Source organism: Rhinolophus hipposideros (genome assembly GCF_964194185.1).
Source record: "Rhinolophus hipposideros genome assembly, chromosome: 16".
In the NCBI taxonomy this organism is placed as follows: domain Eukaryota; kingdom Metazoa; phylum Chordata; class Mammalia; order Chiroptera; family Rhinolophidae; genus Rhinolophus; species Rhinolophus hipposideros.
In genome coordinates this window covers 42,942,523-43,013,867 of record NC_138062.1, presented here as the reverse complement: position 1 = coordinate 43,013,867, position 71,345 = coordinate 42,942,523, and the positions used below count along the sequence as shown (strand labels likewise).

Below are 71,345 nucleotides of genomic sequence, written 5' to 3'. Positions count from 1 at the left end.
CCCCGGGCCACAGCTCAATGGCGAGTCACCAGAATCCCCGCAGCCTTCTTCCTCCTCCGCCCACCCTCCCCCTGCCAGCTGTGGCCCTGATGGCATTGCTCCAGACAGGAGAGAAAAGTGAGGAGGGAAACGGGAGTGAAGGAGGGCACCCCAGGAGTTCCCCTCTCTGTGGATTAGAAGGAAGCTGCCAGGAGGGCCCTTTAGAAGCTCTCCGGGATCCCAAGGGGACTAGATGCAGAGTAATTGGGATCCTGAGTATTAATTTCCGTTTTGCACCATCAAGCACACACATCGCCATCAACAAGACAGAAATTTCAGCGCTCACTGCTGCCAACCAATCCTGAGAAGCAGGAAGTAAGACTGAAAAGTGGCAACAGTAGGATTATCAAATGCTCTGTCTGCCTGTGCAGAGACCTGTGCCTGGAATAAGGTACCCTGAAAGTGACTGTCCAGGGGTGTCTTCACTGAGGGGCAGGCACACACCTTTCCTGGGCACAGAAGGAAGCTTTCACAGCACCCATATTCCACAAGGATTCTTCAGTTTTTACATGGAAAAGTCTTTTGTTTTCTTATTACTCGCTTTAAACCCTCCTCCCAGATTTCACCAAAGCCTGTTAGGAGTTCATCTTCCCTGTGAGATTTGTTCTCTCGCTTATGTGAAAAGGACCTAAGCTATTTTCTTGATGGCAAAGCCAATAACTAAAGCCAGAGTGTGTTATCTCAAACACGAACGTGCATTCATTAAAAAATAAAAATGCCAAGAAAGGAATGAGGGGCTCCCAACCAACTGCACAGGTCAAATGGAATTTGGAGAATTGCGTTCATTTCTGAGTTTCAATTTTCAAAGAAATGTTGACTTTTTCTACATTTCCAGAGGAGAGACCAGGATGTTGAGAAATCTAGACCATGTCCTAAATGTACTAGGTTGAGGAATCAGGAATGACAAGCCTGTGAAAGATAAAACTGAAGGGGGACATAAGAGCCATCTTCAAAGCAGTGAGAGCCTATGTGGGCTCCAAAGGGCAGAACCAGAGCTGGGGAATGGGGAATACTGGGAGACAGATTTTGATCTTATAGCAGCAAGAACTTTCTAATAATTAGGCTCTTTAAACATGAAAAGGGCTCAGTGAGGCAGCCAAACAGAGTCTGGACAGCCACTCCTAGGAGTAGCGCTGCAGGACATTCCAGTATTGGGCAGAAATTAACTCTAAAATTCTATTGTTCTATAACTTTCTGAAGTGCAAATTCTATACATCATATATTACATAAATGAATATATTGAAAAATTTCAGTGGCTTCTTACAAACATCTCTTGAGCATTCCCGGAGTACCCTCTGTTCATTTCTGTTTGTTCATCACTAACTGTGAGTTGCTTAATTTTTCTGTAAACCTTTTCTGTAAACCTTTTTGTTTACAGAAAAGAAAAACGAATGACAGTAAACAATGAAAACCATGCATAAGTTTTTAAAGTTATTTTCAGTACTTTGATTTCATATGTCTTTGTGTTCCTCCTAATTTCAGATCCTGTTTTCTTTCTTTTACTTCTACCACTATGTCATTATATTCTGTGTGTGTGTCTCCCCATTTGCGCAGACGGTTTGCATTCATGCCTTGGAGAGTATGGATTTGGAAAATGGAGGAGTCTAAGATCTGGTTATCTGTGATATGATTAGAGCAAAAACATCTATAATATCCTGTCTAGTCTCGTAAGTGTTTCTTTATTCTTTTTCTCTCTTCTCCAACCATATCTTCTGGTCAAGACCATGTTTGGGTTTAAGCAAAATCATTCATGGAGAACCCCTGACATCTCTTGAGCATTCCCGGAGTACCTTCTGTTCATTTCTATGTTTGTTCATCACTGACTGTGAGTTGCTTAATTTTTATTCACTTTTTTATCCCCCATTACTTTCAGCCAGACACGGTGCAAGGGAAACTGGCAATTACAGTGGAAATGAATTAATGAATGAATAATAAAGGAATTAGGAAACAGGAAAAAAAGAGAAAATTTATTTATGCTCATAATGTTACCAGTAAAGGGAAAAAAAAGAATTGCCAGAATGGTTCTGGAAGAATATGTACACAGGCATGTACAACCAAATTGAGGTTGAAACAAAAAAAAAGAAAGAAAGAAGGAATGAGGACTTTCCATAATACTAGAAATGATATGTACCAAAATTATAGTAATTAACATAATACTAGCAAAAGAATACACATCAATGAAAACAGAAGGAAGTCCAGAAACAGAGTCAGTTCAGTATATTTAAAGTCCCATTTAAAATCAGTAAGGAAAAGGTGACTTACTCATGAAATGACTTAACTCTTCAGGGGAAAAAAAGAGTCCCATCTCAGCCTTCAGACTAGAAGAAAATGTCATAAATAAAACCAGGGAAATATTGGAGGAAAATATAAGTGAACATTTATATCAATTTTGGAAAAAAGACTTTCTTAAAAAAAAGAAAAAACACCAAAGACAGAGTCTAAAATGAGAAATAGTAATATGTAATAGTAACATATTTAACTAAAAAAAAAAAATCTGTCTGTCAAAAACACAATAAATAAAATGTCAAGGCAAATGGCAAAACAGAGAGGAAAGTATTAACAACGTACATGAGAATTACATCATATTAAATAAGAAGCTCTTACTAATCAATAAGAAAAGAGGAATACCTCAGTAGAAGACAGAACAAAGCCTATGAATAGTAAATTAATCAAGAAGAAACACGAGTGTCCAATGGACACATGGCAATTGAGCTTTGTGACTGATGGCAAATCAAAACTATGAGATTCCATTGTTTGTCTAGCCAATGGACAACACTGTTGAATGTAAACACTTAACATTGGCTTCAGTTTGGTGAAGGAAACTCTCGGTTATGGATGTACATGTGAATTGATGCAAATATCCCTTTTTGGAGGTATATTTGGCAAAATATCTTAAAAGCCTTGAAAATATTAAGATACTTTAATAAAGGACATTTCTGCTTACAGGATATTTTTCTGAAGAAATAATTAAGGCTGCATGCCAACGGTTCACTGTAGGAATGTTTGTTCCAACATCGAGCAGGAACTGGAACCAATCTAAATACCTAACAATAGTGATTGGTTATATCAGTTTTGACATGTCTTACGGTATGTAGCCATCACAAAGGTTGTAGAGGGATTATTAATCGCACGGAAAGATGTTCCAAGTGCATACTTTTGTTGCTGTTGTTGAAGTAACTGTCATTTATTTATTTTGTTCTAGTTGGTTTGTTTTTAAAAAAATTGGTACAGTGTGAGTAAAAGAAGTGAGATTTAGTCTGGAAGCGTAAAGAAATGGAGCAAAATTGTGGCTCAACATTGCTTTGGTATCTCAAACCATCCTCCTGGACACAACCCCAAATCACTCAGCCCCTGGCCTGGAAAACTTCTCCCTCCGTGTTCTGGGTGTTACGACTCTGTGTTACTGTAAAAGGCACACTAGGGCTGGAAGAATGAACAGTATAGCAGCTGGTAGCATTCCTGGGAACTCGCTGTCAAGTGGCTTCTATTTCATCTCCTCCAGGCCTGGAGCTGTGCAAGGCACTGAACTGTACATCCATCAGGTCAAATCGACCCCTATCCCACTCTCTCTAGTTTACAGTAAACATACCGTCAGGCACAAGGACCCAAAAGCTGGCTACTAGGCCAGGGCAGCCTCTGAGGAGCCTGCAGTCTTTCTGGAGAGACTTTGCTTTCCCCTCTTCTTCCGTTTCCTCCCCTCTCCCCTTTCCCTCTGTGGTTTGTCAACTGACCCTTTTAGGGTAAAGCTTAATCTGAGCGTTGGTTCCCACTGTAGGAGATTTGGGACACTCACAACCTGGAGAAGGCATTGTGAATAGGCCTAAACTTCTGGAATATTGCTCCTGGACATGTCTGAAAGAGCATTCCCCTCACTCCAGAGACACAGAAATGGAGGCCCAGCGAGATGAAGGGACTTGTCCAAGGTCACATAGCTACTCCCAAACCTAGGCCTTCAGTTTAGAAGCCCAGTACCCCTTTTCCAGACTTTCTCACAGTGGGGTCCTTTGACATTGCATGTTTGAATCACCTGGCATGTGTATGGGGAGCACAGGAGAGGGTGGTTGTGGTGAGTACAGTTGCTAAAATGCAGATTGCTGGGCCCTACCCCCGACCTACTGAATCAGTATCACAAGGAGTGGTTCCTGGGAACCTGTATTTTAGCATCAAGCAATTCTTCTGTAGTCCTGCTTCATTTCAACAACATCTTGACGTGAATGATCGACGCCAAGTAGCTATCATTTATAAACTGTCTCCTAGGAAACCTAAAAAGAACATACACTATTAGCTGTCACTGGACAATGCGATGCCCTCAGTTAGCTACAACGTATGACAGTTAGCTATTGTCCATTAAGCCACAATCATACAGTTGAATATTCTGAACAATCAAAGCAAGTGGGAAACGAATGCATCTTGCGTGGCCCCTTTAAGAATCCTTCTTTGGCTGTGTTCTGGGATGGGTGTGTTTGCCTTGGCAGGTCACTCCTGCCTTATCTTACCATACCCACCACCTCTCTGAGACATCTTGCTTCATACACGTGTCTCTGGCCCGAGAGCAGATGATTTCTGATACAGGGCTGAACCCACCCTTCCGCTAATCAACCAAAAAGGACCTGGCACGTCCATGGGAGATAAGCATAGCTGGGATCTCCCCTGCAGGAGCATCTTGGGAGGTTAAATATGGCACGTAAACAAGTGATGGACAGGCCAGCAGTTTCCACTTAATGCCCACTGAGGGCCCTTTGCACAACTTCGTCAGCTGTGCTGGGTACTTGCAAACAGAATTAAATCGAAAGAGAACAACCTCTGAACACAACTGGATCCCTGGGGACTCCATAATGGCTTGAACCTTGGGGAGGGTTTCTCCATGCACCTGATGGCTCCCTGCCTGCCTCCCAGCAGCTCCTCACCTGACTCCAGATGGCCCCCTTCACTGGTCTGTCCAGGCAGCAGGCAGCAAAGACAGAGCTGATTTCAAGAAGGGGAAACTCCTCCTTCAAAGACCACTTTCATGTCAGCAAGGCCTCAGAGCGGGCAGGACAGGACTGCAGACGTTTTCTTCAGCCTGTTCTTATTTCACTTTTTCAAAAAAGGTAGAGAAAAGGTAGAAAAAAGGCTGCCACTTTAATTTCTCTGAAAGTTGCCATAGTAAACAAAGCCAGAGGCTCCAATGGTTTGGGGGAATGGTATCCCCCAAACCCATCTCAGTGTCCAGCACTAACATTAGGTACTCAGAAAAGATGTGCCCAATAGAGACGCCGTTATTTGGGTGAGGCCATCAGGGGGAAGGCCACTTCCTGCTGGCTGGCCCGCATTAACACCGGGGTGACTGACCACACAGTTTGGGTTGTGGGCCAAAGACGTCCAGGCTCAGAAACCCACTTTTGATTTCTCAAGGGCTATTTTGTATTTATCAAACACACAGGATTAATATGTGGGACCGGAATGCCAAGGTGCCCATGGGTTTACAGTGAGAAATAAATGTGCTGGATCCCTGGTATGTTCCTCTCTGCAGGCAATCCTCATAGGAACCAAAAGGTGACCTGATTGTGACATGGTGACACAGACCCAGAAGCAGGGAACTAAATGAATCAGACGTGTCTTGACATCAGGATAACTAAAGGGGCTTCACACAACCATCCGGCCACAAGCAATGGAATGCTGGCATGCCACTGGCTCCCATGTGACTTGGAATCCTGGAGGCTGCCAAACGGTCGGTCGATGGCAAGGTCTTCCCCTTCCTTCATCTCAGCCCCGACAGGTGCCGCTGAGGTTTCTATCTATGACTTTCCTTTTACTTCCAGACTTAAAAACCCTTTCTGATCAACCCCATTCTTTTTCCTCCAGTTTTATGGAGCTATAATTGACACATAGCCCTGTGTAAATTTAAAGTATACGGCACAATGACTTGACATGTACATTGTAAAATGATCGCCACACTGAGCCGAGTTAATATCCATCATCTCATATAGGTACAAAAATGTTTTCTTCCCTTGTGATGAGAGCTTTCAGGATTCACTCTATTAGCCTCTTTCAATTCTACCATACAGCCCTGTTAACTGTGGTTAACACGTACCTTACATCCCCAGTACCAATTTATCTTATAACAGGAAGTTTGTGCCTTTGAACTACCTTCACCCAATTCCCCCATCCCCACCCCCATCTCTGGTACCCACAAATCTGATCTGTTTTTCTATAAGTTTGTGTTTTTTTAAATACCACATATAAGTGAGACCACATAGTACCCCCAAGTACTAACTGACAGAAATTATATATCAGGCTCCTAGACAGAAGATCAGTTTAACCATTTTTGTTTGATCTCTTTCTTCCCTACCCTCTCTGTGCTGTGGTATACAATTTTTTCTTTTCATATTTTTATTATGGCTTCCAGAAAATTTAAAATCACATAGGTGGCATGCATTGTATTTCTGCTGGGCGGTGCTGGGCTAGACTGTACTTCATGCATTTAAAGACCATATCACATATAAAGCACAATGCTCATAAAATTCAAATGGGCTTTTAAAGAGTCTGTGAAAGAGCTTGTGTTCTCAAACCATCGTTCACTCCCACCTTTTAAGTGAGGGAACACAGAAGCTGTGACATGGGAAATCGTGATGGAACTAACAAGGTAACGTGCTTATTCACCAGTAAAATTGACCCTGAGAGTACAATAGTGGTATAGCCAGTGTGATGCTTTGTATCTCTCATAAGACATCCTGGCCAAAGTAATATCCTCAGAAGCTATTTGAGGGAGTGCCTTCCTGAAGACAGCTTAGCGCCCTCTGTGAGTGGCCAGGAATGCCCACATGGGGCAGAAGAAGGAAGAGTAGGAGGCAGCACAGAGTTCCTGGAGGAGCCCCAGACAGTATCAGAAGACCTGGGCCCTAACTCTAGCTGGGCGTGACCTTGTGTCAGTCAGAAACCACTCTAGGTCCCTTCCTTTGTGCAGTGTATGGGCTGTAGCACAGTCCTGTCCCTTCTCATTCCTCTTCCTTACACTTAGTACCTGGGAGGCCTAGAGCAAATTACTTGACATCTCTAAGCCTCAGTCTCCTCATCTGTAAGATGGGGCTTGTGATACTGATGCGTTAGGGAGCGGCGCAGATGTCATTAAGATAATCCATGCACAGCAAGTCTCAGTAAACGTAAAAACAAAAAAATAAGAACTGAAAGGTACCTTAATGGCCATTCGGTCCAACTCTCACCCAACCTCAAGAACGCTCCTATCTGCTCCCTGATATCCAGCCTTGCTTATTCACTGACAATGATGGGAAGCTTACTGTCTCCTAGGGCAGATCCTTCTGTGGTTTTTAATTTTATTTTTATTGTGGGAAAACATCCATAACATAAAGTTACTATTTTAATCCTTTTTAAGTGTGCAGTTCAGTGACATTCAGTACTTTCATGTTGTTGTTCAATCTTCCCTCCATCCACCTGCAGAACTTTTTCATCATCCCAAATGGAAACTCTATACTCATTAAACACAGACTCTCTATTTCCCTGTCTCCCCAGGCCCTGGTACTTACTGTTCTTTCCATCTCTAGGATTTTGACAACTCTAGGTGTCTTAAATAATTGAAACCCGAAAGTATTTGTCCTTTTGTGACTGGCTTATTTCACTTAACATCATGTATTCAAGATTCATCCACACAGTAGCATGTGTCAGAATTTCCTTCCTTTTCCAAGCTGAGTAATAGTCCATTCCGTGTGTGGACCACATTTTGTTTCTCCATTCATCCACAGATGGACCCTCAGTTCTTGAATGTTTTTAATTGTCTGTTCCCCTACACAGTGAGCGGAAACCTGCCTCCCCGTGACCTTTGCCCCTGTGTCCAGCTCTGCCCTTGGCGTCCACAGTGTCAGAGTGACCTCCTTCCCACAGGAATCCCTGGTTTGAAGAGAGGTCCTGACCCGCCACCACCATCTCCTCAAACGTTAAACAGTCTTTTGACTATTTCATAATTCCCAAACCCTTTGCCATTGCAGTTCTGATCTCCTCTTAAATAAGCATTATCCTAAAGTGTGCTGACCTGTACTGTGCTTTGGGGCTACAACTTCTCTTATCTCAATCCTTTACTAACACAGCCGAAGAATGCATTGCCTTTATTTTGGCAGCCATATTTCATTGATTCATTTATTGAACAAGTTTTATTGGATACCTCATAAAAGGTGAGGCAATTCAGTGTCGTAGCTTAGAGCTTGAACTCTGGAATGAGACTTCCCAGGTCAGATTCCAAGATCCTTTCCTCACTATGTGCCGTTGGGCACGTTTCCTGAATTCTCAGAACCTCACTTTCCTTATCTATGAAATGGGAATAATACTAATAGCTCCCACTTGGTCGGGTTGTTGTCAGGATGAAATGAGTTAGTTCACGTAGAACATTAAAAGAGTGCCTGGTCCTCAACAAACATGTGATTTCTCCGTGTAGAACTCCGTGCCAGGTGCTGAGGGCACAGCAGTCAGCCAGGCAGACCAGCTATGGGCTCCTTGTGGTTTGCAGTCTAGGGAAATGGTTGGACAAGTAAACCATTACATGACAACCAGAATTTATTCATGGGCAAACATATAATTAAAAGATCTTTTTAAAGTAGAAATAAACCCCAATTACACCACAGTGTAGGAAGTCTTATAATGAGAGAATTACAGGGTGATATGGGAGCATGAAAGTGGGGTACCTAACTCTCCCTCATTTACTCATTCATTCATCTATTAAAAAATGAATCTTTATTAGGTTCCTACCATGTGTTAGTTACTGTTGTAGAGTCTGGGAAGTAGCAGTGGAACCAAAGATCTCTCTCGAGGCACTTACATGATAACATATTATCCATTAATAAACAATAAATACAACTTTATTTATCGTCTACTAGGTGATAGAGCTGGCACAGTTTTTGATAAATCATCTGTTCCATGGGAATGGCAATGAGGACTTTGGGATGACTCCAGGGCTTTTGGCTTGAGCAACAGGAAGCAAATGTGTGAGATCAGGGTGGCTTCCCAGAGGCGGTGACATTTACATGGGGACTGGAAGGACAAGTAGCGCCTATCCAAGTGAAGAAAGCCAGGAAAAACATTCCATAACTAGAGCTTATACCAAGCTTATGGACAACTACAGTGTTGTGTGAAGTCTTATAGACAGTTCGGGAATGCCTTTTCCTATCTAGCTTATCCATTATGTTCAGGATTTAAGGATACAACTCTATATTTTTAGAAATTTTAAAAACAACCTTGACTTTTAGCATTCCAAGAAGCTACTCCTCCTAATATTGTGTCTTCTAAGAGGTTGATAATTCTGCATGCCATGGCCTTTTCCAGTTGTTTGATTTAAAAAAAAAGGGGGGGGGTTGAATTGAACCTGGTCAAGGACAGAGTCCTGTGTCACACCTCCCTTCCTGCTGATATTCGCCCCATTAATCAACCCTGTTGGGGGTAGAGCTACAAATCAAGCCAACCATAAGGTAGTATCACACGGCCTGTGTTTCTCCATCCTGTTCCCTTAATAACAGCCCTAAGGATCAAATGAGATAAGATATGTGAAAGTGCTTGAACAGTCTCCCGAGTTATACAAGTTGTCATTATTTACCATAACTTGGCCACCAACTTCTGGGAATGGAGAGACACAGGGACTAAGAGAGCACCCCCCCATCACAGGACAGAGCAACCGGGCTGTCTTTGTACCTGAATAAATGTGCTACACCGTTATATCTTGTATGGATACCAAAGATACCAGTTTTGAGAGCTTGCCATTGCTCTTGACGTAACTTTTGTGGGTGTGAAACTAATGGTGAAAATTTGAATTGACCCTTTTGATTATAATGCTGAAATTAAATTTAGCAAGTTGTGTTCATGCCCTGGTTTTATATACTTGCATTTATCAGAAAGATTTTGATAAAAATTTTCTATACTTGCATTTTTTTGGGTGGGTGGGGAGAAAACACTAAGAAAGCAGAATTAACTGCTCCTTAAGCGACAGAAAATCTCTGGTGAACATAAGCATGCTATGAAATATGTCCTGACTATAGGAAGAGGTGATAAACATTTGTCAAACACTAAAGGGAAATTGACATTTAAAAATATATACATACCTATATATACACACATACACACACATATATAATTTTTAGAACGTCTCTTTTAATACTGTGAAGTAGGAATTCCTGTGGCCACTTTATAATTGAGAACCTAGACTCAGAGAGGCTAAGGAATCTCTCCAAGGACACACAGCTAGGGAGCAAGTAGTAAGTCAGGACTTTGGACTTCAAAGTTCACCTCTTCTACTATGCTCTGCTTCCTCCTCAATTGATTGCACACATGTTTATTGCTGTCCCGCTATGTGCAGGAATCTGTGCTAGGTTCTGGGGATATAAAGGAGTAGAAACCAGGGACTCTGGTCTCCAGGGACTTAAGATCTAGAAGGGGGACAAAGGCATGCACCGAAACAAGCCACAGTACAAGGTAGTAAATGATGACTGTCATGTGGGTGACAAAACACACTCGCCCTAGAGAAGTTCAACGGAGAGAGATGTGTATGTGCTGTCAGAGGTCAGGGAAGGCTTCCTGGAGGAAGTGACATTTTATTTATTCTTTTGCATCTCTTTGGCCAATTCTGTGCCAGGTATTGTTCTAGGCATTGGGGACACAGCTGTGAAAATATGACACCCAATGTCTGTTTTTGAAGCTTACTGTGTATGTGTGTGTGTCTCTGTGTGTGTGTGTAAGGGAAAAAAAGAATAAACAAGATAATTTAAGAAAGCCCTGGAGGCTATAATTCTTTTTTTAAGTGATAGGGGACTGGTTTAGATTGTTCTCTCTGAGGAAGTGACATTAGAGCTGATACTTGAAAGACAAGAGAAGGCACCCACGGAAAGAGCTGGCCCTGGATGTTCCAGGAAGGGTAACAGCAAATACAGAGCACCAAGGAGGGAGCCAGACAGAACTTGTGGCTGGAGCCTGGTGTGCAAGGGACTTGGAGAGTGAGGGGCCAGAGACCATGCAGGGCCTGGGAGAGCCCGGCCTGGAGAGTATGGCTTTGGTTCCGAGGACAATGGGAACTCGAAGCTGCATGCTCCTTGAAGAATGTGCAGCTTGGGATAGCAAGAAGGAGTACAGACGTGACTGGGGACTTGAAGGTCCCTCTGTTCCTAACCAGGAGATACCAATGGAGATATAGGAGCAGTGGTCAACCTGGATTCACTTCTAATGTGTTGGAGGAAGAAGAGTTCGTCAGTGAATTTTCTATAGCACTGGTTTCCCAGACACCTCACCCTTGTCTGCAGGGAGGGAGGGAAAGAGGATAAGTAGGGTATTTTCGTTCTGGATTGACATCATCTACAAGTCTAATCAATACATGAGGATAGATCATATTTTTCCTCCAAAATACATAAATATTTCTTCATTTATAGTTATGTATTGACTTACACATGTAGGAAAGTGTAGACATTTTCCAAATTTCCACAAAGTGAACACAGCTGTGTAACCAGTATCCAGGTAAAGAAATAGAACACAATCAGAGTCCCAGAAGGTCCCTCTTGTTTCCTGCTGTCACAGGGTAATTTCTAACACTAACACTTAGTTTTGTCTGACTTTGAACTTTACATAAAAACGATCATATTTGGTCTATATTTTCTGTCTGTCTTCTTTTGCTGTATATGAGGTGCGTGAGATTCATCCATATTGTTGCCCTGAATTGGCTACCATTCATTCTCATTGCCGTGTAACATTCCATTGTGTGAACATAGTACTGTTTATTCATCCATTCTGCTATTGATGGACACTTGGATGGTTTCCATTTCGGGGCTATTGTGAATTGTGCTGCCACAAGCATTTTTGTACATGTTTTTGGCATACAAAGCATGCATTTCTTCTGGGTATATATTAGGAGTAGAATTGCTGGGTCAAAGGTTATGTGTATGTTCAGCTTTAGTAAATACTGTCAGCCAGTTTTCCGAATTGGTTATATCAGTGCTGCTTAGTTTTAAAAACCAGACTAAAAATACTTCTTCTGATTATGTTGACTAAATACCCTGGTTTTTGATAACGTATCATAGGTAGGCAGGTATCTTGGGGAAAAACTGCTATGTAGTACACTGCTACGTAGACAGACTTTTCAAATTACCACAGTTGGGCTAAATTGAGAAGGATGTATTTCTTTTTTTTTTTTAATTTAAATTTATGTATTGGGGTGACAATTGTTAATGAAATTACATAATTTCAGGTGTACAATTCTGTATTACATCAACTATAAATCCCATTGTGTGTTCACCACCCAGAGTCAGTTCTCCTTCCATCACCATATATTTGATCCCCCTTACCCTCATCTAGGATGTATTTCTTATATCAAACGGGACTCTGGTAATTAACAAAGCAGAGTTAAGGACTTCACAGTTTGTGTGTGGCAGGATTTCCCCATAGCCTGGGCCTTTAATTTAGGAGAAAGGTACCTTCCAGGCTATTCTAGCATAACCACATTGAAAGGATTGGGTATTGATGCTCGTCCTCCAACACAGTAGCTGGGGAATGCAATCTGCGAGCCTGAGAGAAGGGAGAAGATCTGGCTGTTCTCTGAGGCTACTCATAGGGCTCTTCCGTCCTACCCTCCATTCTAAAGGGAACTATGGAGACGGGTAAGTTCGTGGTGAGCCTTGGTTAAACCTCCTTCCTTATCTGAGAGACTCCCACTGCTGACTCAGCCTTTGCTTTGTTCAGTGATGACCCTGGACACTTCCAACAGCACCTGAAACTGAGGTGTACACTCGAGAGACATTCCATGCATAACAGGGTGCTATGGACAGAGAAAACAAATAGATAACCCAAATGCATCATCATAACAGTGGGTACTCCAAATCTCAAAGGACCTGCTTCTGACAAGGCAAGGAGCAGATATTGAGTTATTGAATCCCAGTCTGTCTCCAAAGCACATGCTTTTTATATTTACACTGCACCATCTCTGGTCTCCTAGAGAGCTCCTTTTCTGTGCTCAGTGGTCTTATTGGAGTCATTGGGAATACAGCAGCCACACTGTCTGAAGGACTCTGAGCAGCAACCTCTTATCAATGACGCCTAGTGCTCCGTGTAAAAGCTGTGCTAAATATGCTGTGTCAGGAGAACCTGGGCAAAGTGGAGAATTGATGACTATTGATTTTTACAGAGCAGGCATCTGAGATAATGACTAATGACAGCAATAAAGGAGTCTTATCAGCCTTACAGTTTATTTTAAAGGTGGGTCGGTGGAGGAAAGAGAACTGAATGAAACCCCTGGTTTTTTATCCCAGTTCTGCCACTAACCACTTCTCTGTCCTTGGACAAGTTACTTTATCTCTTGGATCTCTTTTGCTCACCTGTGAGATGGGACTTCCAGACTATGTCATATTCTAGGTCTTTCCAGTTCCCCAGCTTTGCAACTCCATGTTCCTAAGAAAAGTCTCACCCAAACTTAGCATTTGTGACATCTACTTTGGAAGACAAGAAAATGTCACTTTTTGGGTCTCTTCTCCATGCACTGTGTTCAAAGCCTCAGAATCTAATGTGCAACATGTTTTAATTTCCTGGAGATCATGAATGTCTGCAATACTATAATATAATTATAATATAATAATGGTATTACACAGGAATAAGGAGCTCTTTTGAAGGAAGCTCTTACTCCTTTAACAACTATTTATTGTTCATTCAATTGGCATCCGCAAAAAACTTAGAGTGTAACGGGACAGTAAAGGCATGGCTAACGTGAAGTGGAAGGTGGTGAGGGCCACGAAGGAGACATGAAAGAGTGACAGTTTCAGGTCATGTGTTCCAGGTCAGGGAAGGCTTCATGGAAGGGGAGACAACTGAGCTGAGAAATGAGTACCATTTCGACAGGTGAAGACATGGAGCACCCTCCCTTAGAAGACAAAGTAAGGAGGGGACAGAGACGCAGGTTTAGGGAGATGGTTTTGGGGTGGAAAGTAAGGGCTGGCTATAAGTAGGGTGACCATATGTCCTAGTTTTCCCAGGACAGTCTCAGTTTATACTTCCTGTCCTGGTGTCATTACTAACAGTGCCTCTTTTCACTCCCAAAAAGTGTCTGAGTTTGGATGACAAATTATACCGTCACCATAGCTCTAAGCATGCTCTTGCGAGGCCAGATCCACACATGGCTAATGGGATCTGAGAGGTACAAAGAGAGAGGAGGCTGGAACGCCTCAAGGTTGCCAGCTGGTTACCTGGTAAAACAAAAGTAAAATACGGGGGGGAGGGGGGGAATGGCACTAGAAAGAGTTGTCGATTATGAGGAAAGTTTATGAATTCAGTTTTAAATCAGGAAGATAGAGCTGGAGGGAGCCCTACATACCTTTGGGTGCAATCCCTCCTTTTACAGGTAAGGGGATCGGGGCAGAGAAACTAGACAGGACTGGCACCTAGGCCTCCTGTCCTATCGTTTGCAGCAATTGCCTCTCTCCCTCACTGCACTGAGTTGAAGAGAGTCCCTCCAAATTCATGTCTACATGAAACCTGTGACTATGACCTCATCTGGAAATAGGGCCTTTACAGATATAATCAAGTTAAGATAAGTCAGACTGGCATAGTGTGGGCCCCTAAGTTAATATGACAAATGTCCTTATAAGAAGAGGGAAATCTGGACAGAGACACACCGGGAGAAGGCCATGTGACAACGGAGGCAAAAATTGGAGTGACGCATCTATAAGCTAAGGAATGCGGGGAGCCACCGGAAGGTAGGAGGAGGCAAGAGAGGATCCTCTTCCAGGGGAAAAGCCTTCGGAGGGAGCATGGCCCCGGGGACATCTTGATCTTGGACTTCTAGCCTCCAGAACCGTGAGAGAGTATATTTCTGTTGTTTCAAGCCACCCAGTTTGTGGTCTTTAGTGATGGCAGCCCTAGGACACTAATATGCTTTCTGAGTTTTAGGTTCACGTGGAGTATTCAGGTGGAGCTGTCTGGGAGGCATGTGAACATGTGGGGCTGGGATGCAGAGGAGGGGTCAGGATTTAAAACAGGGTTGGTAATGGGAAAGTGGGAATGGAAGAGAAGGGAAGGGAAGGGAAGGGAAAGGAAGGGAAGGAAAGGGAAGGGAAGGGAAGGGAAGGGAAGAGAAGAGAAGAGGAGGGAAGAGGAGGGAAGAGGAGGGAAGAGAAGAGGAGAACCTCGGAGGACCGGGCATGGAGAGGAAGGAGAGGTAGAGAAGGAGGCAGAGGGCACTGTAGAAAGAGCAGGAAGCAAGCCAAAGTGAGGGGGGAATTCCAGAGGAGGCAGAGGTCACACTGGGAAAGGGGGCTAATTTAGCACTGAGATCATGGGTGACCTTTTCAAGATCGAGGGGGCATCACTTTTTCAGGGACTTCAGGACAAAGAGACAAATAGGGCAATAGCTTAAGAAGAGGGATTTTATTAGGCTGTGGAGAGTTGAGTATATTTATGGGAAACAGTGAGGACAGGGTACAATCACAGATGTAAGCTCTTGTAGTGGGTGGCTATCGGATGGCCCAAGGCCCACTCATGCAAACACACAGATTTGGCACAGCCTCCCCAGGATTCAGCCAACACTTTGCCTCAACTGAGCATGAGCGTTCCTTTGTCACCCCCTCTGTCTACCTCTGGGGCCTTGAGCCATCCACTAGGGGATGGGCTCTTGAATGAGAGTGGGGTCAAGAGCAATTCAGTGACAGTGTGGCCCCTGATGTGAGGAGGGGGCAGCTGCCATCGTTGGGTCTCGTCAGTGAATTGGAGGATGGCACAGGGGTCAGGGCACTGTCTCACAGCAGTGGGCCACATCATGTGGGATGACTGGACTCAGCAGTCATGTCTGCCGGAGCGTGAGCACAGCCGGCTCTTGGGAGGCAGAGTAGGTCAACGTTTCTCTTAACCCTCACTCCTGACCCTGGCCCATCACCACCCATTGTAAGCCTGGTAAAGTGAGGGAGATCTGCGTTCTCTGTACCTGACGGCTCTCTCCCACCACTTCTTTGTTTGCCGAGGCTCCGGAGCGAGGCTAGCTTTTCACCTTCATTTCTTCTTTTTCACAGGGAGACACATGCCTAACTATGAATCACAGATAAGCTTTTAGGAAACACAGTGCTGTCCTTGGGAAATTGAGAAATTCCGGGATTACAGGCCACATCTGTATGTGAGGGAGGGACCTGCACGTCCAGAGGTCCTTGTAGCCTTCTCAACATATAAACTTAACTTCAAATTAATGTGGTTATGTATGGCATCCATTGAGAAAAACAAAGACAGGAAACACACCTTCCACCCTGGTGCCACACCACACAGTGCTCCATCGGATGGCCCATCAGACCCACCGCAGCTGCTCCATGACACGGGCCTCCTCTCTGGTAGCGGAATGCTGGGGCCCCAGTGGGAGACACAGCATCGGCCACATTTCTGGATAGGGTGTTATGGTATCTGTGTGGACAGGCAGATGTCAGAGCTAGAACAATTACTGTGAAAAAAGTAAGAGTTTTGAGAAAGCCTGAACCTCTTCCTTCTGCACCTTTCTGTCATCTTTCCTCCCAACACCCCATAATTATATATACTTCACCAGGATATTTTATTTTACCTTTTTTCTATATTCCCCTCACCATGTGTTAAGTATCAATGCCCATGGTCAACCGACGAGCAGGCATGCCAACCAAATAGGCTAGAGCCATACAGCTAGTAAATGGTGGAAGCAGGGCTTGAAGAGCCCATGACTCCAAAGTCAAGTGCTCGTCACCCTACAGTGTCTGTAGTTTCCTCTTTCTAAGTGGAGCTTGGTTCTCAGTTGAGCTAGGGTGGTATGATGACATCTCCAGAACCTCAACGTTCAGGAACTTTATGTAAGTCTCCGGTGGAACTAGCAAGTCATTCTGAGTCCCACAGGAGAGGATCACTGCTCTGCTCCTGGGTCCCCATGCTGCTTCCTTCTTGTTGGCAGTGTGGCCAAAGCACTGGGTTATGGTGTCTGGGATGTCACCCCTCTCCAAGAAGGCTTTCTGCAGAGGTCTAGGACCAGGGCTGGCTATTGTATTCTGACACCCAGGAACGGCTCCTTCATCAGGATGCCCTCTGGCTGCTATACACAGTATCATTGGAATGGGCAAGGAGTCCACGCTAGGCTGGGCCGCCAGGGATAACTCTCAAATCCACACTGCCAAACTGGCTTCCCCAGGGGACTTCCACCACTGAGGTAAGGAAGGCCATCTGCTAAAGCTGTGGTACACGGTTCAGGAGACTGCTACCATCACTGCTGCCACCTCCACTGCTACAATTGCCTTGCAACACCCATGAATGTGGTGATCAGACACTGCAGTGCTGTTGCCGTAGGGAAGCCACTGCCCACCCCAACGGCTCCTAACCCAAGTAAGTGTCGATGACCTTGCTGGCAGCAGAAACCATCAAAGCAGCTGGAAGGTGCCCTTCCACCTCCCAGATCTTCCTAGTTCATCGAACTGGCAGAATCTAACTTACTCTAGACTCCTAGCTGCAAGGGAGTCTGAGAAACGTAGTTTAAAATTTTCTGGCCACTGCAGTACAAGGAGTCTGAGATGGATGCGAGTACCAAACCTCTATATTTACCATATATGGTGAGAAAAAATATTACTTATAATACACATTCCAAAAACTTTCTAAATGGTTCTGGATTTACATTTATTTACTAAAATTTAAAAAAAAATCTTATGTCTCTGAAGATTATGGGCATGTTCACATTTGTCAAGAAAGTAGCCCAAGGGTGACTTTTCTCCACCAATATCACCATGGTAAAGTTCAGAGGTTTTCTCATCCATTGGGAGATTATATCCTAAAAAGAATAATGCATTTTCATGTTTTTCATTTTTTATATTATAGAAATAATACAAGTATTATTTAAGTCTGAAAAACAGTAAAAGTTGTTATCTATAATCCTACATTTCTATCACAATAAGCACTTCACTCTTTTCACATGCATATTTACATTTTGTAAATGTAATGTTTATAGAGTCTTATTTTGTTGTTTTCACCTAATGTGCATCATAATCATTTACCATGTTACATATATAATCATAGTTTTTAATGGCCCCATATTTCACTAATGCATGTGTCATAATTTAGCCATTCCTATCTAGTTAAACATTTGAACTGTTTCCATTAATTTATTACTATAAATAATGCTTTGAAGAAGAGCTTCATGCAATTCAGACTTTTGTGTCACATTCTCAGAAGTGGGACAATGGGCTAATATGCACTGGGTATCCATTTAAAAAAAAATTTAAAAAAAAGATATCCATTTTTAAATGGATATCAACAGCTTTTGATCAATTTTTTTAGACATCAACTTTGGCAAAAGCAGGGAGTTCTTCTCTAGCGAACACTAAACACAGCGCTTGTTTCTGCCCATCACGTCTTCAGCACTTGTCTTGGGAGCCACTATTGGCAGCTATCAAAAATAGGGCAATGGTGCCTTGGCCTGGAAGCCTCTATTGACAAACCTCACATCACTATATCTCAAATCCCTGAGAGCTGCCTGGGTTGCTATGACACGAACCCTGGGACCAGGCAGAGGGTAAAGAGCAGGCGCAACATCTTCAAGGACTCCTCCCTTTCATATTGCAAGGCCCAGTTTTCCTGACCAGAAGCCTTCTCTGAATTAGGTGTCTGGTGCTGCAGAGGCTGATCAGCTGGAGCCAAGTTTTCAGCCCTGGAACATGTACATTTAGACATGCAAACGCCATACTTTCATGGAGACTTCCATAAACAGGTCACCTCCCTGCTTTTTTATTCCTTCTCTTTCCCCCAGATGGAGCAAGACAGTATTATTTAGGTAGAACTAAAGCAGTCCGGGTTACACTTTTTTTAAGAAGCTAGCTTGGGATGAGTGTAAGATCTAGGAGACCAGAGTCTTAGAAGACAGGAGGAGATGTAAGATTGCCGGCTGTTACTCTCAGCCACTTTGCAGCCCTACCCTGGGACTTTCCAGGCATATCATCCCAGAGGAAAATGTGCTAGAGGTGCCTAATCAGAAGGGCTCCATCCTGGTTACTAGTTATTGTCTCGGTCAGTCCAGGGCAGGCTGGATTTAGTCTCTTTGTGAGAATAAGGGGAAGAATAAATTTAGCTATTATGCGTTTGCAGTGAGAGAAAACATTTTGAATAAAAGGGTGTTCTCGAAGCAGCCTACAAGAGGGCCTTGTTTTGAGTATATGACCTCGTGTTGCACAAAAGGAGGTGCACTACTATGGCGCAGGGTGTCCTCAGTTCTAGAACTCCGCTCCATCCCCACGTGCACCGCCCCCCACCCCAATATGGCCACATAACTGCTCCATAAATGACATTCGCAGTCATTCTCCCCACCTCCAGGCCTTAGGAATGCCAAAGCCTGCTGAGCAATACTGTTTGCAAAACCGTGGGCTCTGGGGGCCTATTTCTCCTGAGCCACTGTTCCTGCTCTCCCTCCAGCTCTAAACATACCCCCTCTACGGCCCGGCTGACTTCCCCCATGGACCGCCCCCATTGCCTGCCCCAAGCGAGGCAGCACCACCTCGCTCGAGGTGGTACAAGTTCCCGGGACACCCCAACGTCTCCTCTCGCCCCCGTCCGGTTGCTTGGAAATTTGCACTGGACAGTGACGTCACACAGGGAGGCGGGTCCACACTGGCCCGCACACCAATGGTGCGGCCGCAGCCGGCCTCTTCTTTTCCAGCGATTGGTGTCTTGGGCTCCTCGGCTCCACCCCAGCCCGCCATGGCGTCAGGCGCCGCAGCACCCGGGAGGTGGTTCCCACTTTAAGAAGTGAAGTTTTTCGCCCCCTCCCCCTCCCTGCCCACCTCCTGCAGCCTCTCGCGCCCAGCGGAGCTGGCGGATGGAGCTGCGCTGCGGCGGCGTGGGGAGCCAGGCTGTGGGGCGCAGGATGGATGGGGACAGCCGAGATGGCGGCGGCGGCGGCGGCGGCTGCAAGGACGCTGGGTCGGAGGACTATGAGAACCTGCCGACCAGCGCCTCCTTATCCACCCACATGACAGCCGGAGCGATGGCCGGGATCCTGGAGCACACGGTCATGTACCCGATAGACTCCGTGAAGGTGAGGCACGAGGACACTTTGGGGACCGAGCGAGCAGAGCGCGCGCGCGCGTGCGTGCGTTTGCATCCCGCGCGACAGCAACCTGAGGCAGCGCCCCGACACCACGCGCTCCCGGCGCCGCGGCGCCCGGAGTCGGTCCGCGAGCTGGCGCGCGCCGTTGGGGCGCTGGGGAGCGCGCCGTGCGGCTCCTTCCGCCCCGGGGCCGCCCCCCCCCACCCTGAGCCCACGAGGGTGCCCAGCCCGCACTCCGTACGGGCGCTCCCGCCGCGTTCCTGGCCGGGGCTGCGGCGGCCGAGACGCGGTGAGCAGCGCGGGCCTCGGCGGAGGCAGCGGGGTTCCCGAGGGAGGCGATCGGTGCCGCTTTGCGGGCTTACCACGCCTGCCCACGCGATCCCGGGGTTTTCGGGTCCTGGCTCGTGGGCGCTTCTGCTGGCGCTCCTGGTGTCCGAGGCGCGGCGAGAGGCGTCCACGGACTCGTGCGGGGTGGTGGGGGCTGCCCACACGTGCGCCGTTTGTGCGGGGGCTCGCCGCCGGGGAGCGCTAACCACGCTCGCGCTGAGAAACGTGGCCCCGGCCGGGCAGCGCTCCCTCCGGCTCTGCTGTGTGGCTTCTGCTTCCCGGGTGTTTGGGGGGCTGTGGGAGTGGCACACGGTTCTCTCGGTTCTCGGCGTCTCTCTTGGGGGGGGGCCGGTTCAGCGGCGCTGAACCCTTGTCTTTGGATTTCTGCACTTTTTTCCTTGGAGTTTTGGGGCAGCCAAGCAGCAGAGAGTCAAGTGAGACCTGCGGTGACATTTGCCTTCTCTTTTTCTGTTGCAGGGAAGTGGGCCGGCAGGGAGCACGGTGTGCTCTCCAGCCCTTGCTGTGGGTTGTGTAATAGTCACTCAGTGCGCCCGACACTTCTTCAGGCAGGTAGTTTTAAATGCATTTCTGCAAGGAGGCAGTTTTAGACAGGCAGAATTTGTCTGTTCGACAGAGAGCTGCCCTCTGTCAGCCTGATCAGGACACCCAATGGCCCAGAGAATAGAGTAGTGGAGGGAAGTAATAGTAGTATGGACACATTGCATTTGTGTAGGCATAACTCAGCTAATTCATACAGCAAACCTGGGGATTAATAGATGAAGAAATCGAGGCACAGAGAGGTGAACTGATTAACCTCCCCAGGCTAACACTCCACCGTATCCTCTAGCTCCAGCCCCACTGTGCTTTGGAAGACTGGGGGCCTGTCTAGGTGTCAGTTATCTTGAAAGGCAGGGCCCACAGAGCCCCGGCACTGGCAGCTGTATCTTATTGCTGATGCTCGCTCCACATGAGCGTTGTGAAGGCCAGAACGTCTAACTCAGAGGGTTTCCCTGCCCGGGGCAGCTCTCGGAGAGCTGGCAGTGAGTGACTAGAGAGGCACACGTCCAGGGAGAGAAGGCATAGGCATTTGCAGGGAGGTGAGGCCTCGAGTCTGGGCTGCTGGGCCTGAGCCATCACCCTTTCTGTCCCTCCGGTGTCCCTGTGTGGAATTAGAGTAATGATCCTTGCCTGCCAGGGTTACAGAGGGCGTGGGGGAGATCTGCTCTCTTAGGTTTTCAAAGCTCCTCCGGGAAAGACCCTGGACAGATACCAGGTGACATTTGTGTAGGAAAGAATCCCTCCCATGTAATAAAATTCCCCATATGTGAAGCTGTTGTCTCAAGTGCCTTGGACAGAGTGTGGGGAAAGTTAGGAGCAGGGAGATGTTATCTCAATGGGCATCAGCCCCACCGGGTCGTGGAGATGAATGTTCCGTCAAGGAACGATACCGCTTCTGAGGCCCTCGGCCTCTGCGTCGAGTTTGGTTCAGAGCATCATTTTAGTTTATCCTTCGGATTAGAAAAAATTAGTCATGCCTTTTGCGCTCCCTTTGACACTTTAAAGAGGCATTTGTCTCACGGGTTTCAATTGTGTGATCTGTGTTTAGTTTCTTCCCTGCCCCTTAGACACTGGTATGTTTTGATCCAGGCGTCACCGTGTCCTTAGTATTACTTCCTGTGGCAGTTTTCAGCCATGGACAGGTGAACATAACATGGTGTGTGTGGTCGAAGGAGCTGTCACCTTATGGGGCTTTACTGTGACATGAAGGCGTGGGTTCTCTAATGAGTCAGTCTTCTGGGTGCTGCCATTCTAACTCTGACCCAGAACAATGACCCGTGGAGGTTCTTCTGTTTTGAAGCCCACAGGTTTGGTTTTAAAGCACCTCTTGTTGTTCACTACAACATTTTTGGAAGGGGTAGCAAGGCTTTGTCTTGTATATTTTTTCAGCTGAGACAGTTAGAGAGAGAGAGTGAAGTGGGGGAGCCCCTGTCCAGGACCCCCGTGAGGCTGTAGAAGAATGCCAAAGTCTGCCACGGTCAGCACGGTTGTCTGTGCCGAGCCCGAGATAGCAGGGATGCATTAGGCTTGAGTCATGGCGATGCTTGGGGAGACTTCGACTGTGATCTTAAGTATTTTGGATGGTGGAGACTGGGAGTGAGTCAGGAGCTCTGGCTTGGGTTTCAAGCCCTGCCCATGACTTGCTTGATGCCTGAGGCACGGTGGTGTGCCTTCGTTTTGTCTGGACCAGTACAGTGTTTCGCCCCCTTTTAGCTTGTCCCCCTTACTATGAACACAGAACACCCATTGTCCTCTTTTCTGTTACTTGAAATTGCAAATAATTATGTCAGCTGAAGCCACATCAATGTCAATTGTATCCTGGAAGAAAAAGTTAAGTTTTATTTTATAAGGCACACATTTTTCACTTTGACGTCGTGAAGTTAAGTGAGAACGTTGGGTGGCCTGGTTTTTCCAGTTTTTCTATCCTAGATAGGTATGGACCACGGAATAGAGACCACGATGCTTGGTGGTGTGGTCGTAAGTGCTGAAAGCCAGCCTTGCTAAATGCTAAACATTACAGTATTAAATACATTTTCCCAGGAAGTCCCATCCCACACCCCAATGGCAGTCACTTTCATGACCTGTGTTTTTTTCAAACTGTGGGTCGTAACGCATTATTAGCGGGATCAACATTTTAAAAACAGATTGGTCAGAGTACAAGTGTGTATGGCATGCAGTAATGAGAAGCGTTGCTCCATGAAATTCTATTTGGGTTTTATGGGTATGTGTGTGTGTCCCTGAATGGCTGTGTAAAGTGCACTTCTGGCTTAGGGTTATGACCAAAAAAGTATGAAAAACACTGAACCCGATGATCACTAATATTAATGTCTGGAGCTCCAGCCATCAACAGCCTGTGATTACTAAATAGGCGTTTGGAAGACCCTCGGCAACTTTTCTGCCCCTTCCTATGTCTTCCTCTCTCACCTAGGCCCACAGTGGTGCTCGCTCACTAATCTGGAAAGGGCCAGACTACCAGGACCCTTGCTACGGGTTTTCTCCTTTAGGTTCCGAGACCCCACGAGCCCCCTACTGTAGGACCGAGGGAGAGAACCTGGGGAGTCTCTTGGGCTTTCGCCAAATGGTTAGCAATTACTTGTTCCTTTTCCACTGGGGTGGGCAGCAAGTTTTCCATGACCTTCTTCCTGGTGCTCCAAAGTGGCAAATGGCGTAGTCACCTCCATCAGCTCTTGGGATGGATGTGAGAGCCCCTGGTCAGGAGTGCTCAAGACCGTGGGGAGAATGCCAGGTGGGTGGAGAAGGAAATTCCAACCCGATTAGGCACACCACTTGTAGACCATGCTGAGTCCTGTGGTGGTGAAAGCAGGAGCAAAAGGAAACAGGAAAGATTTGAAGCGAGGGAACTTCCGTTGACCTTTTCACAGCCCTTCTCTTGCTTTGCTTGTCAGGGAAACTGCTGTCCTGAACTTGGCTAGGAAGAGCCCTCCTTCCCAGCCAGGGTACAGACGGAGGGCTGACAGCATTCTCTCCAGGAGTTGGTGGGGGCTGAGCCAGGTGGAAGCTTCAAGTTGACCTGGGGGTTTGTAGTGGGCCCTCCTGGGCTCTGAGCAGCACTGAGCCAGGCAGGTGCCAGGACGGCCCAGCATTCCTCAGACTTCCCAGTCTGTTCCTGATGGTTCTCAGCAGTGCAGGCTGACTGGTAGGAAGCATGCTCAGGGGAGTGAAGGCAGCTGCCCAAGTCCCCTCCTATCCACTTCATTGCTTTCGAAACAAAGTATAGTGTTGTTGATGCCATTCAACTTCAAAAGGGCGTGAAATCCCGAATTGCTCTAGTTCCAGCAACAAAAAATTACAGTGATTTTTCTGTCTCTTCCCCTGTCTTATCTCCTTCGGATCCCTCCCCTCCCTTCTCTTCTGTCCTTCAACAGGAGGTGCTTTTACTAAAAGGTGGGTTTGGGAAGGGCATGGAGTCAGAAAAGGAGCATTCTTGAACTTTTCTCCTAGTCTTTATGTCTTGGACTTCCAGGCCAAATGCTAGTACTCAGAGTGGCATGGGTGTCCTGTAGGCTTGCTGCTGGAGCGGTGTGGGCTGGGATCTCACCCAGTCCCAGTCAGCACTTGGCCCCAGATGGCAACTTTCCTGCCTGCTCTGGCCCTCTCTGCCCAGAAATGGGCAGGGGTAGGCTGGGGTGGAGGGCTTGGAGGGGAGCCCTTAGCATTATAGTGAGTAGTGAAGGTGACCTCAGGTGACCTCAGCTCCAGGAGGGAGAGGCACTTGGGGCTTAAGAGGGGGGATTTAAGTGACTGCTTTGTTTAAACCCCACAGGGGTGTGCATGTAGAGGTTGGGAAGGGGTGTCACATGAAGGGAAGGTGGTACTTGGTCCAGAATGCTTCCCATCCCTTTCCTGGTTTCCACTAGGGTATGTTTTAGCTACCTGTGGCCATCTCATTTACGAGGACTTTTGTCCCATTGCTCTTTGAAGCAGTGACCAACCTCAGGACTTTCGTCCCACTTCCCCTTTTTGACAGGCGTGGGTTCTTTGACCCTTTTGCAACTTCAGGAGGGTTGCCTTGCCCCGACCCACTGGATGAACTGACTTGCTCGCATTGAACAAAGCCTTTGGCAATCTCTCTTGAATCCCAGAACCTTCTGGGTCTTCTTCTATCTCCCCTAGTACCCAACCTTTTCTTCTCAAAGAATTTCTATTTTTGTTTGTCTTTCATCTTCAAGGATTCCTCTGGCCCCATTGGTGCCGGCCATAGACACATCTCTACCCTCCTGGCATTTGTTAGTGCCCTCCCGGAGGGCGTGAGCTCTGCTTTACCCAGAGCCTGCCCTTCCTGCCCTGCCCTGCCCTGCCCTGCCCTCCCCTCCCCTCCCTTTTCTTCCCCTCCCCGCCTCCATCTTGAGTGTTCCCAGCTGACATTTTTCATAGGAGGGATGTGTCAAATCACTTGCTCATAGTTTAACTGTAATCCTTCCCTCAAGCACCTTCTGAGCTGGGATTTCTTACCCTTAAGGGAATTGTCTTGGAAAGATGTAGATCCCAGTCTTTGACTTCCTGGTTGAGCAAGACACAGCTTTTCCGAGTTTTAATTTCCTTATCTATAAAATGCAGATACTGATTTTCTTCCTGCTTTCTCTCTTCTCAATCAACTTTCCATTGCTTCCTTCTTCCCTTATTTTGCCTTCCCTCTTCACTGAGTGCTCCTTCTGCCTTCCTGTCCTGTTACCAGTTCAACTAAAGATGGTTCCCATCAGCTCAAACCCAGGCACTTTTGGGCTGGGTGGGGGTGCCGCTGCCTTCTTTCCGTTACTTGACCTCCCTCTTATCAAGCTGTCCTTCCCCTTAGAGGCAGGATAGTGGAATGGTTAGTGCTTGGACCCTGAGCCAGACTGCCTGGGCCAGGTCCCAGTTTCCACTTAGGTGTGACCTTGAGCCAGTTTCTTCACCTCTCTGTGCCCAGTTTCCCCATCTGTGAAAGGGGAAAAGATGGTACTGATGTCACAGAGTGGCAGTGAGGGTGAAATCCTTACAGCACGTAGAACAGTGCCTGCTGGGTAGTGAATACCCTAAAGGTGTCACCTTCATCATCATCACCATGACTGGAGGCGCTTTCCCTCATTGTCTTCAGACTTTGGTGTTCACTCACAGACTGCCTCTCCACAAATCCTGTCATCACCCCGAGAATGTCCCCTCTCGGTCACCACCTAATATTCAAATCCCTCTATTCTTTACGCCCCTCAAGTCGATGGCCTTTACCTCGTGGGAACTTGTCCCAACCCAGAACCTACCTGCCTCTGAAATCTTAAATTCAGATGTTTCATAGCCTGGCCACAGCTGTCTCAGGGTCCCACTGTGCTCCAGCTGCCGCCTCCTCTTAGCCCATCCCTGTCCTCCTCATCCAGCCTGGACACTGTGGCCCATCATTGCAGCCGCTCGGCCCTCAGTTCCTCTGCTTTTGTTTCTCCTAACACCGGCCTGCCCAACCCCCGATTCTGAACCGACCGTCAGGCTGCAAGCCCCGAGCCCTTCAGGAGAAAGCCACACAAGGCCTCTTTGGTGCCAGTGTGCCCATGCCTCTCGGGCCCTTAGCCTGTCCTTCCACGTGTTCAGGTCAGGCTGCTTCCATCCTCCCCAACCGCTGCTTCAGATCATGCCCGTGTTCCTCAAGCCCCCGCCTCTCCACTCTTTCGCCCTCTGCATGGCGTCTTGCTTCCGACTTCCTAGAGGAACCAGGACCCCACTCAAACTCATCTTCCTGTCACTGTCCTTCCAATTCTCCCTCCATTCCCCACCCCTCCACCTGTGTAAGGTAAGAGGGTCCTTCCTTCCTCTTGGGTGACTTAGCAAGGGCAGGGAAGGGTGATGTGTGGGAACCGCCCTCACACCTGGAGTGGAATCCTGGCACCACACCTGGGGCACACTGCTTAACCTCTCTAAGCTCAGTTTCCTTGTGTGCCAAGTGGGGACATTAATACCAACACCTACCTTATAGGGTTGTTGGAAAAATTAAGGGAGCCAACATATGCAGAGCTCTTGCTGTCGTGCATACATTCTTGAGAAATGGCCATGCTGGTAGTTATTTTGGTGCTCTCTCTGTAACTCAGTTCCATTATCTTGATCCTCGCCCTCCCCCAACTGGTTCCTTCTTTCCAAGGCTATCCCATCTAAAATTAACAAATAAACCACAGACATCTAACCTTGACCCCCCACAGGCCCCAAGTACCAACTTCTTTCTTCATGAAAACAGACAAACTTTTGTTGCTGTTCTTTTTTTCTTCTTCTCCTTCTCTCCTTAAAATAATAGATGTTATGAAAAGATCATTGACCCTTGGCATGGTCTCCCTCCCCGTGTCACCCCCAGGCCTCTGTTTTTTGTGCCCACCACTCCACTGAACCCTCACGGAGGCCGCTAGTCATCTCCTTGCTAAACGCAGTCACTGTTTTCCTTACCCCTCTGCTGCTGTTGACTGCACTCTGCCAAGGGCACCTCTGTGAGGGTGGCCCTGCGACCCATAGTGCTCTCTGTTTCCCCTTTGGGTCTGCTGCTGCTCAGTCCCTTTGACCCCTCCTGGTCTTCCTCAGCACGCTGCCCTCCACCCTCTTATTCCTCCAGGACACACGGCTCAGTTTTCGCCTGGGACCTGATAAGTGGCAGATCGCTGTCTGTGGTCCATTCCCTCTGGGAGCTGGGTATCCAGTTGCCTCACAAACTTGTCCACTTTGCTGCCTCGTGGGCTCCTCGGCCTTGGCATGTCCAGGGTGGACACCCCTACCTTCCCTCGGCCTGCACGTCAGCCTGGGCCCCGTCTCTCAGGAACGTGGTGGTCATTTTGGAGGTCATCTTCAGCTTTGCTGTCACGCCTGGCCCTCCCACTTCTCTCTACCCGCCACATGCATCTGTAATATCTCTTGAGTTTGTTGTCTTCTCCCTGTCCCCAGGACTCCCACCGCAGTTCGGGGGCCTCAGTCAGCTTCCTTTCGTTGACAGCTCACCTGACCACGCGAATCACGGCTGAATACGCCCTGCCCTCCTCTCACCCACACTTCCCTGCTTTGTTTTTCTCCACAGCATTCATTACCTTCTAACACACGATGCTTTTTACTTCTATTGATTATTTATATATTTTGTTTCTATTTATAATATCCTTTATATTGTTTATGGTCTGTCTCCCCTTATTTGCATGTAAGTTCCCATTGGGCAGGAATCTTTTGCTCTTTTGTTCTCTGGTACATTCTCATGGCCAGAAACAGTCTCCGGCACATAGTAGGTGCTCAGTGAAGTTTTCGTTGGCCGACTTACCACTAATCATTCCTAGCCGGTCCTGCTCACTCCGGCCTCAGAGCCCTCCAGCTTCCGGGTGGACTGGTTTCTACATCTTAAATAGGGAAGAGGAGCACTGCCCGTGCTGCCCACCGTTCAGGTCTACTTACTGCGTCTAGGAGGAAAATGCAGCCAGGTTTGCAGTGAACAAACCTTCCTACCGTTTAAAAATGATAAGGCTCTCTGCAGGTGCCAGGTCATGGTGTATATTATCAAGTTGGGATCCTGATTGGAATGGAAAATGCAGCCCCTTCTCCAGGGTGTAGCAGAACCTGTGAGGGGGGCTAAGGAGCCGCCTTCGCCTACAGTTCACAGCAGGTGGTGTCTCCCCACTTAATACTCTCCTAGCTTTCCCCGTTGCCTTCAGAATAAATCCCGAACTACCTTGTGTGGCCTGCAGAGACTCAGACCCTTCTTCTCTGGCATGTCTACCAGAGCAAGACACATAAAGGTATTCTGTAAATGGCGGTTAACTGAATAAAGACACAATTGTTTTAAAGAGGAAAGAAAAAAGTGAAAAAAATGCTTTTAAAATTGCTATTAGACAAATACTTGTTTTTATTTTGTTTTGTGTTGTGTTTTTGTTGATGCCATAATGTGTCTTGGCCACAAACAGACTTTCTCTGCCCTTTTGTTTGTCCTTTTTTAGCGGTCGGCCCGGCAAGCCACAGTCATATCCTGATGAGATTATGAATTCACCTGGCCACCCACTTCATTCATTCCACGCGAACCAAACGCCCTCCCTGCCAGGCTCTGTGCTAGACACCGGGTAACAAAAATAAGTCCTGGCCCCTGTTCCCAGAGCGTGTTCCCTATAATTAGACGCTGAGCTTAGATGACAGAACTGGGTCCCTCTGAAGAGAAGAATGGCCCAATTTGATATTTACTTTCAAATGAGCATAAGGTCTGGGGTGTCGACGCTGGGGTCCTCAGGCTGCCATCTTGAAGGTCTGGAGCCTGCTGGAAGCATCACGCCAGGCTTCTCTGCTGGGAATTCTTGAGTTGGCTCCTTCCTCTGTAGAAGACAGTGGCCATCAGTTGTACACCCCACCCCCCCTTCTCTTCCTCACTCCTGAGGTTGTTAGTCATTCTGAAAGCCAAAATTGGCTCATATAAGGCACTTTTGAAAACATACCCCACCCTGCCAGTAATCCCAGTCAGTAGGAAAGGGCCGTTCGTTGTCTGGTCACTATAAGGTGTTATGGTTTCACATTCATGCCTTTTCTCTGAAGAGAAAACAAAACATGTTGAAATAGAAATCCCAGCAGCAGCTTGGTTGAAGCAATTGTTGCATCACAGGTTTAGGAAACATCTGGCCATCGTGGGTCAAGTTGGGGGCCGTGGCTTTGTGTCACCGAGAGGACTTCCTCTGTGGCCACCAGTCTCTGGATCCATAGGGCGCATCCAGTGAGAGACTCAGAAAGCTGTGGTACCCTGAGGTCTGATTGGCAAACACCCCTGACCTGATGATCTCATCGTTCCCTGGGATAAGCATAAAGGCTACACTGGAGAGGCTGCTGTGAGCAGGGGCTGGGGAGGGGTGTGTGGGTGTCAGACTTGTGCTGCTATGGAGGCTCTAGAAAGGGCATCGAACCTGGGGCGAGGTGCAGGCCCCATGGATCCAATTTAAGTCTTGGTCCTGTCATTAACCAGCTTTGAAACCTCGGGGGAGTTGTTTCTCTGGGCTGTTGTCTCTGTGTCTAGTAGACTAATATTAGTCCCTTAGAATAATATCATCCGCTTATCTATTTGACGGGTCTGTTGAGAAGCTCAGGTGGTATCACGTTTGTGGATGGCTTTTGTAAACCTTAGCATTCCCAGCTAATGACAGATCGTATCAGAGACAATGTGCTTAACTATTAAGAGTAGAGTGGTTCAGGTTAGCAGCACAGGTGCTAGGGCCAGACTGCCGGGGTGGTGCCTGGTCAGGTTACTGAAGCCTCTCTTTGCCTTATTTTTCTCATCTGTAAAATGGGGATAGTAATAGTACCAACTTAGAGTGTTGCTATAAGAATTAATTATGACACATGTAGAATAATTGTGTTAATAGTGTTAATAATAGTGTCAGGTACATTAACTGACCAGTGTCAGTTAATAATAGTGTCAGGTACATGGTAAGCACTCAATATTAGCTTCTATTATCATTGTTGACAGTGTTATTACTTGAATGGCTGGTTATGCTTGTATGTTGCTATTGCAATTGTATATTGCAGTACTTTTGTATTGTCTCAACCTATATTCTGTCATTTGATCCTCTTAGCTGTCTTCTGAAGATAGGAAAAGTCATGTGCTCTTTCTCATTTCATAGGAGAGAATTGAGCTTCAGAAAAATAACATGCCCTGGAACTCTGGTCTCTTTCTGCTACACCAGAGCTGAAGGGGGAGACAGTCATGTAGGAGCAAGGAAGTGAGGTGCTGGGGTGCAGACTCAGATGTTCATGACGGCAGAGCCCTTGAGCTGGGTTCTGAGAGAGGAGATGATGTGTCCCCAGCTGCGTTCTTGGGAGGGAGGAACTGGAGTCAAGGCAGTACCAACAGGAAATCAAAGTAGGGCATGGAACTTAGGGCTCTAATGTATAGGTAGGAGTTCCTTGGTCAACTGTTCCATTATGGAGGGCAAGGGGATGATGACAAATGTTTATTGCCATAGGATATTTTTGGCTCTGTCTGGCTTCTCTCTCTGGAGCAAATTGCAGCTGCTGTTAACACCTCCTCATTTCAGCAGGGAGTTGAAGTTGGACTCAGTATAGTGAATTGAGTGTGAACTGGCCTGAGTCTTCCTTTCCAGATCACAGCATAAAAATGACCTGTTGAGAAGAGCACTGTCAGAGTTTGTCGGTCTGCAGTTTTCTTATCTAGATAGGGAAGAGTAACAGTCCCTGTCTTGCCCACCTTTCAGATCCACTTACTGCATCTAGGAAGAAAATGCAGCCTGTTTTGCTGTGAACACAGTTTAGAAAAGTATAAAGCTCTCTGCAGGTGCCAGGCCATGGTATTTATTATCAAACTGGATCCTGTTAAAGAGGTGAGGTTAGCTCATTGGAATGGAAAATACAGGCTCTCATTCCAGGGACTGTAGGATTCACAGCAGCTGTGTGGCCTTGGACACTTAACCTCTCTCCTTACACAGTGTCTCCCCTCTGTTGGGTAAAGACCAGGGGGCCCGACTGCTGGGTAATGAGCAAGAGCCAATTATACTGCCAGCGTGCTCAGAAATATATTTAACATTGAGAACGTAGGACCTGCGATGAGAGGAACTGGAATAAACCACGGTCATGGAGGACAGCTGTGTGCCCAGGGTACTTAGGGCCTAGTCATCTCTGGGGGGTAAAAGTGTGTGCTCACTTTTTTTAAGTGAGTCTGCCCCTTTGAGTACCAGGCAGATGAGCCTGGGGACTTTCCCACCTTGGCCCCTACCATCTCTGTTTCCTTGTTTGCTCATGATGCTGACAGAGAAAAGTTAGGAGGGGTAGGAGCTAGGACACAGATGCCTTTGTCTCGGGGTTCCCCCATCCTCCTTTCCTTGTGCCACCCACAGAGAGGGATTTGTGGATGCCTGGTCTTGGCCTGGGCCTGGCAGCAGGCACAGAAGGTGCAGGGTGGGCGCGTCAGCCAGTGGGCAGCCATAGTCGCTGGGCTCACACCAGAACTGCCTGTGACTTCTGGTGCTCCCCTCCCTGGAATAGAGGATGTCCCAAGGGTGACCTGGGACTGTCGAGAGCCTGGATTAAAGGAGCGGGGTGATTGGGCAATGATCCGATCCAAGAAGTCATACTGGAGAGGTGGGGAAGCCTTTCCAAAGGATAAGATGCCAGTGTGTGTGCTTGTGTCTGAGAGGGTGGATGGAGGGTGAGCCCAGGGTGTGTTTTTACTGAAGAACCAAGATAGTTTTTCCTGAGTCACTGTCTCCACAGCTTGTTTGCTAGATGTTGGCTTGCGTTAGTCTGGTTTATGGAAACATCGCTACCTAGGCAGAGTTGAAAGGCATTTGTAAAAATGCAACTTCATCCCCTGGACTTCATTGATTGACTCAATGAATCAAGGAGTGGGGTTAATGGGGTGTGACTTTGTGTACCTTGTGCCAGGGAGCTGGGAGGCTGACAGCTCTGAGGTCTTTTCCCACCGAAGTCCCGTCTAGAACATTCCTGTAAGGGTTGACGAGCCTGACCTCAGAGAACATGAACCCTCTTTGGGAGGCATACAGAAAGGGCTCCACAAGGAAATACTATCTCACTATGTATCTTAGACCGAAGGAGACAGACGTTTGTACAAAGCTGTACGATTCTCTCTGATCCCTGGAATGTCACATCCTGTTCTTAAGGTGCCTGGCCATCATCAGGACACTGGCATGCCCCCTAATACTCTGATTTTGGGGTTCTGCTCTGAGCCTTCTGACTGCAGAATCAGCTGAGAAAGTTTTTGTGGTTTGGGGTTACCACGCAAGACCTCCAGGCAGGACCTACCCTCCAACCCCCCTACCCTGTTCTGACTGTTTCTCCTCCTCCTCCTTCTTCACCTCCTCCCCCAACCCCGCTTCTTACTCCTGTTCTGAAATTTTATTTCCCTGTTTGGCCACCAGACAACTATCCAGTGGCTTCCAGGGAAGCCCAGCCTTCTCCCTGGGTGGGAAGTTTCACTGCAGAGCCAAAGAGCAGAGGAAGGAGGAAACAAGAAGGAAGGGAGGAAAGCTGTTATGCCAAAGGCCTTTCTGCTCATAATTGGTTCTTATTTAATGGGTGGCATCAGTGGCACATGCCAGCTTGACTAGCAGCCAGATAAGTGTCTAAAAAATTAAATACAGCCATTTAAAAAAAATACAGCCATGTGATTTGTGGAGGTTTATGGTTTGCCTGAGTGACCTTTACCAACCCAGGCCTCAGTTAGTAGGATGATGAGAGACTTGACAGACAGCATAGGTGAGCACTGTGTTTTCCGATGGACAGTGATTGATCTGGAGCCCGGAACCCTGGGACCTGTTCTTGACATTCAGATTCATACGTCATTCCTTGTTGCTTTTTAAAGGCAACTGTGTGGCTGAACATTTTTTCCTGCCCTCTCTTTCCTTTTAGTCTTCATGTCCCCAGTGGAGCCTCCTACAACATGCAGAGGGTTCAGTTCTCTGGGCTTGTCCATCAGCCTCTAGGGATTTTGATAAAGGGCCTGAAACTGGGCTCTTGAGGATTTTTCTCCTGGTATCTGTGTCAGTCCAGGGTTTGGACAGACAATCCTGGATCTCGCAACTTCTGGAAACTGAGTCCTGTTTCGCCAAAAGGCCAGTGTGGTAACATGGGCAAGAACCAGCTGACCCCAAAGCCAGCCCTCTATTTCTGTGTTGGCGGATTCCCCTGGCACAGGAGGTCATTGTTCCTAAATCTGTTTGCTGGGTGTTTTCAAGGAGGACTTGTGTGGGCCTTTTTCAGTGTCTTTACAATGCTGAGCTGTTACCCTAGTCAAAATAGTCTAGATTTAATCTGGTTGAAGTTACACCACAGAAAATGTCCCGGAAGAGGGGTTGTTAGTGAAAGGACTAAAAACATAAAGTGTATATGAGACTAGAGAACTCTCTTTTAATGTAATTGTATTAAAAAAAAATTTTTTTCCCCCTTGAATCTTGGCTTCTCAGACAATCACTATATTAATGTACATGTATTCATTATACAGGCCAAGAAGGGTGACATGTTAAATGAACTTCAAAAATAACTGAAGATTTATAGTGAGCCCTTAGAGCTTCAAGAATATCAGCTTCAGAAATGACTTTTCATGATAAAAACATGATAACAATAAGGAATATATTGACAAGTTGGAATGACTCTTAGTTCCTTTGCTTCCAAAACAAATCTTTCAAGTTTTGGAAGGAGGTAGAGAAGAAGTTGAAACTAGGGTGTTGTGAGAGGGTGCGTTGTTGGTACAATTTTGGCGCTGTTCCCTCCACAGGTCAGAAAATGCGCCTCCCCCCTTCACAACCCCCCCCCCCCCCCCCCGCCCCTCGCGATGCTTTCCCTTACCTTGGGAAAGAATTCTTTTTAAACTTTCCTTGAAAGGTCTCTTCCACGGGTCTTTTGTCTTTTGTATTTTCCATTAATCCAAATCATAAGAATATTTCTGAAATTCTCCTTCAGACCCTAATATCTGAAAGTTACCACAAAGCTGGGCTTTTACTAGAAGCTGCTTTAAACTGAAAACAGATATCTGATCTTTGAGCAACCGCAGTTTAAGGGACAAGGAAAAGCTTTGTCAACCATGAACTGGCCACACGGGGTGTTCTTGAATGAGGAGGGCAGGGAATGAAACGTGGAGAAGCAAGGCAAAGCAGATTCTTCCTGCATATGTGCACACAAAACATTGATATTTGCATTTTAGGGTGAATTGTAATGAGCTTAAGATGACCAGAGGCCTACCAATTGCGAGACTCTGGGAGAAACACTTTACTTGTCTGCGTCTCAGTTTCTTCATCCATAGAATGGACAGATTGAACTAAAACTAAATGAACTCTTAAGTTTCCGGTTCTAAAATTTCCACTCCTTTTTTGCCCGGGGGGCAATATAACTTTTGGACATCCTCTTTTGACTTTGAATGTAAATTATAGACTTACAAGCACTTTTTTTTTTTTTTTTTTGAGGAGTAGGAGGAGGAAGCTAGGAAGACCCCTATCCGGAATACTTCCAGAGGCTGAAAAGCAGAGAGAGGACCCAGCTGCCAATATACGATGTGGGGGCCCCTGCATCCCAAAGTGCCTGCTTAGAAATTACAGTTTGTTTAATTTACTTGAAACCTCCAACTATAACACTTAGAGACTGCAAACCATGCATTCAGGCAATTCCAGAAATGCTGAATGGCCACTGCCCCACCCTGGAATCAAGGGGAGCATGGAACAGATGCTTCTGGAAGGCCCTGTTTATAGCTCTCTGATTTCTCCCTGACAGATCTTTAACCAGTCTACTCCCAGGAAGCTGAGTCATGGAGGGGATCGGAGACAGGCAGCAAGGTTGCCAGTAGCACAGATCGGGTTAGTCCAGGCAACCTGAGCATTTTGGGGGAGCGTTGGGGGGAGTGCCAGGGTTAGGGGAGGCTTGCAGCAGTGTCTCCCATCATGGTGACAGGAACACCATTGATCCCCATGGTTTGCGCTCCCTTTAGATTTCACAGTGAGAAACCTTCTGTTTCATCCACCTCATTCCTTCCCTCCATTCCTTCCCTGTTCGCAAATCCAAGGCAGGCAGGCAGGCAGGCAGGCAGGCTGGACAGACTGAAACACAGCGCGAAGGATAAACATAGACCTCCTGTGCCAGGGCTTTCCGGGCTTGCCGTGGGTTCTGTTACCTTATGCTTCTGTCCAGATTCATCTCTTGGTACTCAGCAGGCTGCCAGGGACACCAGCCTCCTCAGGGCCTCAGTCCCCATCCCACAAGCCACTGTCTGTGCCCCCACGGAGACCCTTTCTCCGATGCTTCCTTCACCTGTTTGACTCCTCTCAGCCTGCAGGTGTCGGCTTCGAGGTCCCTTCCAGGACCCCTCCCCAAATCTAAACTAGGTCCCCTTCCTTTGTTCTCTTGTAGCACTTAAGAGTTTGTGATTGTTTACTTGTATGACTTTTGGTTTACTCTTTCCATGCCCTACTAGACTAGAAATTCCTTCAAGGCAAGGACTCCATACCTGCTCTGCTCATCCCAGCACCCCTAGCGACGCACTGTTCGTGGTGCAGGGAGAACCTTTTCGTAGAACGACGCTGTTGTTGTACGAGCTTGAGGCTACTGCAGTCTGGCCACTCACTCCAGTCCTAGCACCAATCTCCTTCTCTCCTAGAAATCCCTGGTCAGACAGCTGTGTTTAAATCATAGACCTGAGCTCTTGTTTCCAGGACGAGGCTTTGAGTCAGCATGAAGTCTCACATAGGATTGAGGGTTCCTGCCGTTCGGCGTCCAGTAAAATTTAAAAATGACTCCCTAAAGAGCTCATGAAATCATTTATACCTGCAAATATTTGTATATGCAAGTGGATTCCGGAAGCTGAAAGAGGAGTCTTTAGGATGTTTTCTTTGGTATCTTCCCCTTTTCCCCTCCCCCCAAGACCATGAGAGTATCAAGCCTGGTGTTTCTGGTCTTTTATCATTTTTCCATGTGATTGTCTAGTATGAAAGGTGTGTGAAGAAAGCAGGAGAATGTACCCTCCAGCTGTGACCTGACCCCGCCTACACATAAATCATCCAGCATTATGGAGGTAAATTGGTAGTAGTGTTTGTGAGAAATCTGGCTTCGGTAGGTAACATCTGGGAAATTTACCCTGGACATCTGCTTAGACTCTAGTGTCCCCTGGACTCTGGAGCTGGCTGTTACCCTTGGTGGTAGACTCTAGAAAATGGTGAGGTGCATCAAACTTTGGAACACAGATCCACATCAGGCTGATAGCCATTTGGGGAAGGGTCTTCGAGAGCCTGCTTTGTATATCACCCACGCCAGTGGGTGAAATTGAGTACATCTCTGAGTCCTTGACAAGTGGTTGAGTGTCTGTTATGGTTAAAGCACAGGGCCAGGGTGCCGAGACAACAAATGGGTGAGGCCGTCCTTTCCTTTGAATTTCTCAGACTTTAATGGGAGAGACAGGCCTGCAGACAGGTCACCTGATATAATTATAAGTAGAGGAATGAGCAAGAGAAGGCTGGCGACAGGACTAATTTGAAAAATCTTTTTTCCCTGTGGATAATAGGCTAACAGTGGGGCATGCTTTAGAAGGTGTGGTCTCTGTGAAGGGTGTGGAAGCCATTCTTGCAGAAGGTGGCAGGACCACACTTGACTTGCAAACCGTGCATGGGACTTCTGAGGTGCCCAGCTCTCTGGGCCTGTCCAGGGTGGATTCCAGGAGCACTGTCATCCCCAGCACTCAGGCCCCTCTGCTCCTTGGCTCTGGTGGCAAGACAGTGCCTTGGAACCACCAGCATCATATCCCAGTTTCTCCTATAAAAACATTTGGCTGGTTTTCGGCAGCTACCTCTATGCCTGAGCAGTTGGGGTATTGATTCCTGGGAAAAATACCTTTTGGGGTGGTACAGGCTAGCATCTTGCATCAGGACCAGGGGCCAGCATGTGAGAAAGGATGAGGATTCAAACTCTGCATCTTCATTTTCTGTCTTCCGTTAAGGCTTTGCCTTCTGACCAAGAGCCCCTGGGCTGACCTTCCAGGCCGTTCCTTCCAAGGCAGGCTCTGGAGCCAGTAATGCTGCTGTGTTCAGCGGATCACAGTTTGGCATTTGGGACCTCTGGTTGCCTTCACTAAAAACAGACAGAAAAAAAACTGCTATCCCAGGCGATAAAGAAAGCTGAGGGACTTATTTGATTGTGACAGAATTTCAGACTATGAAATGCATGTGGAATGAGCTGTTGATTAGGATTTTTTTTTAATTAGGGTGAAATAAGCATAACATAAAATTTACTCTCTTAACCTTTTATAAGTATACATACAGGTCAGTAGTGTTAAGTACATTCACATTGTTGTACAATCAATCTCCAGAACTTTTTCTTCTAAAACTGAAACTCTATACCCTTGAAACAACAATTCCCATTTCCCCTTCCCTTCCCCCAGTCCCTGGCAACCAGCATTCTAACATTCTGTCTCTGTGAATTTGATGACTCTAGGGACCACATATAAGTGGAATCATACCGTATTTGTCTTTTTGGATCATGTCTGCCTTGTTGCATAATGTCCTCAAGCCTTATTCATGATGTAACATGTGTTAGAATTTTCTTCCTTTATGAGACTGAATAATATTCCATTGTAGGTACTACATACCACATTTTATTCATTCACCCATGGATGGATATTTGGGTTGCTTCTACCTCTTGCTATTGTGAAAAATGCTGCTGTGACCATGGGTGTACAAATATCTCTTTGAGTCCCTGCTTTCAATTCTTTTGGTTGTATACCCAGAAGTGGGATTGCTGGATCGTCTGGTAATTCTACAGAGGGTGCTGAAAAAAATGTATACACATTTTAAGAAAGGAAAAACTGTCTTAAAATTGTAATACTCAATATATACCGATAACAAAAGACGACTACAAGTCATGTTTGACTTCTGCAATGACAAGAGGTGCTCAGAGTGGTTCCCATCAGCGTCCAGACACCTCTGATTACAGTGAACATTGTTCAGTAGACTTCTGTGGCGAGCATGTAAAGCGTTCCAACACCACAGCAGAGGCAGCAGGACTTGTTGCTGTGGGAGGGCTCCCGGCTCTTCCCTTGTGCTCATCACACACAGCACCATGCGTCTCACTTATCACGATGCCAGCAGTTGGTAGGCGTGTTGGAGGTTCTGTTGTAGACTCACGTCTCCATTGTTGTTTTTCTTCCACCACATTCTCCAACTTCAAATACCACTTCAAAATGGCCTTGCGCTCCTCAAACGACAACCGTGCTTCTGCCATTTGCTTTGACTGTCCTGCCTGTCGCTTGGTGACGCTAGCATTCATTTGATGAATGCCACCTTTTGAGTGAACGTCATACTACTTACACATTGCTACTGTAATTCAATTCAACTTCAAAAAGTAACACATAGATAACATCTCTTAAAATGTGTGTACATTATTTTGGCACCCCCAGTATATTTGATTTTTTTAGGAACCTCCATACTGTTTTCCATAGGGATTGCACCATTTTACATTCCCACCCGCAGTGCATAAGGGTTCCAATTTCTCCTGGAATTCTTTTTTATACAGGTGTTTAAAAACTGGTGCATAGCAATGTAGATTTATCTCCACCCAAATAAAACACAACCACACACGTTTGTATTTTGAAGGATTCTTTACCCGGTTTCATAGATTTAGATTGTTAGGGGCCGAAAAGGACCTCCTTAGAGACAATCTGTTAACTCCATTTATTCATTCTACAAATATTTACAGTTGTAGTAGATGGGTGAACAAAACAGAAGAAATCCCCTGCCGTCTCAGGTTTACCTGCTGGTAGCAGTTCATGTTGGTGTCCGGCCAGGTGAAAGGATTGCTCGGAGTTCCTCGGGGATTTGGATGCAGCGCTGACGGCAGTTTGGGTCTTCTGACTCTTGGAACAGGGCTCTCTGTCATGCTCACATTTAGGTGCACATTTTGGGGGATCGTCCCTCTTGGGAAGGCGAGACACACTCCATGGAAACATGTCCCACAGTGCCACGTGGATTAATCCTCCAGAATCCAAGGGACTTACTGGCACCCATGGGTGGAGCCCAAGTCCTGCTGGGTAACTGTGGAGCATGGGGGAAGGAGCAGACCCCTCAGAGGGCTCCCCCTGTCCAGTCCTGTAGCTCAGCTTGGCCCCATCTGGCTGTTTCCTACAGTTCAGAGGCTAGCGAGTCCTTGAGCAGTGGGGAGGCCCTTTCCACAGCGGCGACCTTGCGGGAATGGATATCAGTCACATTGTCAGGGAGCCTGGGTACTTACGGTCCCTGCCCTGGCCTCAGATTTGAGCACCAGTTGAAGGTCTCCAGAAATGCCCTTGGCTCTGAGCAGCCAGGCCAGGTGAGTGATCTTCCTGTCGCACTGTCATCTTGGCCCTTTTGCGCCTGTGTGAACTGACACTAGTCATTTTTCTCCCCTACCTCTCTAGCTATCCAAGTTTCCTTTGTTACATAACCAGGATTAATGTAAGCAGCTGGGTCCATTCATTTAGAAATGGCGAGGGAAGTACCGTAAGCATGGGAGTGGGTGGTTGGGAAGGACAGAGTCCCGTATGGGGCTGCTGTGGGCAAGTCCCCTCACTTTTCTGGGCCTCAGTTTCTCTCCTGTTAAGAGGAGCAGCGAACTAAAGGGCTGCTCGGGCAGTCCTGACAATGACTCAGGTCTTACAGTCTCACTGTGCAATGATTGCTCCCAACCGCAGCGAATCCTGAAGGGATTCGTTTTATGAAGGAGTTAGAGTAAACATGACATTTTCCTAGGAATTCACTGTTTATCAAAAAAAATAAAGAAAGGAAAGAAGCATAAATAAAAGCAACAGCAGCTATAGGCCAGCCCCCCAGGCAAAGGGCTTTTCATTTATTATTTTCTTTAATCCTCACAGAGACTTTAGGAGGTAGGTACAATTATGAATGCCATTTACTGATAAAGAAACAGGCTCAGAGAGATTGAGTAACTTGCTTAAGGTGTAAAGGTGTGAGAAGGAACCGCAGAGCTGGGATTTAGATGAAGGTGGGGCTCCAGGGCCTGTTGTGCTGGCCACTGTGGGTCTGGGCTCCAGTGGAAACTGGAAGCCACCTGACCTTTGCCCAGCCTTTTTCTGGTCAGATGGGGTTCGGGTTGGGTCTCGTTCCTGTCCCTTTCTTGTGAGGTTGGCGGAACTGTGGCCTGGAGTCCCCCACACCAGTGCCCTGTGGCTGGTAGCTTCCTTCTGGAACCTTGGGGTCTGTTGTGTGGCTTACGACCTGTCCTATTCTGTAGTTTAATGATTCAGTTCAAACCTGCACTGAGATCCTTTGTACCAAACAGCCATTTATCAGCGAGCAGGGAAAAACCCCCACACCTTCTAGACAAGATTAAGTTATTATTGGTGGTGGTTCTTAATAAAATTCCAGTACCATTTGTATTAACATAGTTCATGGTTCAGGGGACATCCTGGAGCCCTTCTAGAAATAATTACAATGATGACAAACCTTTACTGAACACCTACTGTACTGTACCAGGTGACCCATGTGCTTAAGTTCCCTCATTTATCCATCGCAGAAAGCATGTGAAATAGGAGTTGATTCAGATGAGGGAGCTGAAGGTCAGAAAAGTTCAGTAACTTCCCCAAATGCATACATCTGAAAAACAGAATAGGATTTCGATTGTGAGGTGGTGGAGGACGGGCCCTCTTTGTGTCCTCAGGTCCTATAATAATGGCACCTGGCATGGAGTAGAAACTCGATGTGTAGTTGTTCAGTGAACAGATGAATTCAAAGCCCAGGGCATTGGGTACGGGGTGGGTGGTTGAACAAGGTTTCTTTGAGATTTCATGATTGCGATTTTCAGCAAAATACGGTTGAAGGATGGTCAGACAGGTGTGGTCTGGGAGTCAAAGTTCTCGAGGGTCCTGGCTCTGGGAGCTTGAGCAAATCATATAACTGTTTCCTCACTAGCAAAGCAAAATTAGGGTGGGAAGGCTAGACGGGTGGCAGAATCTAAAATCAAACAAAAGCCCATGGGGAGCCCCACTGTGTAAGAGAGATGATGGTAGATCGGCTGGCGCTGAAGTAGGGAGCAGGGATCAGAGCTGTCATGCAGAGAATCTTGGCACATGCTTTCAGAGCTGGGATTCTTTTCTTCTCCCTACACACAGTAGGAATCCTGGTGCTCAGAGTGGCTTCATGTGCTTCTAGGGTGCTTCCATGGGGACTCTTGTATTTTGTTCTTCCATGTGGCGTCATGATGCCTTAGTGAGTTTACCTACAGGTAAAACACTTTGGAGAATGTGTTTCTCCAGTTCTGTCTCGGACATCTTGCCCTTACTTGTAGGTGGGGTGTTTATAAGCCAATGATAAACAAGGCTGCTGAGTCAGGGGAGGCTCTAGGGAGGCCAAGTGACTTGAAAGCAGTCTGACTGTTGAAGTATTCAGTCTCAGTCTTTGAATACCGATGGAATGCCAGGCTTTCATCCATGGGCAAATGATTTCAGTGTGGGTGGGCAAATGGTTCAAGTTCTTTTCGAGGAGAGAGAATGGGTTTGTGTTGAACCAACCATTCTTACTGTTTGGGACCAGTGGCCAGGTGTCAGCAACTATTTCCCAATGTCCTCCATCAGACTGGGCTTGCAACGGCCTATAAATATACACTGCTTGCGGGCTGGACCTAGACAGACCTTTTGGGAGCTGCGTGAACTTAATCAGTAAGGACTTAGGTGACCTTGACATATTAGGCCTTCTCCCTCTTCAGAAAGCACATAGGGGTGGTATACATGTGACTTCGCGTGGTTGGAGCCGAAGTTGGGGATCACTTATGATCCCTTCCAGTCCATTTTTTGTGTGAGAGCTTATGTCACCTTGTGGTTAAGGGCATCTCTGGAACCAGACTCCTGGCTTCCAATCCTATCTGTACTATGACCTTGGGGCAAGTAGCTTATCCCCTCTGTGCCTCAGTTTCCTTTTTTGTAAATGGGGCTAGTTGGCTGCTAATATGACTTTTAATTATTATCAGTGTTTTGTGAATAAGAGGCATTGGGACTAAGAGAAGCAAGTTACTTCACCTAAGGCCACACAGTCTATGAGTGTCAGATATGGGACAAGAGTGTAGGTGCTAGTCTCACAAGAGCCAGGCAAGGTGGGTACGAGTGACCGGTGGTTCAGGCTTCCTGTGCAGCCCAGTGCTCTGCCTGCTCTCTGGTTTCCCAGTGAGGTCATCAATCCCACCCATGGAACATGAGCCCCATTACCTGGAATCTTGGGAATTTGCCCACCTGTAGAGCAGAAGTAATTTAATCCTTTGGGCGGGCCACAGACTGAGCGAGTCTTGGGTATATTGGGCCTTAGCCAGGCACAGAGTCTTTCATCCCTCCCTCCTTCTGCTGTAGAATTCTCTAGAGAAGGGGAGGAGTGACTAGGTTTGGCTCCTAGGATAAAGGAATGTGGGAATGCTTCAACCATCCACAGGGTGGTAAGCTGTTGCCTGAGGGTTGGGACAGAGAGACCTCAGTGGCATGTGGTGTTACGGTGACCTTGCAGGCAACCACAGCTTTGAAGAGAGTGGCCAGCATGTAAAATGACCTGTGGAGAGGACTTCTGTTGCATAGACCAGCTCCCTCTGCCCAGATGCAGCAGAACACATCTGTCCTGCTTACTGTGTGGCTCTTCATGGCTCCTGTCTTCCTTTGCAGTCAGTACATAACTGGAAAACACTTGATTATAAAGTTAATTCCAAATTCCTTAGCGAGCTCTTCAGGGCCTCCCATAGTCTAGCCCCAACCTGCCTTTCTCCAAACAACTATTTATTGATCATTTAATGCGTCGCCACCTTCCCGAGTCCAGGGCTCCCTGACCACCCATAGTTCAGCTCTGCAATCCGCACACATCCCCTCCAGACACGCCCTCCTTTTACCCAGACCCACCAGCATGTTCACATCCCCCCTCAGCCAGAGTTGTTCTCCCTGCTCTCTTTGCCTTTTTTCCCCTCCAAAGTAACACGTGCACGTGGTCAAAGAAACCCAAGTAGTATAGAAGGGACTGTAATGACAGCTCCATTTCTCATCGATTGCAGTGTCTTACCTCTGTCTACGTTCAGCTCAAATGGCTCCTTTACAGCCCTTCCTGTGATCTGGGGTCTGGCTCCTCCCACTGTGCCCTGTTTCTAGGAAGAATGGTGTTTGGCACTGTGGCTTCTTCCTTGGGAGGCCAAGGAACTGGGTTTTTGTTGTTTTGCATTCTACTAAATTCATAATGAAGGCTCTTCGTCATTTTGTCCCGAGAAACAGCCATGCCCCCCACCCTGCCCCTGCCCCTGCCCCTGCCCCTGATGGGCCCTGAAGCTTTCAGGATTGTGTCTGGAGAGTATTCATGACAGGTGTCGCAAACCCTTTGCAGTCCAGGCCCACTGTCTCAGATGACAGGAACATCGGAGTGTGACTGGTCTGTTCAGAAGGGCAAATGTGACTTTTCTGAAATTGGGCCCCATGGGACATAAGTGAAAAGGCGGCCTTGATGGTTTGTTTTCACACAACTGAGCCACTTCCTGCTTCCCTCCCCCAACATCAGGGCGACCTGGAAACAGAGGGCCGTCTCGGGCTCCTAGAGGAAGACAGGGAAACTGACGCGGATAGGATTTAGCTGGAGGTGTGTTTCCACCATCTCTCATCTATCTCTTCTCTGTACAGCTTTTCTGCCCGATTTTCCCATGAGCTGGCCCTTTGCTTGCTCTAAAATCATGGTTCTGAACAGGGGCTTTCAGAACGGCTAGGCCTGGAACTCCCCTGCACCACTCTGCCACGTGCTCTGATACGTGATTATCCCCCCAACACCTCCTTTTATTGGGGGGAAAGGCAAGAACTGCTTTGGAGGAGTCATTTTTCTCTTGCTGATTCCTAAACTTCAAGAGGATCAAGTTTTCCTTTTAATTAAAGAGAGAGAGAGAAAGTAAATTCTCTTTGTGCACAGTTTTGTCAATTTGGGAGATGTAAAAAGATGTTATTTGGGAATTTGAATTTGTGAATCCGTGCACATCAACATATCTCTGCATGCTGTGAGCAGCTGGCTCCTTTAAAGGATTTTCTGCATTGCTCTGTTCCTGGTTGACGTGTGTGGGAATGATGCTGGATGGTGTCCTCGTGCCTCATTTCGGATGATTTCTACACTTGTTTTCAAAAGGCCAGGCTATGATTGTCGGAAGCACCATAAGGAGTCCATCGTCTGTAACGAGTATAATAAGGGCACATGCAGGTCCTGAGTCAATGCTGGCAGTTTTGAACTCAGAGTGCTGAAAGCTTGACTGTGCGTGGTTTGCCTTGATGTGGTTTGTGTGCTTCCCAAGGATTCTGGAACGTGAGACAGGGCTTTCCAAGCCCTTGATGAGGTCCATAGCTGTCTTCCAGAAAGCAGTCCTCTCCCCACAAAGCACTGTGCCAAAAATGCCTCTTCCTGCCGGCCTTGCCGTGATCCCACGGCTGGTGTCTCAGCAAGGGAGGCCTGCCCGGGAGCGGGCTCCATGACCCGATGCTCTGCCCTGGGCGGTTGTGGGAAGGAGCTGGGGTGTCATCAGCAGACCCCAGAGCAGCAGGCAAACAGTGCTGTGGATGGGTCCTGGGTGGCACTGGGAGAGCTGAAGGCCAGAGTGATGCCCGTGCCCATGGGTAGGGGCAGGGCTTGGGCCCTGCAGTCTGGCTTAGACATTTTACTCTGATTCGACTTAGATAATGGCAGTGCTAGTGGGCAACCATTGGCAGATGGGGGAGAATTAAACTTACCAGCTAGATTTCTGATTCTGAAGTAGATACTGGGTGGCAGATGCTAACATTATTTGGCATTTTCCTAGCACTTTCTAGGTGCCTGAACCTTCTTTCCTTTCTCCAGGAGAGAGTCTAGAACAGAGATTCCTGGCTAGCTTTCTGGAGCACAGCTCTGGGCCCTCGGTGGGAGTTGTGCCCCTCGGTGCTGCTGTGAGGTTTGTTTGTACAGACCAGGAACTAGGAGCCCCCATCCGTACCCTGTCTCCCCATCGACCTGCCTCAGTAGGAGCACGTCAGGAGCTTTTTAGGGGATGAATGGATAGATTCTGCATTATCTTCTCCTGGTTCTTGCAGTGCTTCATGTGCTTTTGGCACGGGAAGTTTTTTATATTATTAATAGTATTTGTTTCTTATTCTGAGGAGTTGAGAAAGGAGGGTTGGGAATCCCCAGCCATGTCCAGGTCTGGGGTGGGGGTAGGGGTTGAGGACAGTGGCCAAGTGAGGCTTCAGGGTCTTGGGCTGGGCAGGGCTGTTCCCTGCTGGATGCTCAGGGTGGTCGCAGGTCCCCCTGCCAAGTTCAGCTCTCTCCCTTTGCTTTGCTTTTCTGGTCCTGGCCCAGGGCCCAGAGCCTAGATCCATGCCTCCTTATCGGTATGAACTTGGCCAAGTGGCTTTCCTGCTCTGTCCCAGTTTCCCTTCTGAAAAGGCAGGTGCTGAGTTAGATGTGCTCTCTGCCCAGGGCCTCGCGGCTCCCGTCATATGATCCAGCGAGCGAGCTCACCTGGGACAGCACACGTATTTTCCACTCTCTGCTCCCTCCTCCCCTCAATAAGAGGACAGGCCAACAAGGCAAGCTGGTCTTGTTTTGTCTTCTTAGGGGAGACTTTGAGTCAAACCGGCTTGATTTTGCACTCCTTTCTGGCCAGTTCAATGCGCATCTCGAGTATATATCATTGACATGGCGCCTTCCTATAGCATCGCTGTTCTAGAGCCAGAGGGGACTTGCTCAGGTCACGCAGTGAGTGGCAGGACCAAGCCAGAGACCCGGGTGTCCTGGTTTCTGGGCCAAGGTACTTTTCTCCATCCTGCTCCTTTGAGAGCAAACAGCAGTTATGCAGTGGATGTGGAGTATCATGACAACATACCGCAGAGGGTTCCTCCTGCTTATCTGCCACCCCCTTTTTCAGGCCTTGTCTTCCAGGGGAGTGGATGGGGGATGTCCTTCTGACACCTGGAGCTGATCACTGCACTTCTTGTTTCCAGGGCCCACCTTGGCTTCAGCTGTGTTTTCTGAAGTGTGTTCTGCACGGTGGAACTGGTTATCAATTGAGCCAGGGCTTCCATTGCCAAAGACAAACATGTAAGAAGTGCCTTGTTAAGCCACGTTCAACAGGCTGCTTTCCTGAAGATCTGCTTTCGGAGAACTTTTAAGACGCTGATGTGCATTATGCATTTTCTAAGAGGGGAGAATTAAAATGCACAGAGTGGGAATTTGCTCTAAGGAAGCAGGAGAGCCATGCAGCTAGGCCTTGAGCAGGAAGTGAAACCCAGGACAGGAAAGGCGGTTTGTGAAATTCTCTGTCTCCGTTTTTGTTTTTGTTGTGCATTTTCAATCTCCGCCCTCTCTTCATACATACATCCTACTTTATTAAATTTCGTTTTCCTTCTCTCCACCCTCACCCGCTGACGTTTTGCTTTTTAATGTGGTGAAACACACATGATATCAAATACCCATCTGAATTATTTTTAAGTGTACAATTCAGGGGCCTACAGTACATTCACGTTGGGTAACATCACCATCCTCCATTGTAAGAAGGACAACTTCTGTCCCTATTAAAACCAAAACTCTGTCCCTATTAAACAACCATCCCCCTTCCTCCTCCCTTCAGCCCTGGGCAACCACTGTCTACTTTCTGTCTCTATGACTCTGACTACGCTACGTACCCATATAAGTGGAATCCTACAGGATTTGTCCTTTTGTCTCCGGCGTATTTCACTTACCATCCATGCCCTCGAGGTTTATCCACGTTGCAGCATGTGTCAGAATGGCCTTCCTTCTTAAGGCTGCACAGTGTTCCATTGTACAGATATGCTACCTTTTGCTTGTTTATTCCTTGAACACTTGGGTTGTTTCCACCTACCCCTGACTTTTTCTTCTCTGGTCCACAAGAAGATAGAAAATGCCCAGCTCTGTGGTACATTTCACAGGCAGAGTCACTCAAAAGGAAAAAGAAACTAAACGAACCGATTATCTTCTTTCAGGTGCTAGCCTTTTCTGCCTCCCTTCTTACCTGCCTGCCTCCGGCGTCTCTCACCTTTCTTCTCAGGGAGCTGCCATGACTGTAACGGTGGAGCTTGGTCACTCCTCGTCTTTCCTCTGAGCTTTGGAACCCTGGGATGTCCGTGTCATTCTGCCCTTAACTCACACTTTCCTTGTTTCCCCATCAACTTATCCTCTGTGTTCTGGTACCTGACCCCGAGGGAGTGCTCCCTGCAGGCAGGTTGAAGAATCAAGGTACGTCAGGACTAAAGAGGCCCTGGCCCCAAACCTGGCCACCGTAGCCTTGACTGGCTCCTCTGCGCTTATGGGCCACTTCCCTCTGTTCCAGGTATGTAGGTATGTGTCATTAAAAACGACCACCCCCCTGAGGACAGAGAAGTCCACTGAGTGTGCAAAGGTATCCAGTTGTCCTCCTCTTTCCCGTAAGAGGAAGAGCTGTGTGGGCTCAGTAATATTTACTCCTCCCACTGCCTCACACCTCCTTTGAAAAAGAGGAGGTGAGAAGGCAATCCGAAATTTCCCTTGGAAGTCTACGTGAGCAGCTTTGTAAGGGAGAGACCCTCCTAAGGCCTTCACGCACAGAAAGGGTGGGTAGGAGAGGGGACGGTCTTTGTTGACTGCCCATCCATACCAGGTATTTCCCACTGTTATTTCAGCCAGCCAACGTGCTCTGGGGGGATTATTTCATGCCCCCAAATTAAGGAACCTGCTCAAAATCCCAGAGCTAGAATTCAGACGGGTGGCATTGGCTTGGCTGGCCTTGGTACCCCAGTGTTTCCTGTCTCTACCTCCTTGGCACACACTGTCCTCCCCAAAGCACCCCCTCTCCATCACATAACCAGAGATGACTCCCTTCCTGCCAAGGTTGGATGGAGGTTGTTAGTAGAAAGTGTTAGTAGAAACGAGTGGAAGGGGCCTTTATTTAGTGGTTCTCCACACTGAGTGAGGTGAAGTCTGGCAAGTCCAAAATCTGCAGGGCAGGCTGGCTGAAGACCCAGGAAACAGTGGACATTGCAGTTCAAGTCCAAAGACTGTCTAGAGGAAGAATACTTTCTTCCTTGGGGGACGTCAGTATTTTTCTCTTCAGGCCTTCAACTGATTAGACGAGGCCCACCCACTAGGGAGGGTAATATGCTTTCCTTAAATTCTACTGATTTAAATGGTAATCTCATCTAAAAAATATATACCTTCACAGCAACACCTAGACTAGTGTTTGATCGTATCTGGTACCAGCATGGCCTCACTAGGTTGACACATAAGATTAACTGTCACACCTACGCACGCAAGTGCCTGGTTATCCTGATGGCATTAACAGAGATGGGGAAAAGCAGGGTCTCTGCCTCAGGAGGCAAGACTGTATATATGAAGAAATTAAGGACAAGACCATTCATATTTAAGGGCTATCTGGTAATGATGAAATGTAAAATGTACTTAGAGGAAATGAGAGAGAGGTGAAGGCTGGAGGGGTTCTAGGTGCTTTCACTGCAAACCTTTTTGCTGCACAACTAATTGTTCATCAGACAATTTTAGGGTAAAAAGACAAAGTAGCTAGTTGATAGTCTGCTTTACATTTGGCGGCCTTCATGTATTTAAGCTAGTTGTTAGTTTGGTTTCATTTCTCCATTGATAAAATTCTCATAGAACTCCTATTTCTATGTGATATAAATCTCAGCACTCACGATGGTCATACAGAGTGATGAGTAGATGTGGTTCTCTTAAAATACTGGGTGATAGAAACTGCGGGTAAAGCAGATTGCAAAGCTACGTGGAAAGCCAGATTGCATCCTGTGCTAGAAAATGATCACGTGTCAGTTTGCAAATCCTTTGGGGATCACAGTGCTCCCTCCCACCTGTCAACACCAAAAGTTTACCAAGCTATGCAAATATGAAAGAGGTCGCTACTCATTCACAACGGTCTCTGAGAGCGTTATTGATTCTTTAGTTGGAAACTGATACCTCTCTTAATGAAGGAAGACATTGTAACGGAAAAGAAAAAGTATGATGCCAAGTGAGGAAACACAAGTAACTAAATGTATCACACTAAAGACTTGCAAGACGATGTCTTTCCCCTTTTCACAAGAAGTCTTTTTAATGTTTCATGTTTCATTATGCCCTTCTTAATGTCCGTCTTTATTTTTCTTTGTTACTTTATCTTTGACAGCAAAATTGCCTTATGGCCAATTAGTTGTGCAGTGAAAATGCTTGTGGCAAAGTTATTTATAGCCAAATAAGCTTATGGCAGAAATTCTGGACCTGGGCTCAAGGATTCTGGGGAAATTTCATGGTAGGGGTTGAACAGGAGCTTTCAGAACATGAAAGTTGCAGGTAAGTGAGGACACAGAAGACAGTAGAACCAGAGCGGGAACCAGGGTAATAATAATACTTTGGACTACATCTGGGTGTTTATTGAGGGTTTTCACACGCATTGCTTCGTTTGATGAAAACCCTGCTCATGAAAACCCTGTGGGTTTTTTGTTTTGTTTTTGAATGGAGGATCCTCAGGCCAAGAGTGGTTAAGGGATTTGTCAGAGGTCACACAGCTTGCTAGGGCCACAGCAGGTCTTCCCACTCCAAATCCTGCCTCCCCTCCTTTCCCCCCTTTGCTGGGTGTAATGACATCCATGTGAATGTGTGTGTGTCGGGGTGGGAGGTGGGGGGAGGAACGAGTACTCCAGGAAAGAAAGAATCCATGCTTTCTTCCCCAGGAAATTTTGTGAAACGATGAAAATGGACTGTTTTTCTCTCACTCTCGCTGGGTCTTCCCTTTCCACCATCCTCATTAATGCCCACGCTTTTCTTGTTTTCTCACCCTCCCTCAGACACGAATGCAGAGTTTGAATCCAGATCCCAAAGCCCAGTACTCAAGCGTCTATGGAGCCCTCAGGAAAATCATGCGGACTGAAGGCTTCTGGAGGCCCTTGCGAGGTCTAAACGTGATGATGATGGGCGCAGGGCCGGCCCACGCCATGTATTTTGCCTGCTACGAAAACATGAAAAGAACTTTAAATGCCGTTTTCCACCACCAAGGAAACAGCCATCTAGCCAACGGTATTTGAAAGCATTTGTCTGGAGTTAGAAAGTTCTGTCCTTCAACAGACCCTTCCCTAGGGTTCTTCTCCCTGTGACCCAGCAGCCTGACGTCTCGTCTCCGCCACGCTTGCTTATGAATAAAGAAGTCTAGAGTCGTGTGTGTGCACACACACCCAAACACACGCACACACACATGCTTTTTTCCATACCCCTCCTTCGCTTTCTGAAGCCTGGGGGAAAATCGGTGACAGAGGTGTTTCAGTTTTCATTGTTGTGTGGGTTTTCGTTTCGTGTTTTTTTTTGTTTTTTTTTTTTAAACATTCAAAAGCCATTAATGATCAGATCTAGGAAAACAGTAGCCTTGACTAGGAACAAAACTTTTGAATGCTGGATTCCAAAAACAAACAAAAAAATGTTATCTGGACAGCTTCTTTGAGACTATTTAAAAACTGGTTCAACAGGTCTCTACAACGTCAAGATGTAAACTAAGCTTTAAAAGGTCAAGAAGTTTTATGGCTGACAAAGGATTTGCTCCAGCGCAGACGACCTTTCCCACTTTAAGCTTCTGGGGATTGGGGGATTTCACCCCCATTCTTTTCCGTTTGTCTGAGTTGCATCTCTGCGATCAAGGGCTGAAATAGTTTTGTTGTTTTGAGGGAGTGGGATGGGGGCTTGAGTTTGGCGGGCAGCTCTTCCATAGACATGTCTTACTGGGCCCGGCTGAGCGGTTAATGTTCGCCTCTTCTGTGGGTTTGGCTTTTGTTGGTTTTTGTTTGGGTATGGAATGGGACTATGGCTAGCAGCCTCCGGTGTACTTATTTTAACAAAATTAATTGTTCAACAATGGCGAGAGGTAGACGTGACCAGCAACAACTTTCTTCCCTTCTCTTTTTGTGCTGCTCAGAACCAAAAAGCAGCTCTTCCATCAGCAAACCTTGGTAATAATAACTGCACCTGGCTGGTTTGCAGACATTTGTTTTGCTTTTTAAAAATTGGCTGTTAATTGCATTTATTGAGATGGTCACAGAGAGCTCTGCTCTGAGGCCACCCCCGCGTCCATAACCCTCCTTTTGCTGAAACTGCCTTATGTGAGGATTTAGCTCCTTGGTCACTAAGCCCCTTGACGGCGGTTTGATGGAACCCAGGTTATGCCACGTTCTGCCCAGTGCTGTTACTGCTGCACTGTGACGTGTGCTGTGGTTGCACTTTGACCTTTCTGGGGATAATCAGAGGTGTGTGTGAGGAGGGAGGAGGGTGTATATGCATATCTGAAGCCTTATCCCGGTATCCCTCATTCCTCCCACCTTCCAGCGGTAATTTTAATTACTGGCATGTTACCCGCAAGAGGCAGGAAGCCCAAAGCCCAAAGCAAAATTCTAGGCCTGAATCAGGCTTTTGATGCTCCTGGTTCTTGAAGCCAGATGAGACCCTGGATGGGATCAGCCACCTCAGAGACAAGTCATAACTTTCCAAATTAACCCTGAAAATCTACCACGTGCAGATCTTCCTGATGTCCTCTTCCCATGCCCGTGTTGTTAAAAAATGCCTAGATTTTATTAAGGAATTTTCTTAGATTTCTCTTCTGGCATTTTCTCTCTCTGAGAAGTATACATGGGCTACTCCCAGTAGAAGGGGCAGAGTGAGTTTATCTATAGACAGAGATGAGCGAGAATTAAAACCTAAACAGTTGAAAAAGCCACAAAGCGTGGTTTCTGAGGACCACCCAGCGTTAGCAGGTATAGCCTGTTCCCGGGGTTGACTACAAGAAAGAAAATGAGGGTTCTGCAAGATGAAAATGTGGGTGTCTGTGCCTATGTCACTTTCCCCACTTTTATCCAGTATTTCCATGATTACTTTAGGGTTTTAAGAGTCAGTGCTCATCTGGGTGGAGTTGATAGTGACTTTTGCTTCTTAGAAAGCTGTGCTCAGGGTTCCGTCTGATTTTAGGTTCCAGAAACTTCCTCAGAACACCTGGTCCCAGAGGGTAATTTTCTGGAGTTTGTTTTGCAGGGATAGCTGGGAGTATGGCCACACTGCTCCACGATGCAGTAATGAATCCAGCAGAAGGTAATGTTTCACGGTCCCAGGGAGTGGCAGCCGGGAATGCCAAAGGGGCTGGAAAAAAAGGTGTTGGGGGAGGGATATAGAAGGTTGGGCAAGAGGACTCCTGGCCCCCAGGCAGAATAAGCAGGAGAATTCTTTATCACGTTATTAAAGGCCTTGAGAAGGGACATAAGCATTTGACCTTTTAGTATTCCTGTTCTTTTAAACGGAGTTACTCAGAATGTGACCTGGGGACTAGCAGCCACCAGCATCTCCTGGGGACATGAGAAATGCTTTCTTAGGTCCCAGCCCGGGCCCACTAAATCAACATCTTGGGGTAAGAACGGGGAATCTATTTTAACAGCTCTACTGGCCATTCTTGTGCATGCTTTTGCACTGTAAAATCTGTGCGCACACACACACACAACCTCTGGCCCTTGTGCACTTATCAACCCTAGACAAATTTAGGGGGAAACCCATCAAAGGCCTTTCATGAGGGCTTATAATTTTCAATTTGCTTTTTAAAAAGAAATTTGAAATTATTATGGAAATTTCAAACATTTGCAAATGTAGAGACAAGAATATTACGAACCCTCATGTATGCATCATTACTGCACAAATGAACATTTGTCCGAATGTTCGAGAACAGTTGTCAACTGTGGAGACTTGAGTTCTGTCAGCATTTTCTGTGTCCTATTGTCCTTAGCCGACTGGGTCTAAATAGCGAGGAGTTCTGGGACCTCGTACTGGGCCTGCTTTCAGCTGGGTTAGTCTCTGAGAGATGAGGGACTCCCTCTATCTTTCTCCCCCATCTGAAAATGGTCTCTTGCCAGAAGGGAAAATCAGAGGTAACATTTTAAGTCTAGTCTCATAAGTTTGTCTGTTTTTGTCTTTTATGGTTAAATTTGCTGATTTGCTCTCAGCTGGCTCCCATGCTCTAGCAGAGGTGGGCACTGGTTCTGTCCTGCAGCAACCCAAGGGGTCAGATTGGGAGTGGGGCTTCACTTTTTGTGTGTTCAAGGCAATTCACACAGGGTTAGTGACCAGTTAGCCCGGAGGAGGGCTAACCAGGCAAGAATTTTGGTTTTATTTTTTAAAGGAGAAAAAAAAAATGAGGTTCAGCTTCCCCTTCTCCTTGAGGTTATATTGATTTCAGGACTTGATCTCTTGAAAAGCGAAGAAAAGTGCACTGTATGAGTTCATTTTGGCCAGGTGTGGGGCTGATCACAAATCTAAGCCTAAGGGACCACAGTTGGCCCTCATGTGCCTCATGTCCTTGGAACCAACCACCAGTTCCTTTTGTATTAAAGCCAGGGTCTTCATTGGAGGTTGTCATGGAACTTGGGCTGACATAATTCTAGTGTCTCTTCCAAGAGCACTGTGACACAGAAGCTAATGACACTTTCAGAGGTACAGACCACAGAAGAAAAGACGGGGCACGAGTCCGGGAGACGTGTTCGGACGGAGGAAGGCAGAGGGGTCCGGGCAGGATTTATATTTGTGGCAGATGCAATTCCCCCAGGTAGCCAGGATCTGGGGGTCAGGTTAGGGAATCCAGTTCGAAGTGGATTCAGGCCAGAGAAAGTTCAGGAAATAGCCACCTTCCTGGCACTGGGTTGGGATTGCCTGGAGCTGGCCCTCTGTGGTCTCAGGCTGGGGCTGTGTGTGTGCTAGGTCTCCGTGACCTGTTACCAGCATGTCTAAACTTGCTTGTTTCTCTTTATGGCTTGGCTTCCCATTTCACTCCGACCTGGGGTGGGGCCAAACCAACCAACTGCCCACTGACTGATTGCCCGTCCATTGTGCCCTGCGGCCCCGACGACAGTTGTGAAGCAGCGCATGCAGATGTACAACTCGCCCCACCGGTCGGCCCTCAGCTGCATCCGGACAGTTTGGAGGACTGAGGGCTTGCGGGCCTTCTACCGGAGTTACACCACGCAGCTGACCATGAACATTCCCTTCCAGTCCATCCACTTCATCACCTATGAGTTCCTGCAGGAGCATGTCAACCCTCACCGGGGCTACAACCCACGGTCCCATATCATCTCAGGAGGGCTGGCCGGGGCCCTCGCCGCGGCCGCCACCACCCCCTTGGACGTGTGTAAGACCCTCCTCAACACTCAGGAGAACATGGCCCTCAACTTGGCCAACATCAGTGGCCGGCTGTCAGGCATGGCCAACGCTTTCCGGACGGTGTACCAGCTCAACGGCCTGCCTGGCTACTTCAAAGGCATGCAGGCCCGTGTCCTCTACCAGATGCCTTCCACTGCCATTTCCTGGTCCGTCTATGAGTTTTTCAAGTACTTCCTCACCAAGCACAAGCTGGAGAATCGAACTCCATACTGAAGGAACAGGCGGTGCGCAGTGATTCCAGAATCTTTTATTTTTAAAAGGCTTTCCCTACCTGCTGCCATTCCCTTGCCCTCACACCAAGATCAGTTTTGCAGGGTGTTTGCAGGGTGGGCCTACCGCTCCCTGACACCTTACAGAAAGGAGAGGATGGGACAGCCGCTTACCAAGAGGCCGTCCGCAGGCACATCCAAGGTGGTGGTAGGTAGGGAAGGACTTTGGAAGGGGAGCAAGAAATTGCTTTTTCTCTTCCTCCCCTAAGAGGAAGGTAGCTTTTCTGCTTACCTTGGCAGGCTCTTCCCCTAGAATTGTAGATCTCACAGGTGGGAAGAAAATGTGCAGTGAGTGAAACCATTAAAGCAAAAAAACAAAAACAAAAAAAGGATATAAAAGTTCCGTACATGATATAAAAGGGATGGATAATGTTTATCCTTTATTTTTCTATGTAGAGGTTTTTGGATTTGTGTGTGTGTCCGTGTGTGTGTATGAATCAGTGTGACAGCTGGGACTACAAAGCTGTGTTGTTTTTTTTAATAGAGGGCTGAATGCTTCCGTTTGGGTTAAGTAAAAGGCACCAAAGTAATAAATTGCTGGATCTGACCTAAAATTATGTTGAGCCCCCAGATGGGAAGTTTCACTTGAATGTAAAATAATAAACATAAGTTTATATTTTGAATTTCTCTTTTCATGGGGAAAAAAAATGTACACTGAAATAATCAAAGTAATATGTATCTTCCAGCTACTTTTTGCTTTTCTTTTATTCAATCAGCCACCTTCATGTGCCTTTTCCCTTTGTCTCTCCTTGAAATTCCAGGACCAAAGACCTGGTTCTGGGACATCTTCTTCTGCTGTTTGCATGCGCACATTCTGGTTGACAGGGTCACTCACACTGGAGGGCAGTGGCCCCAGGTGAAGTAGGATGACGAGTCTTACACCTGCTGAGACCATCTCCTTCCCTGGTTGTGAGTGACACAAATGTTCATTCCCCTTCCTTGGCCAACACTTAGAAGCCCTTGAAATGCCAACATCTGGCTACTTATTGGGCAGGCCGTGGGGGTAAACCCTACCATTACGCTAGGACTTCTTTCTGCATCTGTCTTTTAACTTAGGCCCTTCAGGTATTCTGTTCTGTGTGTGTTTGACTAAATCTCCTGTTTCCCTGTGCAGTTTTAGGCATTTTCAAAAACAGCAAGTGTATCTATGACATTTGTCTGTTCTCCCCCGCCCTGTCACAGAGCCTCTCACTGCACAGAGACAGAAGCCAGGCCCTCTAGTCGGCGCCCTGCAGCTGGACCCTCCTGCATGAATTAGGACACTTCTGGAGCCATTTTCAGCCTCACTAGGTCCACGACAACTGAGAACATAAGGCCTCACTGCCTTGAATTCTGAAATGGTGCATCTGGGCCAGATTGTCACTAAGAGAAAATAAATGCGAGCCTAATTCCCTCCAGCCACACCTTTCCATTGGCTGCCAGACCTCTCACCACAGGAAGACCAATGGCTTCAGTTTCCTTTCAAGAGCCTGTCTCTTAACATGAGCAGGAAGCATGTGTGGACCTTCATTCCTGCAGGCTGGTCCCAACCTTCACCCTTTGCTCTTCACACTTCACCTCAGGCACAATCAGTGTCCAGGATCTCACTGAGGCTCAGACCTGGGCTCCCGTAACTTCCTGGGAAGAATTCAGGTGGTACTGGGACATTCTCCACCTTGGGACCCGGCACACAGTGCCTCTGCTAGTCTCAGGTCAGGGACAGGCGAGTGTCATGGGCAGCTCCCACATGTGCCCAAGCAGGGCCTTGCTTCTGGGCTGGAGGGCTTGGCTGCTGGCCTGTCCCACCTCAGGGTTAACCCCCCCACTCCCCCCAGTGCAAGCCAGTTGCAGCAAGCATCTGTTCCACTCGGGATACAAAAGCCCCTGGAGACCACGCTGCTGTGAGAAGTGTTTACCTGTCTCTAAACATGTCCTATGTTAGTGTTAACTTATGCGGATGGACAAACTCGATCGAATTCTAAAATAATTATCCAATCACCCCTTTCGTCCACTTACTATTTGCCACACTGCTGCAAAGTATTCTTTATTTCTTATAGGATTTTATTTTCGATATTATTCTGAAAAGAAGCTGTTCACTTCTCTGGGAAACCTCCTTTGGGTGGGGAGATGCAAGAAGCAGAGGTAAGGAGTGGATTTCAGAGCGCTGCGGGCTCAGAGTCGGTCGGGAGGTCTGATCCTGGCTCTCCTCTCTCTGTGCAGATGCATTGGCTGGGAAATGGGGGTGACACCACATGTCCTGCCTTCCTCACTGGGTCTTCCTGAGGCTGAATAAGCACTAAACAAATATAAGTGATCATTAATTTTGTGAGAATCTTCCCCACTCGTCCTGAGCTCCAAAGTTTGTACTATTGCCCCGTACAGACTGCAATCCAGTGGTTGATTGTGACTTGGACATTGTGAAGTACTAAGTGGGAAAATGTTCTCCTCTACCCTCTACCCGCAGTGATGACCAAATTAATATTATGTACTGGGTCATTAGTGTCTTGGGAGTGACATGTGCAGCCAGGCAATGCCACTTGAGTACAAGTACTCAATAACTGTGTGTGTGTGTGTGTGTGTGTACTCTTCTGCTCATACCATGATATGAGATTCAACCACTTGTAGATCAGAGTTTTATTTGCAAATAAAATATTGATTTAAAAAATGGGTAAACGTTCAATCCATGACTATGTTTTTAAAAGTTTGGATTGAGTCTAGCCATTTTCTGGCCGACGTCCATTTGTATGCTTTCTGTTTCTGTTTCTTTTCTTCCTTCCTTTCTTTCTTTTTTCTTAAATGCTGATGTCTTATACCAAGCACTGTCCTCCAAAGTCCCCCTAAGGCTGCATCTGCAACACATTGTTAGGCCAGTGAGGTCTTATTTAACTTTATTTAAAGATGATTGTGCCTGTTAAATGCGAAGGTACTGCTGCTTCCTACCTGCTAGACCCACAGTGTGTGTTATACGGGGAGTGTTGTTTCTTGAATGCCTGTAGTAAATATCATTCTGCCTCTCAATTGTTGGCAGTTCTTTGAAGGGGAGAGCTATGTGTTTTACGTGGGACTAGTTCTGCTATGCTGCTACAGTTTTCACACTGGAGCTAGAGAAAATAATAAAGCCTTGCTCTCTGAAGTGTTGGGGGCTAAGTGGTGCGACTGTTGAAATAAGAGGAGAGTGGGTGGAGAAAAGAAACTAATTCTGGGGCTTGTGCCTATTCCAGGCCCATGCAGGAAGGACCAGGATCTATGGCAGCGATAGAAAGTACCCTTTCAGCCAGCCCTCTTATCACAATGGAAACAGATCACCACCACAGCCAGCCTAGAGGGGTCACATTGTGCCAGGGCAGTGCCTGGGGGCCTCCTGTGGCATTGTCCACCACGCTGGGGAAGGTGGCAGCTGTTCTTTCCTAGTATGGGAGTGAGAGTGTGACAGACTGCGAATACATGGTGTGCCCAGCCCTGGCCTGTGGTACGCTCGTGCCTGTTTCTCTCACACACACTAATTAACCCCTTTGTGGCGGTGCCGTCAGAGTCCTCTCCATGGAAGGTTCTGAGAGTGACCAGAAGCCATACATGCTTCCTATAGGCCACAGCGCAAGCCAGAGGACAAAACCTTTTCTGGAGCTGGGAGTGGGTGTGTGGGGGGGGCAGGTCTCAGGCCTCTTTGAGAAGCCAGGGGCGACTCGACTCCTCACACAGTTTTGGAGGTTAGAGCATCTACTTTCGCTGAAGGCTGTAGCGACGGTGGAGAGGCAGAACTGAGGTCAGGCCTGAGAACCAGCCACGGGCAAGGATGCCAGGGGGTGGAAAGGAGGTGCTGATGAGAGGGTGAAGTAGGCCGGAGTTAACGCTTTCTGTTTAGTGATTTGAACAAAGGCCAGTGTTGTGTTTCTCAAAGCTGACTTGTGGATTGGAGTTGCTTCCACCCTGGGGTAGGTGGCAGGTATGGGAAGACCTGCTTTCACTCCATGTGTATCCGTTCAGCCCCCATGAAGTCAATCTGCCAACAAATCTGGAGTGCCTTCCATGAGCAGAGCACCGTGCCTGGTATAACGTGGTTCCAGCCCTTTCAGGCCTTACAGCCTAATAGAAGAACATAAGAGAAGACGTGGACTTCTGTAACGCAGTCAAATCTAGACCTACCAAGATGGTAGTGGAGGTCCCCATGGAGGTAAAACAGTAACGTGATATCATTAGCCAAGCTCCGTGAGACACTTGTCCATCTCATTCATGGGTCTGTCCCCGCCAGTGGTGTGCTGGAGTGGCCTCTGCACAGCTTCCAGGAGCTGATTGTCTGCATTTGTCCCCTGCTTTGCATTCAGTAAAGTCATATTGCGAGCTTGAAGTTAGCAAACATAGGAATCTGCACCACAGAGATAGACAGGTGCTAAACTCTTGTTAGCACTAGCCCTGGTTAGTGCTAGCTCTTTTTGAAGCCCAGTGTTACATAGAAGAGAGAGACCCAATCACTGGGAGGGAGTGGAGATGCTCTAATCAGGGAAATAAATACGGCTTACAGGAAAAGAGAGAGTTGTCTTTTTGATAAGCTGCAAATAAGAGCCTTGCCTGCCATCATAAGGCAGTTGACCTTTAATTGGTAGGTAACGGGGAGTCATTAAGGGTCTCTGAGCAGATTGATACTGTGATCGGAGCTCAGCTTTAGGAAGAGTCGTCCAGTAGAAGTGGACAGGACAGAGTGGAGAAGGAATACCGAGGAGGCTAGGAGATGATTGGTTTGATGTCACAGTGAAACTGTCCAAAAGAAGGATGACTAAGGGAAAGGCAAAGGAGACTGGAACAGAATAAGTACAACCGATGAGTGTAGAAGTGGAATCAACTGGGACTTGAGGGTGAGTTAATGCATGAGTTCTGGGCAGGATCACAACAGGTTGTCTGGGAGAAGTGGCAGTGTCAGGAGGAAGACCTGGCTAGGAAGAATAACAGGGTGGCAGAGAAGCAGTGCCTTGTCTCTAAATCTAATGGAGTCCCCTTAGTCCTCATTCTCCTTGGGCATGTACAACATTGGAGCTCTGAGCTCTCAGCGAACAGCTCCCTCTTTAGCTCCCTTTTCTTGGTTCCCATTTTCCTGCCCTCCTTCAGGCTGCCCACGTTGACTCCCGTCTTTGTCCTGGCTTAAAATGTGTATACATTTTTTTGGCACCCTCTGTGTATAGTAAATTTTCAGGGAGTGTCAGTCCTTTGACTTCGTTCTAGCCCTTCAACATTGAGTTAGTTATTCCGGGTCTTTTATCTCTCCATATAAACTTTAGAATCAGTTTGTCAATATCTACCAAATAGTTTTTTGGGATTTCAATTGGAACTGTATTGCATCTATAGACCAAGTTGGGAAGAACTGACAGCTTGACAATATTGAGTCTTCCTATACATGAACATGGAATATCCGATTTATTTGATTTTTGTTTGATTTCTTTTATCAGTTTTGTAGTTTTCTTCATATAGATCTTCTATATATTGTGTTAGATTTATACCTAAGTATTTCATATTTTGGGGTGCCAATGTAAATGGTATGTATTTTTTATTTCAAATCCCACTTATTCATTGCTGGTTATAGGAAAATGATTGACTTTTGTATATTAACCTTATATTCTGAAACCCTGCTATAATCACTTACTAGTTCCAAGACGGGTTTTTCGTTGATTTGGGGGAGGTTTTTTTTACATAACAATCGTTTCATCTGTGAACAAAGGCAGTTTTATTTCTGACGTCCAATCAGTATAATTTTTATTTCTTTTTCTTAATGCATTAGCTAGTATTTCCAGCATGATGTTGGAAAGGAGTGGTTATAGGGGACGGGACATCTTTGCCTTGATTCTGATTACATTGGGAAAGCTTTGAGTTTCTAACCGTTAAGTATGATGTTAACTGTAGGGTTTTTTGGTAGATATTCTTTATCAAGTTGAGGAAGTTCTCGTCTAGTCCTTGTTTACTGAGAGTTTTAATCATGAATGGATGTTGAATTATGTCAAATGCTTTTTCTGCATCTATTTATTTTAATTTTTCAATTACAGTTGACATATAATATTAGCTTCAGATGTACAACATAGTGATTAGACATTTATATAACTTATGAAGTGACCACCCATTAGATAAATCTAATACTCATCTGACACCATACATAATTATTACAATATTATTGGCTATATTCCCTGTGCTATATCTCCGTGACTATTTTGTAACTACCAATTTGTACTTCTTAATCCTATCCCCCTTTTTTTTACCCATCTCCCCAAACTCCTTCATATCTGGCAACCATAAAAATGTTCTCTCTATCTATGTTTATTTCTGTTTTGTTTGTTTATTTTATTTTCTATTTTAGATTCCTCATATAAGTGAAACCATATGGCATTTGTTTTTCTATGTCTGACTTACTCCACCTCTAGGTCCATCCATGTTGTTGCAGATGGCAAGATTTAATTCTTTTTTTATGGCTGAGTAATATTCCATTGTATGTATATATGTACCACTTCTTTATCCATTTATCTATTGATTGACACTTAGGTTGCTTCCATATCTTGGCTATTGTAAATAATGTTGCAGTGAACATATGGAGGTATTTGTCTTTTCAAATTAGTGTTGTGTTTTGGGTTTCTTTGGATAAAGAGAAATTGCTGGATCCTTCTTGGTCTCTTGTAGCCTTTGTTTTAAAGTCTGTTTAGTCTGGTATAAGTATTGCTACGCCATCTTTTTTTTTTTTTTTTTTTTTTGCTTTTGCATGAAATCTCTTTTTCCACCCTGTTACTTTCAGTCTGTGTGTGTCTTTCAATCTGAAGTGAGTCTCTTGTAGGCAGGATATGTAAGGGTCTTGTTTTCTTATCCATTCAGCCACACTATGTCTTTTGATTAGAGCATTTAATCCATAGACATTTAAAGTAATTGTTGATAGATATGTAGTTGTTGCCATTTTATTATTCATATTTTTGATCTTTTATCTTTTATTTCCCCTTCTTGAAGTCTCTCAAACATTTTTTGTAATACTGGTTTGGTGGTGATGAACTCCTTTAGCTTTCTCTTGTCAGGGAAACTCTATCTGTCCTTCAATTCTAAGTGATAGCTTTGCTGGATAGAGTAATCTTGGTTGTAGGTCCTTGCTTTTCATCACTTTGAGTATTTTGTGCCAATCCCTTCTGGCCTACAAAGTTTCTGTTGAGAAATTAGCTGACAGTCTTATGAGAGCTTTTTTGTAGGTAACTGTTTTCTTCTTGCTGCTTTTAAGATTCTCTCTTTGTCTTTACATTTTGGCACTTTAATTATGATGGGTCTTTGTGTTGGCCTCTTTGGGTTCATCTTGTTTGGGACTCTCTGTGCTTCCAGAGCTTCTATATCTATTTCCTTCGCCAAATTAGGGAAGTTTTCCATAATTATTTCTTCAAATAGGTTTTCAATTGCTTTCTCTCTCTCTCTTCTCCTTCTGGTACACCTATGATTCGAATATTGGTATGCTTGATGATGTCCCAGAGGCCCCTTAAACTATCTTCATTTTTTTGATTTTTTTTTCCTGTTCTGTTTGGGTGTTTTCTGCTACCTTTTCTTTCAAATCACTGATTTGATCCTCTGCTTTATCTAATCTACTATTGATTCCCTCTAATGTATTCTTTTTTTGAGTTATTGTATTCTTCATTTCTGACTGGTTCTTTTTTATTCTTTCTGTTTTTATGTTCCCTATCTCTTTGTTGAAGTTCTACCTGAGATCACTGAGCATCCTTATAACGAGTGTTTTGAACTCTGCCTCTGGTAGATTGTGTCTATTTTGTTTAGTTCTTTTTCTGCAGTTCTGTTCTTTCATTTGGGGCATGTTTCTTTTGTCTCCTCATTTTGGCTGCCTCCCTGTGTTTGAATCTATGTATTAGGTAGATCTATGTCTCCTGGTCTTGGTAGAATGGCCTTGTGTAGTAGGTATCCTGTGGGGCTCACAGGAGTAATCTCCTTGGTCACCTGAGTCAGATGTTCCAGGTATGTCCCCTGTATGACCTATGCATGCCCTCTGGTTATAGTTGAGCCTTGATTGCTGTTTGTGTATCAGTAGGAGGGAATGACCCTCAGGCTGGTTGGTTATGCGGACTGGACGCGGACGCGACTACAGTGGAGGAGCTGTTGTGCAGGGGTTGACCCTATGGAGCAAATTTCGCTTTAGCAGGGCTCTGGTGCCTGTGAAGTCTGGTGAGAGTGTTGTCTGTGGAGATGGTTGGGTGGTGCTCTGGTGTGGTCATGTTGGTTCTGGAGCCTCTTGGGAGGGCCTCTGTTGCAGGCCAACTCAGCTGCTACCCTGCCCAAAGCTATTTGGAATGAGCTACAAAGTGATTTGTAGATGATTGCCACTTGTGCTGGGCTTGGATGTGTCTTGGAGAGACTAAGCAGCAAACTGAGGCCAGCTGCTGTTGGTTCTGGGCTTGGGGCTGCTTAGCAAGAGCCCAGATGATGCTTGTTTGGGGTTTGTGAACCTTTGAGAGATTTTAGGGTGGTCGGTAGCATGAGCCAAGACAGGCCATTTGTATGAAAGGCCACTGGAAGTGGCTTGGATGGGCAGAATTCGCCCACATTAATTTGGATGGGGCAGGGTCTTAGGCAATCACCAGGGTGGATTGAACAGTGTTAGTTAGGTTGATGAAAACTCAGACATGGCACCTGCCTGCATTTGCATGCTGAATGGGGGGAGGGCTCATCAACGGACCAATGACTCTGCTAGCACTTCTCTCTGGGAGATAGCTGCCCCTCTAGCCATGTCCTGAAGCCAGGCAATTCAGTTTCTCCTCATATGTCCCTGGTGCTTTTCAAGCTGTGCCCCAGTGCTGGAACTCAGAGCAAGTGAATCCATCAGCAAGTAAGTTCACGCACCAGCCCTTTAATAGAATAACCTGGGATTCTAGCAGCTTTCAGTCTCACTCAGCCACAATCTCCACTGGTTTTTACAGCCAGAAGTTGTGGGGAATTCTCTTCCTGGCACTGGAACTCTGGCCTGGAGAGCCTGGTGTGGGGTTGGCTCCTCAGGGGGGACCTCCAAAGCCGAGATATCCCTCCTGGTTTTAGCCACCACATGGGGGTGCAGGACCAGCCAGTTCCATGTTTCTACCATTTCTACTAGTCTGATGTGGCTTCTTTTGTATGTCCTTAGTTATAGGACTTTCGTTCAGCTAGACTTCAGCTGATTCTCAATGATGGTTGTTCTGTAGTTTAGTTGTAAATTTGACGTGGTTGTGGGATGAGGCAAGCACAGCATTTACCTACTCCGCCATATTGACTGGAACTCTAAAAGTTGTAGAGGCTAGATGTTCATGATGAAGGTGTCTGGTGAGAGCTCTCTTCCTGGCTTGTAGTCAGTTTCTTTCTTGCTGTGTGCTGGGGGCAGGGGTTTCTGCATTTATTGATATGATCATATGATTGTTCTTTTAGCCTGGTGACATGATAGATTATATTAATTAATTTTCAAATGTTGAACCAGCCTTGCATACCTGTGATAAATCCCAATTGATTGTGATATATAATTCTTTTTATACATTTTTGGATTTGATTTGCTAATATTTTGTTGAGGATTTTTGTATCTGTGTTCTTAAGAGGTCTGTATTTTCTTGTAATGCCTTTGTCTGGTTTTGGTATTAGGGTAACTTTGGCCTCAGAGTGAATTAGGAAGTATTCCCTCTGCTTCTCTATTCTGGAAGATAGGACTGGTATAGAGAACTGGTATCATTTCTTCCTTAAATGTTTGGTAGAATTCACCAATAAACCCATCTAGGCCTACTTCTTTCTTTTTGGAGTGTTATTATTGATTCAAGTTATTTAGTACATACAGGCCTATTGAGATTGTCCATATCTTCTTGTGTGAGTTTTGGCAGATTGTGTCTTTCAAGGAATTGGTCAGTTTCATCTAGGTTATCAAGTTTATGGACATACAATTTTTATAGTAGTCCTTATTATCCTTTTAATGTGCGTGGGACTTGTAGTTATGTCTCCTCTTTCATTTCTGATATTAGTAATTTGTGTCCTCTCTTTTTCTTAGCCTGGCTAGAGGCTTATCAATTTTCAAAGAACTAGCTTTTGGTTTCATTGATTTTCTTTATTGATTTCTGTTTTCAATTTCATTGATTTCTGCTCTAATTTTTGTTATTTTTTTCTTTTTACTTTGGATTTAATTTGCTCTCCTTTTTCTAGTTTCCTAATGTTTTATCTTAGATAACAGATTTTAGGTCTGTCTTGTTTTCTAAAATATGCAGTGAATGCTATAAATTTCCCAGTAAGCACTGCTTTTGGTGCATCCCACAAATTTTGATAAATTGTGTCTTCATTTTCATTTAGTTTAAAATATTTTAAAATTTCTCTTGAGTTTCTTCTTTGGCCTACATGTTATTTAGAAGTGTTTAATTTCCAAGTATATTGTAATTTTCCAGCTATCTTTCTGTTATTGATTTCTAATTTAATTCCATTTTGGTCTGAAAGCAGACATTACATGATTTCTATTCTTTTAATTTTGCTAAAATTCATTTTATGGCTCCAGATATGGTCTATCCTGGGTGAATATTCTATGTGAGCTTGAGAAGAATGTGTATTCTGTTGCTGGATGAAGTAAGTAGTCTAGAGATATCCATTAGATCCAGTTAATTAATGGCACTGTTTAGTTCAACTGTGATTTTCTGCCTGCTGGATCTGATAGAGGGCTGTTGAAGTCTCCAACTATAATAGGGGATTCATCAATCTCTCCTTGCAGTTCTGTCAGTTTTAGTCTTATGTACTTTGATGCTCTATTGTTAGGTGCATACACATTAAGGATTGTTTTTTCTTCTTGGAGAATTGACCCTTTATCATTATGTATACCCTTCTTTTTCCCTGGTAAATTTCCTTGCTCTGAAGTCCACTCTGTCTGAAATAAATATAGCTACTTCCGCTTTCTTTTAATTATTTTTAGCACGGTATATCTTTCTACACCCACTTACTTTTAATCTATTTATATATTTAAATTTCAAGTGGATTTCTTGTAGATAACATATAAGTAGGTCTTGTTATATGGTCTACTCTGAAACTCTGTCTTTTAATTGGTGCATATCTAAGCTTTTTCTAAAAGCATCCAAATATATAATATCTGCAAAAAGGCTTGATTATGTTTATATTGACCTTTTCTATTGAATAACTCTTAGTCTGACGGAAATTCTGAACTTTCCAGTACTGTCAAAATTGGTCACTTACATGCAATGATAAAATATCACAAATTATCAATTGTGTAAAATACAAATAATTTAAAATAATTCACACAATAAAAATTATTTAATTTATAAAATATCACAACATATAAATATAAATTATAAAATATTTTTAAATCACTTCACATAGACAACTTTTATCAAAGCATCCATTCACTTTTCACTGAAGTTTTCTTTGCTCATGAAAGAAAATTGTGTTTCACCAAATATCCTTGAAAATATCTATGATGTCATCTTCACTCTTCAGAGATCAAATTTTTGCTGAAAGTTTGTCAGGGGTTAATCACTGGATTTAGGGTGAGGTGACAGCCAGCCCTATAGATTGGATTGGGGGGCTTTAGGAGGCTGGTAAATGTGTATGTGTGACTTAAGGATTACGTCTGTAAGGACATCATAGGTTATAGCAAAGAAGTGTTTTGAGGGTAAATGTGGAAATACACTGTTCCCACTGGGATGGAGCACCTTGCTTTCGGAATGCAATGTTATATTTGGTTCCCAAAGCAATCAATTATTTTGCCCAGCTAAATCCCTGAATTTCTATTGCTGGCCACAAGATGGCATCTGATTTTCATTAATAGACTAGTCAGACACCTCAACTTTCACCCCTCAAACTGGAAACCTACATCTGTCTCAGCTTCCGGACCCTATTGTATCAGAATTTTTTTTTCTCAAACAGCAGCATTTCTAAAGGAAATTGCATTAACTTGTGCTCGTCTAGGAGCCTTAAACTAAACTTTTTGTATCTGGTATGTCATATCAGTATTAAGGCATGCTTGTGCATTTTTAATTTTTTAAATTGATCATTGTGTTGAATATACTTCATAGTTTGGGAACTTTCCCCATGTATTTCTTTGCCTTACAGTCAGGAGTCGATGCATGAACTATTTTGACATATGCTTATTATGTGCCACACTGTTTTGCTTGTGGGTGGGAGAATGTAAAGGAACCTTACTCAAAAATATAGCTTTCCAGCTGGGTCCATAAAAGTACATGCAAGAAATAACCAGGACGGAAAAACTCACAAAGCAAATTGTCTAAGTTCCAGACCATTATTATGAGTGAAGTCTCTAGATCTATGACGAAAGGGATCAGTCTGATAGGTTTACCATTGTGCTCCTTGCACCTTGCACTGTGTTGGCACCTAGTAGACACTCAAGAAAAGAAATGCTTATGGAATGCATGGGTGAAGGGGTCTAAGAAGTGTTTCACAGAAGAGTCAAGTGAAGCTGACTCTAAAATTATGGGTGCGAGTTAGATGGAGAAAGTCAAGTTGGGAGCGTGTGTTGCAACGTGGGGAGACAGCACTCGCAGGGTGTGGGGAGCAGGCCAGTGGGCGTGAGAAGGAGAGTAGGCAGGCGTGTGCTGGCACAGCCAGCGATCCACCTGTGCAGGGCCCTAAGGGTCGGACCCAGGAGACTGTCCTCTCTACAGGGAGAAGATGAGAACCACTTTAACGAACTGTAAAAACACTAAGTGCATCGCATGGTGGTCAGTGGGGACACCCAAAAAGACGCATGATGCCTCCATGCATAATACTCTAGGGCGATATGGGACAAGTGCCCTTAAGTGGTATAAAACTTGAGCTGGATTTTTTAGAGAAGGAAGCCATCTGTCTGGCGGGGTGCACCAGGGCTTGCTGCAGGGCGAGGTGGCCCCTTAGCCTGGCCTGCTATGATCATGGCTGCTACCTGAATAACTTTTTACAGTTTACCACGTGTCTTTTTCAAATGCTGTTTTCAAATGCCGTTAAACACGCCTCCAGCGTGTTTAATGCTCAGGAGATCCCTGTGATGTCAGCACAGTTACTATTTCTGCTTTACAGATGGGGAGGTTGAGGCTTAGAGAGGTTAAATGACCTGCCCCAAGTCAGTCTGGCGCTATGTCTGATACTGTTTTATTCAAGGATAGGCAGAATGAGGGTCAGCGGAGGATCTAATGGACAAAAGCAAGATTTCCCCACTAGGCTTTCTGATTATTATTGTAGCCCGAAGATGGTGATAGGCGCAGCTGCTGCCTCAGTCTAGTTGCACAGAGAAACACACGTACACTCACTGCAGCAGATCTGGTGACTTGTGTGCATTGCACCAAAAACAGGCAGCCCTTCACTACCACAGGGCTTTCTTTGAAGCTAAAAGTCACTTGGCTCTGTCAAGTGTGACTGAAAGTACACAGGGGATGGGGTGGGGTAGAGGTAGTTAAAGCCTCCAATGGCAACCCTACCCCACGGGGGCAGGACTACATGGCCAGATGCCCCAGCTGCCCCAGCTGCCCCTCTTCAATTAGGACAATGCCCAGGAACATTCTACATGGTTCTTCAGAGGATCTCATTGGATTTGAGGGCCCCTCCCTCCCTCTTCCCCAGAGGAGGTGACACTTCCTGATGGGTGATGCTGGAGAAGGACCTCAGCATGGGAAGCTCATGTCTGTGTGGAGCGGCTTATCCTCTGGATGATCTGAACTTGCCTCCATGTGGTCAGTTCCAGAGCATGCCCTGCCTCTGCGGAGGGCCAGCCCTCAGTTCTAAGTGGTAGGTCTAATGTGGGATGTGGGTAAAATTAACATTTTTGATTTGATGTGGGATGAAGACTTAGGGACTCGGGCCTGTGAAGTTGTTAAACAATTCTGGTCCGATGGCTGGTGCATTCATGGAATCCTCATGGCTGAGCTTGGCTTGGCATGCCAGATGAGCCAGAGTCTGGGGGGGGGGGGTGTATCAATTCTGCTGACCTGTTACTGTCCTTCAGCAGGTAGACCAGGAACCGTCGGGCGAGCCTGGCAGAGGATAAGGAATGGATTGGACCAGGGTTCTGCAGACTCTTTCGAATTAGTGGATACTCTTTAGCTTGTCAATGATAAGGCAATTAACAACTTAAGTTTGACTTATAACTTTATGTTAAAAATTTAACAGTATTTATTGATCCCTTCCAGTTGAACCCCAGAGTAAGAAAATAAACGCTAGGTGTATTTTGGTAACATGAGAGGACATTCATATTTTAACCTATTTCTTCTTACTTACTAAATTCATGTGTTGTTTAAGTATATCCTCGCCCTGTGTTGCGTTATGGCAATGCCTTCACCTTCTGTAAAGTGCTGGATGGAGCTGGGAGATAAACAGAAGCAGCTGTGTGCTCCAGAAAGAAGAGGAAATGCTCTGTCAGGAGCTGGAAGCTCCCCGGAGTGGTTTGGATATCCAGCAGATGAGTTCAAGTCATGCCTCCCAGTATCCCTGCATTAAAGCATAGATAGTTTTAAGAACCCAGGAGATTGACTACTGCACTGTTCACCAGAAATAAAAAATCACTGTGTACCAATGAGGATTTATTAGCTAGAGAAAGTGGCAAGCATAAGGGAAAGAAGGAGGGAGGGAGAAAAAGAGGGAAGGAGGAGGGAAAGAGAGAGTGAGAGAGAGAGACAGAGAGAGAGGCGAGGGGGAAGGGATTAGCTCCTTTACAAAAGGAGACTTCAGTGTGTAGAAAGGGCTCAGAGCTTGCTTTATAGGGAACTCCCCTAGACCTTTATTATGCTCTCTGACTGATAACAATGAGATTTGCCACCATTGTGTTTTGAGGAAGTTATTGAGCAAAGGAGGTACACCTTCCTAGGAGGGGCAAAGACAGCTGTCTGTGACTTGTTTGAAAGACTGCTGACCCTGAAACACAGCTTGGAAAAGTGAGGCCTGCAGAAATGTGACCAGGATGTGCAACTGGCAAGCAGAGCACCTGAGCTAACTGTGGGCCTAGGAGGCAGCCAGAACAAGGCGCACAAAGTTTACCTGGTTTGTTGAACAGGTGTCATCTCTGACATAGATCACTGAGCACGGGGCTGACACAAAGGTGACTTCCTCCTTCTCATGCTGTTGCTATTTGCACTTGACATCAGGGCCTTCTGAGGCTGGCCGGGTGAGAGGACGGATGTGGCCGTGATCTGGCTCATGGGGCCCAGGCCCCAGTGACCTTTAGCGGTGAATGCAGCCTTACAATGGGCATGACTCTGCGCACCCAGGCGCCCCGAAGCCCTTATCCCAATATTCTCTTCACTGAGTCCGAGAACGTGGATTTCTCCAGTGTCAGGTCCTGGGGGACTTGAACTGCCCCAGAGTGCTCCACCTTTTTTTCTTCCAGTCCTGGCCTTGGGAAAGGCTGTGAGAATAACTTACCCTACCCGCTCCTAGTCAGAACTGCAGAAAAAAGGAACAAGCATATCCTAAAACATCGTCAGAGTTGCACAGTCACCTCATTGTAGACAGATGATGAAATTCAAAATTCCAGTTTCCAAGGATAATAGCAAGTATCGGAGGCCCTAAGCAAGCTTCCTTTGCAAAAGAATTCACAGTAGGAGGCTTTTAAAGAACAGTCATAGTGAATTTTTAGATATTTAAATTTACGAGAGTCCAGTTCGTGTTCAGCTTTTTGAAATATGTACAGTGACTCAAGGAAGGGAACTGTGAAGTTGAGGAAATTAACAGACTGCTACATTTTTAAAATTTTATTTATACATTTACATAAAGAATCATGAGCGTTTTGATGTTCAGTTCTGAGTGTTGAGAAATGCAGAGTCATGTAATCTCTGCCACGATCAAGGTACAGAATAGTTCTGTCCCTCCCCCAAATCCCTTGTGCTGCCCTTGTGTAGTCAACATTTCTCCCTCCAGCCCAACCCTGGACAAACTGTTCTCCATCTCTATAGTTTTGCCTCTTCCAGAATGTCATATAAATTGTAGACTATTATCTATTGTATGGATGTGCCACAGTTTGTTTATCCATCCATCTATGGAATGACGTTTAGATTGCTTCTAGTTTTCGGTAATTATGAATAAAGCTGCTCTAAATACCCGCATACAACTTTTTGTGTAAACATAGGTTTTCAATTCTCTGGATATATATTTAGGAATGGGATTGCTGGGTTATGTGGTAAGTGTATGTTTGGCTTTATAAGAAACTGCTACATAGTTTTCTGAAATGGCTGTATCATTTTGTATCCCCACGAGCAATGCATGAGAATTCCAGTTGCACTAAACAATATAAAGTACTTCCTGATCTCAATGTTCACACAGATTTTTCAAGAAAATTTCTTTTAAGACAAGAAAAATAGTCTATTATTGTAATCCAGATTTTTAGACTTTTTGTTGCTCTTCATTTCTTTATTCCTGAAGATCTAGGTCTCCCTTTGGTATTATTTCCCTTCAGCTTGAAGAACTTCCTTTAATATTTCTTTTAGAGTACATGCTCTGACGACAAATCCTTAGTTTTCCTTTATCTGAAAATGTCTCTATTTT

At 46.1% G+C, this 71,345-nt stretch overlaps 1 protein-coding gene across 6 annotated transcripts; it reads left to right on the top strand.

The window, feature by feature from the left end:
- The first annotated feature begins 19,694 nt into the window (after positions 1-19,694).
- Positions 19,695-55,503, top strand: SLC25A37 (solute carrier family 25 member 37). Of its 6 annotated transcripts, none has more exons than XM_081075767.1 (4): positions 19,695-20,059; positions 50,229-50,457; positions 52,450-52,506; positions 54,308-55,503. In XM_081075767.1, the coding sequence occupies exons 1-4, from the start codon at positions 19,841-19,843 to the stop codon at positions 54,826-54,828; spliced, it is 1,026 nt and encodes a 341-aa protein (XP_080931893.1). In that variant the 5' UTR covers positions 19,695-19,840; the 3' UTR covers positions 54,829-55,503. The 6 variants fall into 6 exon arrangements, with proteins under 6 accessions (XP_080931893.1, XP_080931895.1, XP_080931897.1 ...); XM_081075769.1 differs by having other exon boundaries at positions 19,696-20,059; positions 50,229-51,377; XM_081075771.1 differs by having other exon boundaries at positions 19,710-20,059; positions 50,229-50,938.
- Positions 55,504-71,345: the final 15,842 nt, after the last annotated feature.

What these genes read in the sequence shown, in the direction of transcription:
- SLC25A37 (XM_081075767.1), top strand. Translation starts at nt 19,841, where the DNA reads ATGGAGCTGCGCTGCGGCGGCGTGGGGAGCCAGGCTGTGGGGCGCAGG. An exon ending in AAACAGCCATCTAGCCAACG is followed by an intron (nt 50,458 to 52,449) that starts GTATTTGAAAGC and finishes TTTGTTTTGCAG; the next exon opens with GGATAGCTGGGAGTATGGCC. An exon ending in AGTAATGAATCCAGCAGAAG is followed by an intron (nt 52,507 to 54,307) that starts GTAATGTTTCAC and finishes CCCCGACGACAG; the next exon opens with TTGTGAAGCAGCGCATGCAG.